The 72089-nt window shown below is 50.7% G+C and overlaps 1 protein-coding gene across 1 annotated transcript; it reads right to left on the minus strand.

Annotated features, from left to right (window-relative positions):
• Positions 1-10581: 10581 nt before the first annotated feature.
• Positions 10582-21758, minus strand: LOC144890714 (uncharacterized). Its single transcript, XM_078772307.1, has 4 exons — positions 21657-21758; positions 21378-21534; positions 18344-18586; positions 10582-11873 (listed from the first exon to the last, which is right to left on the minus strand). The coding sequence occupies exons 2-4, from the start codon at positions 21391-21393 to the stop codon at positions 11545-11547; spliced, it is 588 nt and encodes a 195-aa protein (XP_078628433.1). The 5' UTR covers positions 21394-21534; positions 21657-21758; the 3' UTR covers positions 10582-11544.
• Between the last annotated feature and the right edge of the window lie 50331 nt (positions 21759-72089).

A 72089-nucleotide genomic window follows, 5' to 3' on the forward strand; every position in this document is an offset into this window, starting at 1 on the left:
GTCGGACGGAGGTTTGGAGTTTGTGGAACTGGAGGTTCAGAGTTTGGGTCGAAGTGTGTGTTTTACTTGAATTGAAGAGTTCATTCAATGGCAGATATTGTGGATTGTATGTGTGGGATGTATCGCTGAGGCAGCTCACCTTTGGAATTGGTGTCATATAGTGCATTTTGGGTCAGAGAGGTGGAGCGTCGGAGATCCTGTTTTTTGCGATGTTTACGAGCTAGGGATGAGTTCTGACAGCTCAATGTTCTGACAGCTCACTACATGTCAGGTCGCAGATTTGTTATGACAGCTTTTCGCACTTTGTTATGACAGCCGACTGCATGTCCCAACGTGAGGTAAACCCCGCCGTGAACGCGAATAGAGCGGCGTGCAGGGAGTGTTGGGATTCGTGTGGAGGCACGAGGGTGCGCGCCAAGACGGGGGGCGGCGTGGCGTCGTCGCGTTGAGATGGTTGTGCCAGGTCGATCGGCGATCTCTGAATTTAAATCGGATTTTTGTCATGTGTGTTGTGAAATTTACGTCTATCCGAGAATCCTGGCGATGTTCGTTTAATTAAAGTGTGGTACAAACCTGTGTTTCCGCCGTGCGGCTCCGTGGAAGTTTGAGTAGAGTTATTGTGTGTTCAGACAGGAGCCGAGCGAGCCGCGAGTCACGGGTGTGCTGTATGAGATTTGCTCAGAGTGCCGGCGATAACTCGCCCACTCTCAGAGGAGGATGTGTGCCCAAATGCATTGTGGGTCATTTCGACTTTGCTGGATGTCGGACGTTCATGTCAGACGAGCCATGTCGGAATAGTGGCCGGCTGCGACATATATGCCAGGCAATGTCACAGGACGAATACGTTATTTAAGATGGATTTATATGGATGGATGGACTTATAAGATGGATTTTTATTTAAGATGGATTTATAAGATGGATAGATGGATGGATTTATTTAAGATAAAGCGCTGGTTACCCCAATTCGAAGTTTGACCTTTTAAAGTTTAGTTGACCTTTGTTCGAGATTTGTAAGGGAAAGAGGTCGGAGATAATTCACTAACCTTGGAAGAACGACAGGCGGAGTCAGTCTACAGGGTGTTGCTTTAACGACAGGATATATAGGACTTAAATCTGGAGAATATCGGGACATTATATTGTGGGTAAAACCAAAATCATGTACATAATTAGTGGACAGAGAATATCGAGTTTTTTGTTGTTGTGGAAGCGTCAGGTACAGTACGCTTGGAATTTAATTTAACCGGGCCGAGTACAGTAACGTGTTCGATCGAGCTGTGGGGATTTGAGATGGATTTGAGTCACGTTAAATGGAGGACATTTGGGAGGATGAAGAGATGCAAGTAACGTGGATTAAATTGTGGTATCACGAGTTGGGTGCCAGAGATATTGTGGTTATTATAACTCACTGATTATAGGGGGCGCCGGGCGCACCGAGTACAGATCGGGTTGCATGATGGAGCACGCATGCATGGATTTTGGCTTTGCGAGGCTCCGGATAGAAATTGGCATTTCGATGCTGTGGATTATATTGTGCCTGCCCGGAAAGGTGATGTCCTGTGCTGGGGCTGGCGACATGCCTCTGTTATTTGTCTGTCTGTCGGTCTGATTGTAAGTCTTTGGTACTGGGAGGGCTAATTGAGTGCTTAGGCGTCATTGTTCCATGGAGGCAGGAGCTGTGAGTCACAAAAGGTAAATGTAACACAGAGAGATGGACAGGACAACAATGGAGTTTATATGGACGGGTTTGGGGCAGTTTCAATCTGACGATTACAGAGTGCTTTGTCCGTTCACGAAACATGTAAAATTCATGGAGTTGAAGTGGTTTGCAAGAAGGTAGCAGAGTCAGTACTGGGATGCAACTTCGTCCAGGGGTTTTGGTCCAGCCTGCAAGGAGTCCAGGGGCTTGTTTCAGGGCTGGGTCGCCAAAAACGGGATGCTGTGCCCATCTGGATGTAAAATTATCCATCAAGGAAGGGGTGATGAAAAGTTATTTGTTTTAGTGTGAAGTAGGTTGGTTGCTTATTTGTCACAGTAAGATGAGAGTTGTGTTTTTAAGCTTGGTCTTTGAATGAATTGTTGCTTGGAATGTGTTGATTGGAAAAGTGATTTCTGATCGCTGATCCGATCTGGTTTTGAATTGTTTGATTTAATTTTGAGTTGATTGGAGGTAATAAGGATTTGTGTTGATTTCCTGATTTGAGTTCATCTGGAAACAAAGACAGATGGGATTAATGTGTATATCAGGAACAATTTGGAAAAGAAATATGGATATATGACATTACTAAAATATAACCAAGCAATTGAGAGTTCTTGGGTTAATGGGATATAAATAAATGCATCTACAAGTTGATGGTTTATAAAAATTTAGTTCTGGATGATACTTAAACGATGAACAATGTTGGCAATATACAAAGAATGTGACTTGTTTTTTGGGGGGAAACATGTGGTTTAAAATTGGTTGGCTAAGTTTTAAAGATGGAGATGTTTCGCAGAACTCTTATGATTATTTATATGAGTGGTGGACTATTCCATGGAGAAGCATGGTATGGTATAAAAATAAAGAGGGAGTATCCAGGAAAAGGATGTTCAAGTGAACTTTGTGCTGTGAAAAGAATGTCGAGTTAATGGAAGTGTTTTGTTCGATTAAATTTGTTCAATTTGTGTTCAAATGACCATCGATGTTGGGGGCAAAGTTATGGGTGGATTTGGTGAGTGGTTGTGGGCAAACGAAGATTAATTTAGATTTATCATAGTTAAGTTCGAGGAAGTTGATTTGAAGCCAGAATTTCATTTGGATGCCAGAAAGGAGAAAGGAGATGCTGAAAGCCAGAAAGGAGATGCTGTTGTCTACTCTGAATGACAGGTGGTGGTATCCAGGGCGCTGAGGAGTTTTGTTCACGCTGTAAAGTTTGTTTATTTATTTGTTTATTTAGTTTGTTTATTGTAGAGAAGAGTGCTTTTGGGATTCCGGAGCCAGAGTGGATAATTTGAGAGTAGTAGGTGGTCCATGTGAAGCTTGGGAGTGAACTGATTTGGGTTTAATAGGCACAAGCTGGTCTAAACAGGGTGAGGAGGATGGCGTGATTGATGATGTCAAAGGAGGCGTTGAGGTGAGGAGGATGAAAATGTTGAGGTTGCCGGCATCAGAGGAGAGAAAAGGTCGCTGGTGATTTTGAGGAGAGCAGTTTCAGTACTGTGGCTGGAGCAGAATCCGGATTGGGATGTTTCATACAGGTTATTGGCAGAGTGGTGATGTTTGAGTTGAGTGGCCACAGCACGTTCCAAAACTTTTGACAGAAAGGGTAGATTGGAGATGGGTCTGAAGTTATTTAGGGTGTCAGGGTTTAGTCCAGGGTTTTTCCAGAATGGGGGTGAAGTTTCACGAGTTTTTGGGGAAATCGGTATGTGAAGCTGGATTAAGTTGGAACTGCTTGATGAGCCATGGAGATGGATTGGGTTTTGTTGTTGGTTGTCTGGGAGTTCGGTTGTTGCATTGCCAAAGGTTTCTGTGTGGTGGACACACTGGTTGGCTGTTGTCTTGTGTGACGTGGGTGGAGATGTATGTGGCTGTGTGTGGCTGCCTGGAGTCGGGAAGACGGCTACAGTGGTTGATATTGGTTGTGGATCGTCCGGGGTGCTTCGATTTGCATAGGGGGTGAAGATTGGGATATTACATTATTTTAAGTAAGTATTGGTATGAGTAATTACATAAGTAATTATGAGTTATTATGAGTATTAGTTATGAGTAAGTGATTATTTTAGTAAACTTACATGTTTCGCTGTGTTGTGGATCTGGGGACAAGCTAGTTTGATGGGTACCCTGGGGTCTTCGGCGTGTCTATGTGTTTGGCTATCTGTTACACCGGACTCTTGAATGGGTTTCATGAGACGAATTTCAGATATAACAGTGAGAATCTATTTTGAGCGAATCACAGTGGGTGAGGAAAACATTGTGTGTGACCAGACACCAGAACTGACCAGAATTGAAATTGGAAGTAAACCAGGTTATTTCTATTATTTGTTTATTCGTGAAAATAAATAAATAATAGGGGGAGGTTAATGGAGGTTAATGGTGGTTTGTTTGTGTTAATGGAGGTTAATGGTGGTTTGTTTGTGTTAATTCTAGTTGAAACTCTCGCTGAAGTAATTTTCGTTTATTTTTATTTTTTGATTCGATTTGAGAGTTGAGAGGATTGATTTTTTATTAATTTTATAATTTTATTTTTATTGATGTTGGAAACAGGTAATGGGATGCTGAGAGAAGGATTGAATTTAATTTGAATTGGACTGGATTAAATGGGATTGAATTTAAAAATTGAATATTGGATAAAATTGGATCCACTTGAGGAAAAGTGGATTGGGAGGTTGGAGAGAAGGTGTTCTATGGGGCTATGGATTGGATGAATTGAGTCTATGGGGTGGAGACCTGTGGACCAGGCGTTCCCAGGAGACTTGTGGACCAGGTGTTCCACCAGAGGAAAAAGACCAGGTGTTCGTGGAGCACTTCACCTGCAAGAACGCCTTGGAACCAAGGTGGAAGGGACCAGTCCAGGTGTTGCTGAATACACCAACGGCAGTCTTTTGCGAGGGCAAGACTTCGTGGATCCACGCCACGCACTGTAAGTTGGCCATACAAGCACCAGACACTACACCACAGCAACCACAGTAAGGATGGGCCTAATCATAGGTACAATACTATTGATAGCGACAGCAGCTAGGGGAAACTCCGATTCCAATAGATGCGAAAACGAAACCCGACACCTCACCGTAACATGGGGACAAAGAGTATCACTACCATGTTTCGAACAGAAAGCCCTGCACACAAATTGGGTGAACATAAATTGGCTAGCACTGTCGGCAGGGCCTGGACGCGTTGGCATGATACTACAAAAGCAACGAGAGTTCCGGGAAGACGGGCAAGCTAGCATTAAGACCTTGGCCCAACCAGGATACCAATGGGGAACCCCTGATTTTAAGCTACAAACACGCACGCGCCTAGAGAAAGGCATGACTATGCAGGTCCGGTGCAGCGTCTGGACCCCTGGCGCGGCCGGTGGCGAAAGGAACTACATACCATGCATCGAATACATACTCACGCCACAACCCCAGAATAAGGCCCCAAAGAAGGGTGAAAACACATATTGGAAAGTGGCCAGGGAAGTGGCAACAATTCAAAATAGGACACACTGCTGGTCGTGCATGCGCTTTCCCCAAGCAGGCACCACAGGAATACACATGATAGTGCTACCTCTGTCCCTCAATGACCTCTGCTCACAACCTATCGATTCCCCATGTTTAGTCACCACGCTGGAAAGAGAAGGGGTTGACAACGGCAAGAGTTGCAATCGACAATTTAATTATCGCCCGTCAATGATTGCCCATGTGGCCGAGAGGCCTGCCCCCGTCTGGGTCAAACCACAGAAAGGGAGGGTCTGCCTCCAGGGTTCCGGCCACTTGCGTATGGGAGAATCAGAATGCGCCTACACTCTCCCCGGGAAGCTGGGACAAGGGAGCTCGGGGATTACATTACGAATAGTACTGCAAGATAAACGCAACCACAACATAACGGCTATAACATTCTCTAGGGGGGTTAGTAGGATTAATGGGGTGGTAAAGGGACTCCAGTGCTTATCCACCCACCTGGTCCCACCCCATGGGACAATGTTTATATGCGGCGACAAGGCTTACCCCTATTTACCAAATAATTGGGGGGGCACATGTTATCTGGGTTCAGTTCTTCCTGACGTTGAGATACTGGATGAGCTAGACCCAAAGTCCTTGGACAGGCGTTATAAGAGGTCAGTCATGAACGAAGATGGAACCACTAAACTACACGGGAGTCTATGGGAAAAGGTGTTTGGTTTCTTCTTCCCAGGAGCGGGCACAGTCATGGATAGTTTCCGGATAGATAAATTGGCTTTGGCCCTAGAAAAGGTGGCAAACGACACCGCTACGGCTCATGACATACTATTGGATCGATCGGATCGCGCGCGAAAATTCTTATACATTTAGCTGGCTCACTGACTGGTTCCAGGGATGGACGGGCACCATAGTGAAGTGGTTATTGACCGCACTGGCTGTGATAATCGGGGTAGTAATTTGGGGGGCACTAATGAAATCTCTAGTCCTCCTCTGTATGAGAAAGTATTTTACAGGATGGAAAGTGAAGAAGCCGCCGACAACGACTATGGCTCTGACCACAGAGGCCGTCGACCTGAACGGGTCCTTCAACAAGGCAGTTGCGACCGGCGCTCCAGAAAATTGCATTGAATTTTGTAATGACTGTGATACTTGTGCGGATCCCATGTGGGAACTGGCTGCTGCCTGTAACGGTGTATGTAATGACTGTGATACTTGTGCGGATCCCATGTGGGAACTGGCTGCTGCCTGTAACGGTGTATGTGATGACTGTGATACTTGTGCTATAAACCCCTTGCGTGTACTGGCTAACGCTGCTTATGTATTACAAGCTGACAGCTGCACGCCCCCTTTAAACCCAACTATGGATCTGATTGCGACGCTGGGTCTGGCGGTCGAGGGACCCGACGTGGATATCCTAGACCCGCAAGCCGACCAGGCGCCCAAGGGAGACTTTGACATAAAGGAAGTCCCTCTCTTTTCTCCAAATGTTTTAAGTTCAAATGCTTCAAGTGAATCGGATTTTTACGCTCTGTACCCTGACCAGGAAATTGAGACACAAGATACTGACAATACTATGTATTCCCCAGAACAGCAGCACGTGAGGGACCTCATGGGCATGATCGTTGATTAACTTCGAAGATCTGCAAGGACTGGGTCTGCAAAGGGTGGGGGGAGCAAGTTCCGCAGGGGAGGTGGTGGCCCTCTGGCGGAGCAGAACCTCATCTGGACCAGACACCTTCGTTGTGGATCCGAAACGTTAATGGACTTTCATGTTCTGAGCCCTCAGGCTCCGAGCACGCACCACACGACACGTTCGCCAAATGCACGGGCGAGGCGCTTTGGGCGCACGATATGCCCTTGGGAGATACCCGCATTACACAATTATTTTTTCAATACCCGCATTACACAATTATTTTTCAATAAAGCCCGATGTGGCACGTTGTCTCTTAAGATACTTTGTCTCGACGAGACAAGAGGAAGGAATGTCAAGTAGTAGATTTGTTATTGCCTAAAGTTCAGTTATAGACGTTGGTTGCTAATGTGTTATGATTTAAATGTTGTCTAAAAATGCTATTTTCATAAAGTTAATAAAGGGTTTTTGCTTCGTTTTGGATGAGGAAAGGCTCGCTGAGGTCATGCTGGACAAATTGTATACGTGTGCTTTTTCGAGGCTGGTCGTAAAACCACGCTCACATGCGCGTGATTTTGTGTAACGCAAGTAGAATGATTAGATTGCAGACATAAACCTATTGTTTTTACCATATATATTTTGTACTAATCACAGCAACGCATGACTCTGTATAAACATGCTTTGAATTACTCATGTGAACCCATATATTTGCTCTGGGCTTATCTGGCCAAGCATGCACTCTTTGTGAGTTACATTTCTGTTTTCTCGGAGCCCAGAGAAACATTTGGTCCGAATGATAAGGAAGGGCTGACTCCCCCGAATGACAGAGCGGATGACGGTGGGGGCTTGGCCCACCGGGGAGGAACCTCTCCCAGTTTTGTTTGTTCCCTCGGAGATTTCCTGATAAAACGTGTCCCTATATAAATGGACTGGGAATCAATGTGTTTTCAGGAAGGCTTGACGTGGCATGAGACTGGCTCTTGCTGTAGATGTCTTGGCTTCTTCCGGATCTGTATAAGTTGGTTTTTAATAAAGCTGCGTCATTTTTCAGGCTATTTGTGGACTTCCTTTGCAAACGAAGAGCTGATTCTTCACACATATATATATATATATATATATATATATATATATATATATATATATATATATATATATATATATCTTACTATAATTCACCAAATGTCCATCTGTCTGTTCGAAGGTACCGTAAAAACTGCTGAACCGATCGCAAAGATATTTTGGGTGGGTAATCCTGGGACCTTGGGAGTAAAATAGGCTATTTAGTTTTCCCAATTTCAGCTTTGGTCTCCAGCATTCTCAAGTTTGGACTCCTGCATAACATTCGCGTTCGCATAACGTTCATTGTGACGATGTTCTCATTGTGACGATCTTACTATAATTCACCAAATGTCCGTCTGTCTGTCTGTCCGAAGGTACCGTAAAAACTGCTGAACCGATCGCAAAGATATTTTGGGTGGGTAATTCTGGGATCTCCAGGAGTAAAATAGGCTATTTAGTTTTCCCAATTTCAGCTTTGGTCTCCAGAATTCTTAGGTTTGGACTCCCGCATAACATTCGCGTTCGCATAACGTTCATTGTGATGATGTTCTTATTGTGACAATGTTGTGACGATGTATGTGTTCATGGTCGTGTTTGACGTGACGGTGTGAATGGAATTTCGTTATGTTTTTCGTTTCGTAATCTTTTAATGAACGTTTAATGTTTAATGAACGTTTAATGCCCTTCGATGTCCGGGACCGCACTTGCGCTACACTGGACAGGCTAGCGTGTACCTTGCACTTCGCCGTCAGGCTCGGGTAAACCGCTGAGCCCCATCCGTGATGGGGACTGGGGCTTGAGACAGTGTCCCAGGAACGAGGAATTCCCAGTAAGCGCGAGTCATCAGTTCGCGTTGATTAAGTCCCTGCCGTTTGTACACACCGCCAGTCACTACTACCGATCGGACGGTTTGATGAGATCCTCAGATCAGCCCCTGCATGGGCCGTTCTCGGCTCGTGCCGGTGCGCCAAAAAGACGAGCGAACTTGACTGTCTAGACTAGAGGAAGTAAAATTCGTAACAAGGTTTCCATTGGTGAACCTGCGGAAGGATCATTATCGGGACAACATGAGAGCGAGCGAGACGCGAGACGTACGTGGTACGTGATCGTCCATGTACTGTTTAGCCATGTACTGTTTAGATTTTGATGATTTGCGTGTCATATGATTCAACGGATGTTTATATGAATCGTTTAAAAAAAAAGAAAGCCTTCATTGTCTGATATTTTACCTTTTCATTTGGGCTTCCCAATTGAAGCCCCGCCCGTAGGGCGGGTACCGTTGCTCGTATATATATTATACATGGTCTAGGTTCGTGGAAGAGGTCGGACACAGAACAGATCAGGTCACAATATAACAAAGGAAACAGCAGGAGAAAGTGGAAACACCAACAACAGGGCAGAGGGAGAAAGTGGATGGAGATGGACAAACAAGGGAAACAGGTAACGATGAGAGGTAGGGGAGAAAGCAAGCGGTGGACGAGATGGATAAACATAAGCAAAGTTCTGGGAGGAGTGGCGGTAGATTAACAGGTGTCCAAAAGATCATGGCTTTGGATGGGGTTGGGGTGGTGAACAGCTGTCCTGAAGACCTGGGGGGGGGGGGGGGGGGTTGGGGGGAAAGAATGAGATTGAAGAAAGTGTGGAAGGTGGTTCCACAGGTGGGAAAAAAAGAGGAATAAATGAGTGGAGGTGAGCAGTGGTTCTGGTTTTGCCAATTTCACGAGGAGGGGGTTCATGGTGGACCATGTGCAACCTGCAGAAACCTGGAGGGAGGGTGGGGAAGTGGGGAGAGGGTAGAGCATGGAGAGGGCAGTGGGTGCAAGACGGAAATGAGATGGGAAAAATGAGGCTGAAGAATACAGAGAGACCACCGACTTGTCGGCAATGCTGAAGTGATAGGCCCATAGACGTTGCTCAATATCAAGAGATTCGAGTGATCTTAAAATTCTGCAGAAGTCTCAATTCATCTTACAATAAATGAGGTTGAAAATTCATCACGTAATAATCATCAGTGTTTTTCTTTTTAATCAACATTTGCTTAAGCAGCAGAAGAATAGACACTGTATTAATGACAGTTCAGGAAAACCTGCTTCACACTAAAATAATATCCAATTTTTAGCTCACCTGCAACGAAGTTGAGGGGAGCTTATGCGATGGCGCATCGTCAGTCCCTCCGTAAACACTTGCAACTTCTTCTCTGAAACCGCTGATGGGATTGCGACCAAATTTGGCAGAAATGATATTTGTTGTGTTGTGCCTAAACTTTGTTCACGGAATCAAAACAAATCCGAGTCTAAGGGGGGTTACGAAGGTTCAAAGTGGGTCGGTCCAGGTTTGACCCCCCAAAATAGGAATTTCCTTTTTCCTCTGAAACTACACACACAAATCTGATGAAACTTCACAACCTTCATCACCTGTGACGTATCAAAGTTTGTTAATGGCATTAGAAAAATTGGGGTCTGAGGAGGTATACGGAGTTGGGTGAGGGGTTGGGGGGGGGGGGGGGGGTGGGAGGGTTGCCCCCAAAATAGGTTTTTTGTTTGTTTGTTTGTTTAAAGTCTTATCATAATGTGAATATGATTCTACATGCTGCTCTGTCTTCTCGCAACCATTGAAATTGGTTAAAATACCTTGAGTCAGCGGTATTTAGTATATTTACTGTTTATTCTGTTTAAACTGAACACTGTTTATTCTACCAGGTGAGGGCCAGGGGCGGTGCCCCTATGTTTAATGTTACATTGACACAATCATCTTATTTGAGGAACTCTTTATTTGCATTTGCCAAAAATACAATCTCACATAATAACAGGAAAAGAATGATCCATCACAAACCCCCAAATTGAAAGCACCCCCAAATAGTATTGCTCCCAGCATGCAAGGTTCAAGTCTGACGTCGAGACCACACTGAGTGGTCTTCAAGCAAAGAAAATCTCATGAATATTATGTGTTAAACAACCAGGTAATGAGTTCTGCACATGTGAATAAAGAGTTTGTTTTAAGTGCTGAGGTTTGCACAAAATGTTGGTAATGAGTGGTGGGGTTGGCAGGATAGATGAGAGGTTTGTGTACCTTCCTCAGAGCTGTGCTGCCTGGGCTTGAACCTGGACCCAGCTATATAAGCAGTCATCAATGTGTGTGCCGTCAGTTGGAGGGAGGTTAAGCCAGGAGACCCGTCTGTTAGCACCGTTTGTAAGCGAACGCTCAATATCTCATGGGCAATGGTGTCGCAGTCGCGAAGATTAGGTGATCGTTATATCTCGGGCACACTTGTTCAATTCCAAGTTCCTGCCCTGAGTGACCGCTGGCAAGGCAATAGCAACCCACCGAGCATTACATTTTCCCAGGGAGTACTTTGGAAATCGAATGGTGATGCTTGCTCTGTCGAGAGTGTGGTACATTTGAATGATTCCATGAGTGGTGAATGTGTGCAGGACGTCGGCATCATGTTGCATTCAGGGTCAGAAGTCATCTTTTGTCACATTCGAGGTCAGAGGAGTCACCACTGGATGAAACGAGTTGAGAGGTGTTGGACCAACACTTTTCAACTTATTTCATCCAGTGCTTTAAGAGTGCAAAAGATACAGAGCACGTATGTAAATTGGCTAACTAGTTTCTAATTCTTGAAGCACGAAATCTGAGGATTATTGCTTCAGCTGAATAACAGTTGCATGTGAAAGTACTTTTTTAAACATGCTAAGGTTTTTCTATTCGGGTTATTCATGCAATATTGCAATGGGTATTACAATGACAAGAAGCAAGACAATGCAACAAAGAGGTAAAATTATTTTGCATGCCAACCCTTTTTTTTCATTTCGTCGAGCAGGAAGCGGTGACATTATTTGAAGGGGATGAGAGAGAAAATCTGCAACTTCTTCAACAGCCCTGGTGTTCTGCTGACAACGGTATAGCCCCTCACGCTCCCAGAAGAAGCAATCGACCACCAAGGAAACATTGTTGTCGTGAATGGAACTTGCACTATATTGAGCCTCCTCATGCTGAGTCTTTCGCTGGTGATTCAGAATCACGAGGATAGTCTTTTGACCTGCATGTCAATGAAGTAGAAAACAGCAAGCATATCAGAGCAGGACAAATGCAACACTGAGGAGGGAGCACACACAATACAGCATGGGTGACTCATAAACAACCACTGAGTACAATTTTTGGGTACAGTAATATACTATACAGTCATGGTAGAGGGATGCAGAGGTGTGAAAGCATATAAGAAATGAGGGAGTGGTGTTGAAAGAGTGTGCATTGCAGCTCCAATGTCCACAGTTAGTGCAGACACAGTTAAGGTTCAATTGCCTTTAAAAAAAAGTTCAAAAATGGATTTTGTTACAATATCAACGTTGTAGCGGTTTTCAAAATTATTCTTTGCAACTTTGAGGCTCATAGAAGAGCAAGGTGACTGATTGTAGGAACTGACGGTGAGGCAGCGGGGAAACTGTTCGACACAATAAGCAAGTGAATATAATGAACAGCAAAAGAAAAGTGGAGGAAACAAGGCAAACAAGAATAGCAAGAGAGAGAGAGAGAGAGAGGGAGATACATGGAAAAAATAATAACTAGAGCGATACTCGGTAGAGAGCATACCTCCGCGAGGCTGAACAGTTTATGTTTTGTGCCCCACTGATCGGCTGGATCTGGATTCGGACCTGTACCAAAATCGAATCGGCTTTTTCATGTCACCAAGCCAACTCATGCACCAAGTTTAGTCATAACTCGACCATAACTTTTAAAAATATCATGTTATATATCGCTTTTAGCCCGATCTCTTAATGGTGAAGAATCACTTGATAATTAAATAATTCTCGTATCCGAATCCATATTCAGGTCTTCACCAAAATCTAATCATTTCGGCCTTGTGTTACGTGGTCCTCCCGGTGACTACCTGGTCTCGGTGACCCCCGGACCGTGAGAGGAACTCCGCCAGAAAGATTTATTATGTATGCGCTTTCGTAACGCAATCAATATGAATTCCAACCAAGAAAAAACCCCACACCAAGGATCCGGAATAATCAAGGATATATTCCCCGAGCAATCAACCATCAACAATCAGCAATCAATAGTACAAAGATGTAAACTCATCTACATTAACTCTAAGATGGCCATCTTATACATTCCTCACGTGAGCCCACTCCCAACTCCCTCCGTTGGCCAATGTCTCTCACAATGTCTCCGTACTCCTGTAGTTCGATCTCCGCACGTGGGCGGTTGAACGGACCCTTCCTGACGTGCTTTCACCGGGCACGTCCCGTACCGGGAACAACGGCTGCAGCGCGCACCTCCTGGCCAAGCAAAGCGGGTAATGTAAAGCAGGCAAAGCAACACGTGGCTTGCCCAGCGCGCGCGGCCCAAGGTGCGACCCGTACGCGGCCTGGTAGACGGCGAGGCGAACTGTGCCAGCTGCTTGGTTCCGTGCACGAACCCACAGTGACTTGACGTGTCAAAGGGTAGTTACACGTCCCGGTAACTCCTCTCGCCAGACGGGCTTTGAAACGCCGATTCTCTTACGTTGCTCAATCGATACCGCTCGCGTCCGAGCTTGGCGAGGAAGAAGAAGAATCGTCGCGTCTCCAGGACCTCGTGTCTTTTCTTCTTCCGTTTCCGGTCTCCTTTTCCTCAGAAGGGCTCCTGACCCTTTAATCACAACAACCTTTAATCGACTACACATTGATAAGCAAAGCCCTGAATAGTAATTCACATACATTCACATAAATATGTAACACTCCCCCCCTTCAAGAAAGAAAGTTTGAACCCAGCGAAAACTTTCTTTGCCGGCCAACTTGGATAAACAAACCAGATAACTCACCCCCCCCCCCCCAAATCATCCGTTCCCCCCGGGCACAGTCATCACTTAAAAATAAAGCAACAAAATTTCACACCATCCCCTACATTAATTCCCTCTGGACCAAGCGTCAACCACTTCTAGTTTCTCTTGAATGACGGTTAAGAGGTGGTGACCCAAAGCCCCCAAATTTAAACCTCTCTCTAGCACTTTTTCGGGAGGCCCAGCGGAGTATTCCTACATGGACGCCTTAAGGAATGTGGAGTTCACGGTTAGTCCGGGGAGGAAAGTTCATTACATGGACGCCTTTAAGAACGTGGAGTTCACGGTTAGTCCGTGCAGGAAAGTTCACAACCTGGACGCCTTTAAGAACGTGGCGTTCACGGTTAGTCCGTGTAGGAGCCTCGGCTCGGCGGCTCCCCCGTATATAGTGCTTCAACTTCTCCAGACTCCTAACAGTTACGGTGGGACCCCTTGTCCCAGCCGTTACCTGACTGGCGGTCTCCTTCTCGGCCAGTGCTCTGACCTTCATTCTTTCGGGAGGTGCCGTAACTCTGGGAGCCTCCATAGTAATATCGGCTGCTGCCAACCCCAAAACTCCTGCCAAGTGGTCCTCTTCTGTAGGCCTCTCGACGCCTATGAAATGCCTTCCCTACTGTTATGGTCCGACCCTCCAAATCCTTACCATTCCAATTCTTCTCTGTCTCTCTGGCGTCTCTTGTGCTTGCAAACGTGACAAAGCCGAACCCTCTTGACCGTTGCGTTTCCCTGTCTTTTACCACCCGCACTTCCACCAGCGGCCCATATCTGTTGAAGACAGAGGTCAGAACTTCTTCCTCTGTGTTGAAGTTCAGTCCCCCTACAAATAACTTGGAACTTTTGTCGCCATCCCGAGCTGGTGGGGTGTTATTTTCCCTGCTGTGCTCTTTACCAACCCTCGGGTTACCATAAATTTGCCCCCCGGCCAAATCATTCCCAATAATCACAGATATTCCCTCTACAGGAAGCGTGGCTTGTAAACCGACGGTGACCGGTCCTGACACCAAATCGGATTCCAAATGGATGACATGAAGTGGGGCACTAACACAGCCACCGATCCCTTGTAACCGAACACTATTACCAGTTGCGGTACTCTTTGACAATGGCAAAATGCCTTCAAGCATTAAGGATTGATGGGCTCCTGTGTCCCTCAAAACCCTAACCGGTCTTGGGTTAGTCAAGTCTCCCTTGAGTGAGACCAACCCCTCATAAATAAATGGTTGGTAACTCTTCTGTGGGCAATTTCTTACGCTTGCCATCGCATTCGGAGTGGTAATAGTCGGACTCCGCTCTGGGTCTTCCCTTTTCATGAGGTAACAACTGGACATCAAGTGTCCAGGTTTCTTGCAAAAAGCGCAAGTAGGCCCGGAGGAAAAACTCGTGGTCTGCCTCGGGCCCCCCGAAAAATAAGTTTGTCTTGGGCCCGCAGCCCTTTGATTTCGAACAGGTGGGGTATCCGCGTTGTCCCCATAATCCCCTCGAGGCCGCCGCCATGTATTGTCGTTCTCCGCACCTGCTGTTCTCCACCTCCCCTGCGGAGATCTAGGCGAGGAGTTAGGTTCGTGGACCCCTATCCGGTGTGTTAAGGCATAATCATCTGCCATGGTGGCTGCGTCCCACAACTTCGGTACTTTCTTTTCCTGCAGGTACACTTTGATGTCCTCGTGGACACACTGTTGAAACTCCTCCACCAGCATCAGGTCACGCAATGCTTCGAAGTCGTTCCCGACTCCTTTTGAGTCACACCACCGATCAAACATGTTTTCTTTCACTCTGGCAAACTCCACATGGGTCTCACTCTCCCTCTTCCTGGCATTCCTGAATTTTTGCCGGTAAGCTTCCGGAACCAACTCATAGGCTTTGAGGATGTGCTTCTTCAATACCTCATAATCTGCACATTGGTCCATTGGTAGCGCCGAATAAATCTCTTGAGCTTTACCCACCAGCACACTTTGCACTAGTATGGTCCAGGCCTCCTCCGGCCAGTTTAACTGTCGAGCCACTTTCTCAAAGTGTGGAAAAAATTTAGCGACTTCCTTTTCACTGAAGGGTGGAACCAGCCTCACATGTCTGCCCACATCCCAGGTGTTCTGGCTAGGTGTCGACCCCGTCAGCAAGGGTGGTCCCTCTCCCCGTTCTCTCATTAACTCCAGCTCCTTGAATTTAATTTCTTGCTGAAGCTCCATGTCACGTTCCTTTAATTCCCTTTCCGCTTTTCTCTCCTCTGCTTCGAGTTCCCTTGCAGCTCTCCTCTCCTCTGCTTCTGCTTTCCTTTCCTCTGTTTTCATCCTTTCTAACCTTTCCTGGAGTTCTCGTTCCACTCTCCTTTCTTCTTCTGCTCTTTCCTTTTCTGCTTTCCTTTCTTCTTCTGCTAACCTTTCCTGGAGTTCTCGTTCCACTCTCCTTTCCTCTGCTTGTTTCTCTTCTCTCCTCTCTTCTGCTTTCCTTTCTTCTTCTTTTAACCTTTCCTGGAGTTCTCGTTCCACTCTCCTTTCCTCTGCTTGTTTCTCTTCTCTCCTCTCTTCTGCTTTCCTTTCTTCTTCTGCTCTTTCCTTTTCTGCTTTCCTTTCTTCTTCTGCTCTTTCCTTTTCTGCTTTCCTTTCTTCTTCTTTGATCCGTTCCTGGCTCCGTAATTGCAACTCCAGTTTCCGGAGCTCAACGTCTTCTGGTTCTTTGGGTAGCCACTGCCAGGCTAACTCGTCCCATGTTCCTAATCCCACCATAGACTGTATCACCGTGGTCTGCAACTCTGCCTTCCTCAAATTAGTTCGGACCTCCAAGTTAAAATGTTTGGCCAATTTCAAGAGGTCCGACTTTAGTAACGCTCGGAACTGTGCCTCACTCGGGGTTACCGCAAAGTTCTGTGCCACAAACGCCATGGTGCCTATCGTTAACACCTGTTAACCTTCACCCAAGACTTTACCCCACTTTCCCCAAAAATTTACCAATTAATACTTAATTAATAAGTTTTAATTAATAAAAATATTATTTTATTATTTTATACAATTTTAGATCCCGGACGTAGACCCAATTGCGAATCCGCAAATCGTAATTTGGATGAGCCCCCAATTCTGTTACGTGGTCCTCCCGGTGACTACCTGGTCTCGGTGACCCCCGGACCGTGAGAGGAACTCCGCCAGAAAGATTTATTATGTATGCGCTTTCGTAACGCAATCAATATGAATTCCAACCAAGAAAAAACCCCACACCAAGGATCCGGAATAATCAAGGATATATTCCCCGAGCAATCAACCATCAACAATCAGCAATCAATAGTACAAAGATGTAAACTCATCTACATTAACTCTAAGATGGCCATCTTATACATTCCTCACGTGAGCCCCACTCCCGACTCCCTCCGTGGGCCAATGTCTCTCACAATGTCTCCGTACTCCTGTAGTTCGATCTCCGCACGTGGGCGGTTGAACGGACCCTTCCTGACGTGCTTTCACCGGGCACGTCCCGTACCGGGAACAACGGCTGCAGCGCGCACCTCCTGGCCAAGCAAAGCGGGTAATGTAAAGCAGGCAAAGCAACACGCGGCTTGCCCAGTGCACGCGGCCCAAGGCGCGACCCGTACGCGGCCTGGTAGACGGCGAGGCGAACTGTGCCAGCTGCTTGGTTCCGTGCACGAACCCACAGTGACTTGACGTGTCAAAGGGTAGTTACACGTCCCGGTAACTCCTCTCGCCAGACGGGCTTTGAAACGCCGATTCTCTTACGTTGCTCAATCGATACCGCTTGCGTCCGAGCTTGGCGAGGAAGAAGAAGAATCGTCGCGTCTCCAGGACCTCGTGTCTTTTCTTCTTCCGTTTCCGGTCTCCTTTTCCTCAGAAGGGCTCCTGACCCTTTAATCACAACAACCTTTAATCGACTACACATTGATAAGCAAAGCCCCGAATAGTAATTCACATACATTCACATAAATATGTAACACTTGTCACGCACGCTACATCTCTGACAAATTTCGTCCGAATCCATCCACAAATTTTTGAGGTATTTTGTTCACAGACAAACAAACAGACAGACAGGGGTGAAAACATAACTTCCATCCACCTTCGGTGGTGGAAGTAATCAAAGAAATGCAATAGCTTCCTAAATATCAGAAATATGGAATCAATCATTAATCAATAAATATAAAGTATATGAGAGGAGGTCTGGTAAGATGGCCGAGGGGTCTGCACTCTCGCATTTAAGCTGTCTTGCCCACGCTCTAATCTCATCTCAGCTATAAACAGTCGTCCTGGTGTTTCACAGGCAGTGTGATTCATGGACGTTGAACGAGGCGAAGCGTGTCTCTGATTCCAAACGGCTCTGTCCCCCGACAACTGCCGACATCAGATGGTTGGCGTTAAATATTCCACGGTGTCCTTCACGAAGAATAGGTGAACTATCGCGGACACCATGAGCAAATTGCAAATTCCTGCCCTAACTACTGATGGGAAGGAAATGGCAAACCACTCAGTGTGGCCTTTGCCAGGAAACTGCTTTGGCAGAACATCAGAACTAGCATTCAGATCAGACTATGAGAGGAGCTGAGCTCTGTTGACAAATAAAGCGAATGCCATTGATGGCTTGTGAAGACTTCATTCTGCTTCCTCATCTGCAATCATGCGCACCTGAAATATCTCAGACAACATTTCCAATTTTTATAATAAAACAAAATTATAATACATTGCACTCACCTTTGTACGTGTCAAGAGCAGCTTTAGCATCAGTGCCAACCCGAGTTGAAGTGACACAGAAGAGGAGGAGTGGAAGTTTCGAAGAGGCAGGTGATGTGGCACCATTATTGGACTCTTCAGGGTTTGGAAATATTTCAGAACACTGCACATCATACTTTTTCAGCGTCTGTTGAAGGTCCTGAATGAATGTTGTTTCTGCATTGTTGCTGCAACCATAAACGGCATACTGCAATATGATACTCTCTGGGTTGGAGGAAGAGAATGAGCGAAAGGAAAATTTTTTAATGACTGTGTGTTGATGTAACAACAACAAAAAAAAAATGATGGAGAAAATACAGCTGAAGACATCTTAGAGTGTTAGAGATCAACTCAAGCAAAGAGGTATTTTGGCTTTACCTGGTAGGCTACACATTAAAGAGGGAGATGGGATGTAATGGTAATGGAGTCGAGGATGCGCGGTGACGAGTCTCTTGTTCCCAGACAGTGCATTTTTGTGGACTTCTGTCCACTGCCAGACAATATCTCTGTGAGTCAGTTATTTGAGAGGATGGCAGTGGTCGCTTGGCTTTGGCAAAAACTTGCTGATGTACGTACCACATCCGATGGAGGGACGTACTGTCTGTCAGCGTAGGCATCTCTGCTACAGCTTCCCTGCACTTTCTGAGGGTCAGGCTTCACTCCCTCCTTCTTAAATAAATGCTCTAAAAAGAAGTCTTGGGTCTGACGCAGTTTCACTTTCTCAGGACTTAAACACAACCCTTTTGGTCTGGGGAAAAAAAAAAGGATCAACTTCTGATCATTGACGGCCAATGCTTCCTCATCCGGTTTTCCTCAGCTGGACAACAGAATGTCATCATGAAACTTCTTACAGCTGGGTCGGCCCCCTACGCTCGAATCAACTCACCTCTTAAATTCTTCAGGCACAAATTTAATTTGAAATGGCATCCTCAACCAATGGCAATGACTGCATGGTGTATTGAAGTTTGACAGATACGAACTTGGCTCATCTAAATGCACATACTATAACCCAATTTTTAAGTCGCTTTGTTCTTCTGCTGTTCTTTGTTCTTTTGCTGTCTCAACATTGGATGGAGGTCCTCAATGCCAAACAGGAAATCAGAGCTTTCTCCCTTGACATATCACTTGCCTTTGATATGGTCTGGCATCCTGCTCTGCTCACCAAACTCTCCTATGGTATCCATGAAAATCTCCACGCATGGCTTGCGGACTTCCTCTCTGGTCGTAGTCAACGTGTGGCCCTGAATGCATTTCTCTCATCTCCCCTTCCTGTTCAGGCTGGAGTTCCCCAAGGCAGTGTTCTGGGTCCTGTGCTTTTTTTTGGTCTTCATCAATGATCTCTCCGACTCTCAGGAAAATCCTCTCTATCTCTTTGCTGATGACTCCACTCTCTGCCGCTCCATTCCTCATCCCTCAGATCGGCAGTCTGCAGCCTCCTCAATCTCTGCAGACCTGGACAAAAGCACAGACTGGTCAAACAAGTGGAACATGTCTTTCAATCCTGACAAATCTCACACTCTCACTATGTCTCTCCAAAAAGACCGACTGGACAACCCTCCCATCTACTTTCTCAACAATCCTCTCCAAGAAGTTCTGTCGCTCAAGCTTTTGGGTCTCACTATCTGCCATGATCTTTCCTGGGAAAAACAACATTTCCAAGCTGGCCTCCAAAGCCAGTCGCCGACTGGGCATCCTCCGTCGTGCGAAGTCCTTTCTTGGCACACCTGAGGTCCTCACCACATACAAGGCTTTCATCCATACCTCAAATGAATACTGTTCTCCCCTCTGGGCTGGTGGTCCTGCCTCACACCTAGCTCGGCTTCACGATGTTGAAACCAAAGCTTTCAGAATCATTGGAATCTCCCACGATGAAGCCGATTGTGAGGGCGTTTCACTCACTCACCGCAGGCAGGTATGTGGTGTTTCTGTCTTCTAACGACTCCTCTCCGGCCTAGCTCCCCCAGCCCTAGCTGTGCTCTATGCCCCAAATATTCCTGCAGGTCGCACAATATCTGCCAGCCACCCTATTCTGTGGAAATTGCCAAAATCACGACTCTCTGCTCACCTTCACTCTTTCGTTCCTCTTTACTCTCGCCTCTGGAACAAACTCCCTCACTCTCTTCAATCCCTCTCCTCCCTCCAGGTCTTTAAAATAGGTGTTCACCACCATCTCTTATCTTCCCCCATTCAAAAGCTTGATCTTTTCTACCCCCGTTTATTCACTCCAGATCCACTTTTTTGAAATTCCAACTTTTTCCCTGGAAGTCCTAGCAGTGTCCATGTGTTTTATACCTCTCCCACCCCCCCCCCTCTTCCCATGCCTCGATCCCCCAAGCCCTCTCCCTCCCACAGATCTCCCGATGTCCCTGTTCTCTGCTGTTGTACTTGTGTGCTTCCCTCTCTCTTCCCATCTTGTCTCCCGCCCCTTTATTATGTGGTGTATGTGTCAGTTTTTTTTTTCGTGATTAATGTTATCTCTTGCACGAGCCTCGATCTTGTATACAAAAAAAAGAAAGAAAAAAGTGTAATGTGCTGAAAATACGTGCATTCCGCAAATACGGCAGGATATCATCAATGACCGGCATTGGCATCAGATGTTTATGATTGGCATCATCAGGACTCAGCATGATAGCAGCGTTAAGGTGTTTCAGAGCAATGATCGTCCTCGACTTCCCTGTCGATGGCTTTATCACAGTTGCCATACTGTTCACCCACAAGGTTGCCATTGTTACCGGTGTGACGATGTCCAGCTCTTCCAAATGACTGCGTCTCGGCGTCTTCCCTGTCCATCAAATTTCGTCTGAATCTGTCAACAACTTTTTGAGATAGCCTCTTCACAAACAGATAGACACGGGTGAAGACATAACCTCTGTCCACTTCCCGTTGACAAAAATGCTTGAGGTAACAAAATGGCTTGAGGTCTGGCTTGAGGTAACAAATGCATGCAACACTTTTAATATGACTGCCGCTTTAAGGTTAATTTTTTTCCACAATCTTGATTTGTAATGATATTTACCTTCCTTCGATGGCATCGTTACTTTCTCGATTGTGTTGTCTGTAGAATGGATTCTTCTCCACACACAAAATTAGTCGCGAATGATGGAAGGCAGGTACAGACACGAACTCCAGGTAGCGCAGGAACTCGTCACGGCTCAAAACTTACGCTTTCTCACCTATAATAGCCGGTCAATCAAAACAACATCTTTCGCATTTTAACACAGCATGGGATGCGTTTTGCAAAGTGTCAGAGCAATGTTAAAGCGAAAGAAACCTAACAAACTGAAACAACACCTACCTGTGTAACTTGTTTAGGTCTTGGTATTTTTGATAACTCCCAAAGCTGCACGCCCTGTATGAGTTGGTAACCACCCACCTTTGCTCGGTTCATGTGTTCATTTCAGAGTGAGCGATTCGAAAATAAAATGAATGCTCAGAGTAATAAAATGGACACAATGAGTGATCGGTTGGAAGGAAAGATAGGGGGGTTGAATAAATAAATAAATGCCCAGAGTGATCAAATTTATGAATGGACGAGTGAGTTGAAGGAAGGACGAAAGAATGGTCCCGATGTGGCAAAGGAGAAGCCAAGGGTGGCAGAAATTCAATCTGAACGGGGGGAGTTAACTGGGACAATGGAAGAGTGTGCGGCCCATGCTGATGTGCATGGGGCTCAGGAGCTGGGAATGGCAATTGAAGTAAATGGGGAAGTTAGGGAAGGAAATGGGGAATGTGAAAATTTTAATGGGGAATGTGAAAATTTTAATGGGGAATGTTTCCCACATGGATGCCTGGAGGGTTGTCAGGGCTGGGTGGATGCCCCAACACATCAACAGGGGGATGGATTTGAATCCTTGCTGTGCCAGGGTGGTGGTTCAAAGCAACAGGGGGTAAGAGTATTGGAGGTCCGTGTGGTGGAACCGGACCAGGTATTTATTGATCAAGGCCTGTGGGGGCCGCAAATGACGATTGATGGGGATGTAAATGATGTGACACAGCGGTTGGGGACCTGGGACAGTACCATGGAGGACAAGTTTGACCAGGCCCAAAGGAGCTTGGGGTAGGGGTGAGTCGGTCCAAGGAGCAGTTGGGTACAGGGTACATTGGGTACAGGATGTACAGGAGGCTCCGAAATTGCATACCCAGCAGGGGGAGTGTTTTGGCTCCGAGCTGGATTTGGACTTGGAGAGTCGGGAGATCGAGACTCAATCGATTTGGTCCCCGTAGGGAATTTGGAACTGCTGCAGGGAGGGGCAGAACAACCTGAGGGGGTTGTTACCTGCAGCTGTGGTTATTGGACACATGAGGCTAAAATTTTTTAAAGGAAAAATAAAGTTAAATTGCAATGGGAATTGGATTTGGAGCAGCCTTGGTGGGAGTTGGTCCCTGGGCTGCGGAATGTGGACCAGGAGAGGTCATTGGGGATGGCCTCGGGCAAAAGTTGCCCCTTTCGAAATTTGGTAATGCCAACCAGCTGGGGGCTGGGCTGGCAAGATTTGGATGTGGGGTCAAACCATGGGTCTCATGGTACTACTTGGGCCCCACGGTGGGTCTGTGGAGTGTGGTGTCCCTTGTCCATCGGGGCTCCGCCCGAGTAGGTGGCTCGGACCGGCAGGCTCACTGGACCCTGGTGGGGGTTAAGACCTCCAGGGGGTCCGAGGTGGTTTCTCAGGCCTAGGATGGCATATTATGAGGACCACTTGGGGGAGGTGTTGTGGGTCGTGCTTTGGTGGTGGCATCGCGGAGGGCCAACTTGGGCCTGATGTGGTGACCACCCGGGCATGTGGCCTGACACCCTCTCCCTGAGACTCTGGGACAGCCAGCATGTGGTGACCTGCCATGCTGTGCTGGTCTATGGACGTGGGTCAAACCGCATGGACAGGGATGGACATAGCCTGCCGGACAACCATTGGGGCATCTGTGGAACATGATGGGGTAAGAGTGATCTTCCACAGATGTTCCATTATGATTTGTGGACTCTCGGCTTGGGAAGAGAGCCATGGGAGTGTGAATGGGAATTTTTAACGTGCCGAGCATATGGGCCATGCTCGGCTGGCATGTGTATGGAAAAGCACCCTTCTTTGGTGAGATTAGTAAAATGTGAAAAATGTTTGGCACGGGTAATCTGAGGTTAGATGCAAATTTAAGGGTGAATTTTGTGAAGAGAAATGGTGGACACTGCACAGTGGCACCATTATTGATCCAGGTGTGTTTAGACCAGAGTGTTGGAGGCTGTGATAAAAATTGACAGGGTAGCAGGACACAGTTTGCAACTGCTTGCGGGGGCGATTGCGCCAATATTTGGGACGCGGGGTTGTAGGGATGTAGTTGAGTATTCTGAGGGTCAACGTGGTGCTATGGGTGTCCGAGGTGTGTGGATCATGTCTTCTGGGTGAGTCTGCTGGTGGAGCATGGCTGTCGACTGGACCTTGGCATGGTCAAGTGTGGGTGGGCACTGGGGGCTGCAGTTGTGTGGACTGGGGGATGAGGGCGGCGAAGGTGACGTGAGGGGAATGCCATGCATTGCGACCGTCTCCCCGAGGACCGAGGTTGTGAGTGCGGTAGTGTTGTTGGCAGCAGGTGCTCACCACATTGGCCAGCTGGGGCTGGTGCAGCCGTGTCCCTCTCAGAGGGGGGGGAAGGATGTATGGTGGGTCGCACCCTCATGGACACTCATGGGCCATGTTGGTGTTTCGGCTGCTCAGCTTGTCCCGATGACCCTTGCACGGTGGAGATGCGGATCTGTCGTAGCCACATGTAAATGTGTCATGATAATCACCGTTGGATGTGGATCCACATACCTGCCAGTACAGTGGGGAGAAAAGTGGAATTTGGTGAGTTTGGTCGGCCCAATGGGATAAATTTGGGGATTGTGAGGGTGGATGGCACTTTTGGACTTGACCAACCTGCAACTACCTGCACTTGAGGTAAGTGCTGGGATGTGTACTGTCCCAGGCTTCAGGACTTGCTTGTTAAATTGGGGACAGGTAATTTGGAGTTGGGGGCGGGTGAGAGTGATGACATGGTCGGTGAGGGGGATGGAATGTGTGCCACACAGTGACTTGTGGGAGGCATTTGTTTATGTGTCGAGGTTTGGTGTTTTTATGTGGTCGTGAGGTTGGAGTTCGGATTATGGATGAGTGGTGATTATTGAGAGTTTTGAAATGTGCTTTTGGAAATGTGTTGGTTAAATGTGAATGGGATTTCACATGAAGCAGGCCATGACAACTCTTGTAACACCTTTTGAACCATCTCTGGAAATGTGTTTGAGAATTGAAAGGCAGGGGGGGGGGCAGGGGGGGAGGAAATGTATTTTGGGGATTTTGCGGGTGGGGAAGGTGTGTGTGTCCACAGGTACAGATCAAGCTCTGAGGAGCGATGCCTGCGACCCCCTCTGCAGCAATTACCCCTGGCAGCCAGTGGTATCTGGAAACTGGAGCTCGTCGGTGGAGGGTCTGTTTGGGCGCCCTGGGGTGGAAGACTCCCGGCGACCCGTGTAGCTGCGCTGAAGCAGGAGGCCACGGAGCCTGGTGTGTGGAGACCCCCACCGGCGGCGTAACAGCGGAAAGGGCTGTTTGACTGTCATGGGCCAAGAGGTGAAGGGGGGGGGGGGGGGGGGCAATGAATTTGTAAGTCGAGTGACTTGTGTTTGGACTGTGGGCACCACAGCCTTAAGCGCCCCCACCATCTTGATTGTGCGGTACCTCCCCGCTCCCTAGTAGAAATGAACGCACACACAAATATGACATCTATGCCATGGCCCTGCAGGGGGGGTGGGGGGGGGGGGGGTGGAATGAGTGCTTGGTAATGATTTAGTCTCGTAATGATTTTTGGAATGAGAATGAATGGTTATGGGTTTGTGTTAAATGAATGTGGGTGAAATCCACAGAGCCACGTCACTCACCTGTAACACCAGGACAGGGCCCGAGGAAATTTATGGGTGCATTGGGATGGCCCCGCAGGTAAGGTTGCATCTTGTGGCATCCACCGGGGGACGCGGTCTGTCGGAAGGGGTTTGTACAAATGTTTTATTAGAGTTTTGAGTTTTTGCAAGTTAAGGTTAAGTTTGTGGGTAAGTTAGATTTTGAGTGCTTGTTGTTTGTTTTCTCCCTCCGCAGGAACAACAAATCGAAATGACTGTAAATATTTGAAATGCATGATTGTTAAGGGGATTAGCATGTTAAGGAGAACAGGTAGGTAGTTCCAGCTCACTTCCCACAGCCCTCCTGATTTATTCCATAGGCGAATTAAGTGTGAGACAGTAAGTGTTAAGACTGGAATGGTAGCGCCTGCAGTGAACCTTGCAGGGGCTACGGTTCCAGGGGAGTGGGGATGGGGGGGGGGGGGTGCTGTGTTATGAATTTTGGTGTAGAGGAATATCTAGATCCAGGTAGATCTGCATAGGTAGGTGTCCGGCTGTCGTGATAGGGAACCTCACTGGTAATAAGTTCTGTGTAGCCCGTATGTCGGAGTAAGTGCGTATCTGTGTCCCCGCCACGAGGGGGCGGGGCATCGTAACTAGAATTAGGGAATATGCTAACTCCATTGTGTGTCGTTCCCTCTGTGAGCATCCCAGTGTCCCTTATGGCAACACACTCCCATAGACACTTAGATAGGCCTTTAGTGCACCACATTAATTAAATCCCCTCCCTTAGAATAAAACAAACCGGAGAGACAAGCAGGCAGCGGCCGCGCAGTGGTACACCATGGCTTTCACGCATTGACCGGGCAGGCTGGGAGCCACGTCCAGGAGGACCCTTGATTGGCCAGGGGTAGGGTCGAGCAACAAGCAGGGCACCGATTGGCAGAGTAGGGGAGGGCGAGTGATTGGTCAACAGAAGGGCAGAGAGCTTCCCCGTGATTTGAGGCTAAAGAAGGACTTGTGGTTGGCCACCGACGGATGGCATGACCAGGGGGCGGGAGGCGCTCGGCTAATGGGAGGACGCCAATGCGTTGGGAAGATTCGGGAAGGTGACAAGCGACAGACACGTTGGAGGAAAAGGACTGGACGTCAGAAGATCACGAGTAAAACCGCTTGCGAGCCGGCATTTTGCCCTTCTTCTCTCTTTTCTTCCTTTGGCCATCTCGTTTTGGATCCATCCTGCCCGGACCTCCCTTCTGCCCTTGCTTTTCGTTCCCGGTTGGAGTTCGTTTGGAAAGACGTTGGAGCGCTGACAATTATCTTCCCCGGCGTTCACGTGCGGACGGCGAGCGCACGGGCTGCAACAGCCAGAGACCATTGCACGATCGCTCGCTTGGCACGAGAGGCCTGGTGGGGTGGGGGGGGTGAAACGCCAGCAGACGGGACCGAGCGGTTCGCGCTGACCAGAGCCGCGTCGGATGGTGCCTGATCGACCTGACGCTACACTGCCAGACACAGATAAGACACACCACATTTCACAAACACGACGAGACATTTATTTTATTCAATCTCCCATTGCTTGTATCCGAAGTGTGAGTAGGGACGTCACAACCTAGAATTTAGTTCTATCACTGCATTTCCCTGTCCCGATATTTATTTTGAATAAACCCTTCTATTATTTTCCCTTTCATTCCAAATCCCGTGTTCGTGTGAGATTAATTTGCAGGGTTTAAGACTGCTCGGATCACGTCAGGTAAATTCCTGCTTCTTCCTCTTCCCCTTCTTCCTCTCGTGCTTGCATAGTCAAATCCGCAATTGATCGTCGCCTCAAAGAGTTAAAGCTCGTTCAGGCTATCCGCAATCCTACGGTCTTAACCGTGGGCATTCGCGCGACAATATATATTCTGTGAATACTCCTGCTAGTATATATATATATATATACTGAATCGAGGCTCGTGAAAGAGCTGACAACCGCGAGGGAAAGACAGCACAGGGGTCCACGAGGGAAAGACAGCCCAGGGGGACCACGAGGGAAAGACAGCACAGGGGGACCGCGAGGGAAAGACAGCACAGGGGGACCGTGAGGGAAAGACAAAGACAGCACAGGGGGACCGTGAGGGAAAGACAGCACAGGGGGACCGTGAGGGAAAGACAGCACAGGGGGACCGTGAGGGAAAGACAGCACAGGGGGACCGCGAGGGAAAGACAGCACAGGGGGACCGCGAGGCAAAGACAGCACAGGGGGACCGCGAGGGAAAGACAGCACAGGGGGACCGTGAGGGAAAGACAGCACAGGGGGACCGCGAGGGAAAGACAGCACAGGGGGACCATGAGGGAAAGACAGCACAGGGGGACCGCGAGGGAAAGACAGCACAGGGGGACCGCGAGGGAAAGACAGCACAGGGGGACCGCAAGGGAAAGACAGCACAGGGGGACCGCGAGGGAAAGACAGCACAGGGGGACCGCGAGGGAAAGACAGCACAGGGGGACCACGAGGGAAAGACAGCACAGGGGGACCGCGAGGGAAAGACAGCACAGGGGGACCGCGAGGGAAAGACAGCACAGGGGGACCGCGAGGGAAAGACAGCACAGGGGGACCGCGAGGGAAAGACAGCACAGGGGGACCGCGAGGGAAAGACAGCACAGGGGGACCGCGAGGGAAAGACAGCACAGGGGGACCGCGAGGGAAAGACAGCACAGGGGGACCGCGAGGGAAAGACAGCACAGGGGGACCGCGAGGGAAAGACAGCACAGGGGGACCGCGAGGGAAAGACAGCACAGGGGGACCACGAGGGAAAGACAGCACAGGGGGACCGCGAGGGAAAGACAGCACAGGGGGACCACGAGGGAAAGACAGCACAGGGGGACCGCGAGGGAAAGACAGCACAGGGGGACCGTGAGCGAAAGACAAAGACAGCACAGGGGGACCGTGAGGGAAAGACAGCACAGGGGGACCGTGAAGGAAAGACAGCACAGGGGGACCGTGAGGGAAAGACAGCACAGTGGGACCGTGAGGGAAAGACATCACAGGGGGACCGCGAGGCAAAGACAGCACAGGGGGACCGCGAGGGAAAGACAGCACAGGGGGACCGCGAGGGAAAGACAGCACAGGGGGACCGCGAGGGAAAGACAGCACAGGGGGACTGCGAGGGAAAGACAGCACAGGGGGACCGCGAGGGAAAGAAAGCACAGGGGGACCGCGAGGGAAAGACAGCACAGGGGGACCGCGAGGGAAAGACAGCACAGGGGGACCGCGAGGGAAAGACAGCACAGGGGGACCGCGAGGGAAAGACAGCACAGGGGGACCGCGAGGGAAAGACAGCACAGTGGGACCGCAAGGGAAAGACAGCACAGGGGGACCGCGAGGGAAAGACAGCACAGGGGGACCGCGAGGGAAAGACAGCACAGGGGGACCGCGAGGGAAAGACAGCACAGGGGGACCGCGAGGGAAAGACAGCACAGGGGGACCACGAGGGAAAGACAGCACAGCGGGACCGCGAGGGAAAGACAGCACAGGGGGACCGCGAGGGAAAGACAGCACAGGGGGACCGCAAGGGAAAGACAGCACAGGGGGACCGCGAGGGAAAGACAGCACAGGGGGACCGCGAGGGAAAGACAGCACAGGGGGACCGCGAGGGAAAGACAGCACAGGGGGACCGCGAGGGAAAGACAGCACAGGGGGACCGCGAGGGAAAGACAGCACAGGGGGACCGCGAGGGAAAGACAGCACAGGGGGACCGCGAGGGAAAGTCAGCACAGGGGGACCGCGAGGGAAAGACAGCACAGGGGGGCCGCGAGGGAAAGACAGCACAGGGGGACCGCGAGGGAAAGACAGCACAGGGGGACCGCGAGGGAAAGACAGCACAGGGGGACCGCGAGGGAAAGACAGCACAGGGGGACCGCGAGGGAAAGACAGCACAGGGGGACCGCGAGGGAAAGACAGCACAGGGGGACCGCGAGGGAAAGACAGCACAGGGGGACCATGAGGGAAAGACAGCACAGGGGGACCGTGAGGGAAAGACAGCACAGGGGGGCCGTGAGGGAAAGACAGCACAGGGGGACCGTGAGGGAAAGACAGCACAGGGGGACCGTGAGGGAAAGACAGCACAGGGGGACCGTGAGGGAAAGACAGCACAGGGGGACCGTGAGGGAAAGACAGCACAGGGGGACCGCGAGGGAAAGACAGCACAGGGGGACCGCGAGGGAAAGAAAGCACAGGGGGACCGCGAGGGGAAGACAGCACAGGGGGACCGCGAGGGAAAGACAGCACAGGGGGACCGCGAGGGAAAGACAGCACAGGGGGACCGCGAGGGAAAGACAGCACAGGGGGACCGCGAGGGAAAGACAGCACAGGGGGACCGCGAGGGAAAGACAGCACAGGGGGACCGCGAGGGAAAGACAGCACAGGGGGACCGCGAGGGAAAGACAGCACAGGGGGACCGCGAGGGAAAGACAGCACAGGGGGACCGCGAGGGAAAGACAGCACAGGGGGACCGCGAGGGAAAGACAGCACAGGGGGACCGCGAGGGAAAGACAGCACAGGGGGACCGCGAGGGAAAGACAGCACAGGGGGACCGCGAGGGAAAGACAGCACAGGGGGACCGCGAGGGAAAGACAGCACAGGGGGACCGCGAGGGAAAGACAGCACAGGGGGACCGCGAGGGAAAGACAGCACAGGGGGACCGTGAGGGAAAGACAGCACAGGGGGACCGTGAGGGAAAGACAGCACAGGGGGACCGCGAGGGAAAGACAGCACAGGGGGACCGCGAGGGAAAGAAAGCACAGGGGGACCGCGAGGGAAAGACAGCACAGGGGGACCATGAGGGAAAGACAAAGACAGCACAGGGGGACCGTGAGGGAAAGACAGCACAGGGGGACCGTGAGGGAAAGACAGCACAGGGGGACCGTGAGGGAAAGACAGCACAGGGGGATGGTGAGGGAAAGACAAAGACAGCACAGGGGGACCGTGAGGGAAAGACAGCACAGGGGGACCGTGAGGGAAAGACAGCACAGGGGGACCGTGAGGGAAAGACAGCACAGGGGGACCGCGAGGCAAAGACAGCACAGGGGGACCGCAAGGGAAAGACAGCACAGGGGGACCGCGAGGGAAAGACAGCACAGGGGGACCGCGAGCGAAAGACAGCACAGGGGGACCGCGAGGGAAAGACAGCACAGGGGGACCGCGAGGGAAAGACAGCACAGGGGGACCGCGAGGGAAAGACAGCACAGGGGGACCGCGAGGGAAAGACAGCACAGGGGGACCGCGAGGGAAAGACAGCACAGGGGGACCGCGAGGGAAAGACAGCACAGGGGGACCGCGAGGGAAAGACAGCACAGGGGGACCGCGAGGGAAAGACAGCACAGGGGGACCGCGAGGGAAAGACAGCACAGGGGGACCGTGAGGGAAAGACAGCACAGGGGGACCGCGAGGGAAAGACAGCACATGGGGACCGCGAGGGAAAGACAGCACAGGGGGACCGCGAGGGAAAGACAGCACAGGGGGACCGCGAGGGAAAGACAGCACAGGGGGACCGCGAGGGAAAGACAGCACAGGGGGACCGCGAGGGAAAGACAGCACAGGGGGACTGCGAGGGAAAGACAGCACAGGGGGACCGCGAGGGAAAGACAGCACAGGGGGACCGCGAGGGAAAGACAGCACAGGGGGACCACGAGGGAAAGACAGCACAGGGGGACCGTGAGGGAAAGACAGCACAGGGGGACCGCGAGGGAAAGACAGCATAGGGGGGCCGCGAGGGAAAGACAGCACAGGGGGACCGCGAGGGAAAGACAGCACAGGGGGACCGCGAGGGAAAGACAGCACAGGGGGACCGCGAGGGAAAGACAGCACAGGGGGACCATGAGGGAAAGACAGCACATGGGGACCATGAGGGAAAGACAGCACAGGGGGACCGTGAGGGAAAGACAACACAGGGGGACCGTGAGGGAAAGACAGCACAGGGGGACCGCGAGGGAAAGACAGCACAGGGGGACCGCGAGGGAAAGAAAGCACAGGGGGACCGTGAGGGAAAGACAGCACAGGGGGACCGCGAGGGAAAGACAGCACAGGGGGACCGCGAGGGAAAGACAGCACAGGGGGACCGCGAGGGAAAGACAGCACAGGGGGACCGCGAGGGAAAGACAGCACAGGGGGACCGCGAGGGAAAGACAGCACAGGGGGACCGCAAGGGAAAGACAGCACAGGGGGACCGCGAGGGAAAGACAGCACAGGGGGGCCGTGAGGGAAAGACAGCACAGGGGGACCGCGAGGGAAAGACAGCACAGGGGGACCACGAGGGAAAGACAGCACAGGGGGACCGCGAGGGAAAGACAGTACAGGGGGACCGTGAGGGAAAGACAGCACAGGGGGACCGTGAGGGAAAGACAGCACAGGGGGACCGCGAGGGAAAGACAGCACAGGGGGACCGTGAAGGAAAGACAGCACAGGGGGACCGCGAGGGAAAGCCTTCACAGGGGGACCATGAGGGAAAGACAGCACAGGGGGACCGCGAGGGAAAGACAGCACAGGGGGACCGCGAGGGAAAGACAGCACAGGGGGACCGCGAGGGAAAGACAGCACAGGCGGACCGCGAGGGAAAGACAGCACAGGGGGACCGTGAGGGAAAGACAGCACAGGGGGACCGTGAGGGAAAGACAGCACTGGGGGACCGTGAGGGAAAGACAGCACAGGGGGACCATGAGGGAAAGACAGTACAGGGGGACCGTGAGGGAAAGACAGTACAGGGGGACCGTGAGGGAAAGACAGCACAGGGGGACCGTGAGGGAAAGACAGCACAGGGGGACCGCGAGGGAAAGACAGCACAGGGGGACCGCGAGGGAAAGACAGCACAGGCGGACCGCGAGGGAAAGACAGCACAGGGGGACCGCGAGGGAAAGACAGCACAGGGGGACCGTGAGGGAAAGACAGCACAGGGGGACCGTGAGGGAAAGACAGCACAGGGGGACCGTGAGGGAAAGACAGCACAGGGGGACCGTTAGGGAAAGACAGCACAGGGGGACCGCTAGGGAAAGACAGCACAGGGGGACCGCGAGGGAAAGACAGCACAGGGGGACTGCGAGGGAAAGACAGCACAGGGGGACTGTGAGGGAAAGACAGCACAGGGGGACTGCGAGGGAAAGACAGCACAGGGGGACTGCGAGGGAAAGACAGCACAGGGGGACTGCGAGGGAAAGACAGCACAGGGGGACCGCGAGGGAAAGACAGCACAGGGGGACCGCGAGGGAAAATATATATATATCTATATATATATATATATGTATATATATATTGTTACGGACACGGCTAGGATGTTGTTTGCTGAGCGGATGGCCGCCGCGCCAGAACAGTTACCCCGACTAACCCGATTCCGAACGTTGGCCAAAATCGCGCCACAGATATTCACTCGAGAAAACACTAAAGCGAAGGATGTGAAGAAGAAGAAGACAGAAGTAGGGAATACGGATATAATTTATTTGCTATTTACAACTAAAAGAAACCAAGGAAGAAGGAAGGATAATAAAATAATTTACAGAAGAAATCAGAGACACAGTGAAAATGGCTAGCTTATCTAAACAGGCTTAATTAATACCCTGGGACAAGACACACAGAACAAACTCACGTACACGAATGGGGAAATTGCAGGCAGGAATGGCAGGAGGTGGGTGGCTGGAGGGGGAGGAAGGCATGGAGCTGGGTGGAGCTTGATCCCGCACGGGACGTCGTGCTGGACCTCGACGGCCGCCGATGCCACCGATCCTGTCGTGTGCGCGGGGTAACGGGTCGGAGCTGCTTGGTGGAGCCAACGCTGCTGGTGGGGGGTCTGGCGTGACGGGTTCTCTCTCCCTCTCTCACAAACTCCAGGACTCTTTCTCTCTTTGCTTCGCTTCGCCGCTTCTCTCCTCTCTCTTTCTTAGTCCAACCCAGTCCAACTCTTAGTCCAACAACAACTTCTCTCTTGCTTTCGCGTGCGCTCTATATAGCGCCTCAGGCGATCAAGCCGCTGGTGTCCAGGACACGCCCATCGGTCAGCTCGCCTCGGCCCTGATTGGTCGGCACGGCCCTCTGGCTCCGCCCTTGATGACGATGGGCGGGCACGCCCAGGAGTCGGCAGCTCCTCCCCTTCTTCTCCGAGCCGACCTCGTGGCGAATGGAGTCGCGGAGGGAACAGTTGGCAATTGTTGGAAGGGGAAGGTGAAGGGAATCTACTCTTATTTGACTTGGTGCAATGGAGTATTTCAATTAATGGAAGACACAGCCTTACACTAATACACATAATAAGGATATAACTACTGAGCAGGGATATATGGTGTCCCTCGTGTATGTTTTATGGAATTAACTACGGGAACGCCCTTTGACCTTTATACACAGACTGGAGGCAGGAGGGTCCAGAATAAAGCAATAATAAAAAAAACACAATAAAAAACACAATCCTCATATCCACAACACTGCACCCTCCTCCCCTTAGGCACGTCCCGGGCCTCTTACCTTAACTTTTAGTGTGGCACGTAGGTGTAGTTCCCTCTACATTTAACCTGACCCTGAGTGTGACAGTTTTAAAACATAAATAAATATATCCCGCTGCTCCATTGCACCCTACCTAACAGACTCACGCCCACAGCTAATCGACTTGCGGAATTGTCGTCAAACTATACATTTACGGTGGGGGTGCATGATTTACAATGACTACTTTATTTACAAACCGCAACCCAGGACCTGTGATCGTTCTTTTGGGGGGGGAGACAGTCTGTCCTGCATCGATGCACCATGAAAGCACCCAAAAATGCACCAAAGCACCCTCAAGCACCAATCGGTGCACAGTCACTACAATTCTCAATAAAAATAACCAAACAAACCCTGCTGGTGGTCTCTTGCTCTTCGGCTCCCTCTGCTGGTTTATGCTATTTTCCTGATGTTGTCATCTTCTTTGCTGGCGGCCTATTTGCACATAAAATAAAATGCACCAACCGTGTCCGTTGTTATTTATTTCGGGCCCACAGGGCCGACTAGTGTGGTTCATCTGTGGGGCATCGGTGCCCTGTGGCCAAGGTCCGCCAGCAAGATCTCGGGCCTTCATGGCCGTTTCCAGCAGAGGGGCCATGCCCCAACCCATGGGGTCCATAAGTGGTGCTCGGCCACAGACATGTGGTCCATAAGGTGGTGCATCGATGCAGACAGCTGTGGTTCCGGAAGATTCGGGCGCACAATGGCGGACTCACGCAAGCTCCCCTCGGCGCCCAGTGGCGCACAGTCCTCATGTGGGAGACAAGGGGGGGAAAAGACAGATGAGCGAGGGGTAAGGTCTCAAGGGTACACATCAAACAAGGCAATGCAAGGTGAGGTGCGTATGGAGACGGAGCGAAGAAAAGCTCGTCCCTACCGTACGTCACCCCCCCTGTCACCTACTCTACCCTAGCCCTTACCCCATATTTACAACAATCTACACATTTACAAATTCGTCACTACTGTCACGTCTTCCCCATATTTCCCCTATACCAAATTCGTCTCCACAATCCCTCTAACCAAAATTTGCCATCACCCAATTCATCATCAATCCTCATAAGGAGGAAGAGATGGAACATCAGCACAATGTCACACCCACGTCATGATGCGTCTCTCATTCCAAACATTTGCATCAAAAATAATAAAAACAACCATGGCATGGTGTGGAGTACCATCGTTACCTCAGGTGAGTGGATGTAGATGGTGCGAGGAGACTTCAATCCTAACTATCCTCTAAATGACTTTAACACACTTTACACTACCCGGGGTCTTTCCCTGCAAAACCATTGGCAATCTTACTCTATGTGGTTTTAAAAACCAAATTCCCATTGACCAAACTGTGGTGCTTCTCAATTTGGGGTCTCACTCCCCCGACAGTGGTGGAGTGTCAACCAACTACACACACTAACAGGCTACATGCCCAGCCATTTCCACAACATTAATGCACCCATTCAATCACCATTCTTCCACTACGCACCACAGATGCCAATATCCAACCACAATTTACCTATACCCTCTACCTAACACTTACACTACCCTCCCCGGGTATTCGTGATGGGGTCCATCCTCCTTTCCCCCATCCACACCTCTGCACCAACCACTCCACTCCACAGTTTTCATCATACTCACTCCACGACCATCCATTCCCATACTCCATATATTCCATACTCCATATATTCCACACAACCATTCTCCATACACCTGCAGTTGCACACCTGTGCAATCTCACCTGGTGCCACCTGCACCCTCCTTGGTCCCTGGACCATTTGGTCAACACAACGCACAATCACCTTCTCTCACTCATACACTGCTCCACACACCTGTTCAGTTGCACACCTGTGCAATCACACCTGTTCCTCACACACGGCATCATCTGAACTACCTGTTGCCCTGCTAACTTAGTGCTCCCCCGTCTTCCCTTTAAACTTAGCACATACCACGTCATTATCATCCAAACTAATCTACCTGCGTCCCCACTACAGGTATCATTGTCACTACCTAACCTTAACGTGACCTAAGGTCATCTTCTAGGTCCCTACACACTATATCCTAACCCTCCCGGGCTCGTTTTCACTGCCAAACCCCATAAAACTAGTGCTCCTTTGCCCCCGCTGTGAGAGATGGCAAAGTTGCCATCCCACCACATCGTGCATCTTCCACTACCAATTTTGCACACCAAATTCCAGATAATTAAAAATTTGCCAATCACTACCCATCATCTGCCAATCATCACTCTGCCAATCCTTTGCCAATCATCACTCTGCCAATCCTTTGCCAATCATCAAATTTTGCTTTTTCTAATTTCGTGTCCAAAACACTATCCTCATCATTACAGTCTTCTCACTAGAGCCTCTCGGTGCGCCAATTCATTTCCAAAGCTCGGCTTCGTAAAGCCGAGCAATGAATACGGGTGGTTCGTTGCCAGCGGATGGGTCCGTCCGGCATTCGGTGCAGGGAAGGCGGTCTACTCGGCCCGAGCTTCCACGCACCATCGGGGCACGGGACCATCCGATGCCCCAATCTCGGCCGGCCGGAGCGCGGCAACCACAAGGGGTCGCTGTGTCGGCCCTTCCAACCGGACCGCCCGCTCCGCCTGGCGGAGCTCGGATGCGACCGTTCCGAGCGAGGCCCAGCGTGGATCGCGTACGGCGGTTCTTTCGAAACCGCCGTGGTTCGGATCCCCGCTGGTCCTCGCGGCACGCGAAGCCCGGCACGCACCGAGGGCCCGATTCGGCTAAACGTCGTTCTAACCGCTAACCCGGTTAGCATCGATGCTCCATTCGCATGCTTACACCCCGAAGACACACGTACACACACTTACACACATACACAGTTCCTTGCTCATACATCCAGCCGTCTCCATGCTCTTTGTCATTGCACCTTCCCTGGCACCCCCAGGTACACTCATTCCGCTGACAGACTTTGTCACACACCTGACCACCGCACACCTTTGCACACACTCGTCGTTCGCACACCTCACCAACACACCTCTTCGTGCCCCCTCCTCGGTCACCTCCTCTGTGACAACCACAGGTGTGCTCTCACTTGCACACCCAACCACATTCCTCACTACCAATTCCAGTGTGCATTCCCACACACGCTCTACCATTCCAGGTGTGCATCCTTCCATTCCAGGTGTACATCCTCTCTCACCTGCCACAACCCACTCACGCTCCGTGTCACTCTTACCACTTTCACCACCACTCTTGACGGCGCACTCTTTCCTCATGCACTCCTCTGTTACACACTTTTCTCGCGCATCCTCTTGCGCACACTCTCCCGTTACACCCTCCGTAACACTCACCACAGGTGTGCATTCTCCCTTACTCTTGACGGCACACTCTTTCCTCATGCACTCCTCTGTTACACACCTTTCTTGCGCATCCTCTTGCGCACACTCTCCCGTTGCACCCTCCGTAACACTCTCCACAGGTGTGCATTCTCCCTTACTCTTGATGGTGCACTCTTTCCTCATGCACCCGTCCGTTACACACCTTTCTCGCGCATCCTCTTGCGCACACTCTCCCGTTACACCCTCTGTAACACTCACCACAGGTGTGCATTCTCCCTTACTCTTGACAGCGCACTCTTTCCCCATGCACCCGTCCGTTACACACCTTTCTCGTGCATCCTCTTGCGCACACTCTCCCGTTACACCCTCCGTAACACTCACCACAGGTGTGCATTCTCTCGTTACATCCTCTGTAACACTCCCCACTCCGCGCTTCCATGTGCCTCCTCGCACACGCGCTACGACCAACTCACTCTCGACAGCACACTCACTCCTTGGCGCGCACTTTTTCCTCACACACCCCAGAGTCGGACATCCTCGCACAGCTCCTCCTTCGCACTCCGTACCTGTCGCACACTTCACCAACGGCCTCTCACGAACACCCGGATCCAAATCAACCCCCAAGCCGACTGAAGCTTTCCTCACATCATATACATTTCCGAATATTTCGCCACTCACCTTGGCACCTCGTCTCCACACCTCCTTCGCCACCTGCAAACTCTTTATTTGGTTAGTGAGCATATATTCATGATTTGAACACAGACCTTGCACATACTCCATCACTTCCTCCCTTATCTCCTTTTTAGTTTCCCTCCGTCTCTTCTTAATTTCACTCACCCCCTCTTCCACCTCCTCTAATTTTTCCTTTACCGCCTTCATCTCCCGGTGCGCCCCCTCTATTTCGTCCTCTAACGCTACCTTGACCGTTTATATGTGCGTCCTCACCTCCCGGTCCTTTGTCTCCATTACTTCTGTCACCTTGTCCAACCTCGTTGTCAGTCCCTCACGTACCATCTGACATTCCCTCTTCGTCGCTATCAAGTCGTCTTTTAGTTCTTTTTGTGTCGCCTTTAACCCTCCTAGTACCGCAGTGTTCCTTTGTACCTGCTCCACTAACTCCGTCTGTCCCACCGTCAGCTGTTCCACCTCCTGCGTCAGGTCCTCTATGCCCCCTTGTAACCTAGCCGTATTATTCCTCACCTCTTTCTCCATACGCCTCTCACCTCGCTTTACCTCCTCACTTACACCTCGTCTTATTTCCTCCTTCATTTCTCCCATCTCTTTAGTAGATGCCGCCCTCATCTGCTCTAATTCATCCCTCTGAGCATCCAGTTTAGTGTCTAACCCGATTTTCACCTCCTCTATCCGGTTCCCCATTTGTTTGATTTCCCGGGCGGATTGCTCCCCTATCTCCCGCAATTTGCCTTCCATCTTATCTTCTAGCCCCGTTAACCCATTCTTCACCTCTTTTATCCCGTTGTCTAACCCCTCAAATTTATTTCCCATATTGTTTAACCCGTCTCTTAATTGTTCACTATTCCTTTCCATCATTTGTCCCATTTCTCTGCTTTCCGCCCTTGATTTATCCATCTTTTCATCTATTTCCTTACTTTGCACCACGAAGCATGCCCTGATTTGCGCCATAAAGAGGTCCAATTTCCCCAGTGCCGCAGACTCGGCTGCCGCAACGCCGCTATTTTGTGCCTCTGCAACCACGGGCGTGGCTAAATCTGGTGCCGCTACACCCACGTGCGTGAGGGCGCCATTTTGCGCGCCTGACACCTCCTCAACCACCTCCTCATTGTTCTCCTCCATTTCTTCCCTCTGATCCTGGGTTACCGCTAACCCCTCTTCTAGTTCCCCCACCGGCATCTGATCGCCTTGACTATCCATGGCACGACTCAATTTGGGATTTTAAAAACTAAATCTTGGCCGCTCCAAATTTTGACCAAATTTTTTCTTGATGTTTTAAAAATTTGGTTCGGGCCTCGTATCTAACTCCCAGACACCAATTGTTACGGACACGGCTAGGATGTTGTTTGCTGAGCGGATGGCCGCCGCGCCCGAACAGTTACCCCGACTAACCAGATTCCTGAACGTTGGCGAAAATCGCGCCACAGATATTCAATTGGGGAAAAGACTAAAGCGAAGGATGTGACGGGTCTGGCGTGACGGGTTCTCTCTCCCTCTCTCAGAAACTCCAGGACTCTTTCTCTCTTTGCTTCGCTTCGCCCCTTCTCTCCTCTCTCTTTCTTAGTCCAACCCAGTCCAACTCTTAGTCCAACAACAACTTCTCTCTTGCTTTCGCGCGCGCTCTATATAGCGCCTCAGGCGATCAAGCCGCTGGTGTCCAGGACACGCCCATCGGTCAGCTCGCATCGGCCCTGATTGGTCGGCACGGCCCTCTGGCTCCGCCCTTGATGACGATGGGCGGGCACGCCCAGGAGTCGGCAGCTCCTCCCCCTTCTTCTCCGAGCCGACCTCGTGGCGAATGGAGTCGCGGAGGGAACAGTTGGCAATTGTTGGAAGGGGAAGGTGAAGGGAATCTACTCTTATTTGACTTGGTGCAATGGCGTATTTCAATTAATGGAAGACACAGCCTTACACTAATACACATAATAAGGATATAACTACTGAACAGGGATATATGGTGTCCTTCGTGTATGTTTTATGGAATTAACTACGGGAACGCCCTTTGACCTTTATACACAGACTGGAGGCAGGAGGGTCCAGAATAAAGCAATAATAAAAAAAACACAATAAAAAACACAATCCTCATATCCACAACAATATATATATATATATATATATTGTTGCGAATATGGAAATTGGCCTCCATATCCGCTTGTAAATATTCCCCTATTTCCCCCAATACTCCCCAACTATCCCCAATCCCCCATTCCCTAGTCCCATTGCCTGTAAATAACACTCTGTAGAACCGACCTTCCCCTTTTTCCCCCATTAAATGTCGTGCCCAGGTCCACCGCATCACACGTAGACAACTTTCGGACATCTTGCTAGTTATTCTTAGTCTATGTCAGTTAAGGACTCGTTTCCATTAATTCTGACTCTTCGTTGCACCAGAATGTGATTATATGGCACCAGTAGTGAGTTTAGGACCTTTCCCATACCTCCTTCCATCTTCTTCCCCAAACAACAACAACTACAGCTACAACAACAACTACAACCACGGCGCGCGGGGGGAGTGTGCGTCCTCCCACCAGCTCGGTTAGCCGCCATGACCATGCGCTCCACGGGGTTACCACGAAGGGGCTGGCTGTCAGCTCCTCGTCAAGGGCGGAGCCTGGTAAACCCCCCGCACGCACCCAATGAGAAGCAACGTGCCGATTCCACGAGGCGGAGCTAACGAGCCGAGGGCGTGTCACTCCCCGCCGGATATACGAAGCGACTCACCGGATGTGAGGTCAGATGCGCCCCCAGCTTGAAGAAGAGCAAGTCACTACCTCGAGCGCTGTGAGACCTCCCGCATCTCTGGACCGGACCGAGTCGATTCTGTCCCTGAGCCCAGGTGCACCTGGAGCCATCGATCCTGCCTTTCCTAGCCATCAATCCCCGTGTGAGTCAGCCTTTTGTCCCGTTTATCTGTCGTCTGTTGGGGTTAATATAAGATTGTGTCTAAGTGCTTGTCTTTCTATGCTGTACCTCTCGTCCCTGTAATCTGACCTTCCGAACGAATATAATCTCCTCCGGAGGTCTTGAGAACCGTATCCATGGTGTCGTGTCATTTTAATCCCAGCCGTGTGTCTTTTCCTTCATTGACCTAGCGTAGCGCGATTAGTCAACGTTCGGGTATAATCGGGTAACTTGTGCAGACGTGGTCATACCAAACCGCTCGGTAAATAACATCTAAGCCACGTCAATAACAATTGGTGTCGAGGAGTGGAATTCGGACCCGGGACTAAATTTATTAGGCCCAAATTTGTAGTAGAGTCGATTCGGAGCGCGTTTCCCGCGCGAAATTATAACGGCGAAATTTGAATTTGTTATACGGAAATAAAAACCCGAATTTTGAAAGTCGCGCTATGGCAGACCAAGACAGCTGGGGTCCGGTAGTGGAGAGTGAGGCAGGGTCGGTCCAGGACCAAATTGAGGGACATGAGGAGAGCGAAGCAGTGAGGGTAGCAGACGCACAAAATAGCGTCGTTGCGCCCGACGTTGCGGGCGCGCAAAATGGCGCCTCGCAAGAGCGCGCGGTAGCCGAGCCCGCTGTATCAACGGGCTTTAACATGCAGCCGATTGACATGCAGGCCCTCATTGCGCAGCTACAGGCAGCTGTACAGATGAGTATGGGGAGCCAAATTGAGCGATTGGGTGAGCGGTTGGGAAACCAAATTGTGGGAATGAGGGCTGATAGTGAGCGATTGGAGGGCCAAATGGGGGTAATGGGAAACCAAATGGGGGTAATGAGGGACGAAGCGAGGGGTACTGGTGAGGGATTAGACAATAATTTTAGGGGATTAGACAATAATTTTAAGGGATTAGACGAGAAATTTGGGAAATTAGACAATAGATTAGGGGAAATACAGGAGGGGTTAATGGGGGTAGAAAACAGAATGGCCGCTCAAGAGAATCAAATGGAAGGGATGCAAAAGGGGTTAGAGGGGGTAGAAAATAGAATGGCTGCCCAGGAGAATCAGATAGAGGGAGTGAAAAATGGGTTAGAGGGGTTAGAAAACAGTATGGAAGGCAAATTGAGGGACATGAGGGACCAAGCGGAAAGGGAAGTTAACCAAATGGGGCAGCCGATAGAGGGGGTCAGAATGGGGGTAGAAACTAAACTGGATGCTCACAGGGAGGAAATGGAGCAGATGAGGGTGGCATCTGGGCAGGAGATGCAAGTGATGGGAGAGGAGATCAGAAGAGGAGTGAGTGAGGAGGTCGGAGGAGTGCGCGAGGAGGTGAGGCACTGTAAGGAGCGCATGGAGAAGGAGGTGAGAAAGGGGACTGTAAAATTGCAAGGGGGTATAGAGGAGTTGACGCTGGGAGTAGAACAACTGACAGTGGGACAAAAGGAGTTGGGGGACCAGGTAAAGAAGAACACAGCAGTAATAGAGGGTTTAAAATCGACACAGAAGGAGATGAAAAAGGACGTAGGGGTAATTAAAAAAGAGTGTCAGACGGTACATGAGGACCTGACGAGGAAAATGGACAAGGTGGTAGAGGTGATGGAGGTTAAAGAGCGGGAGGTGCGGGAGCACATAGAAAAAAATAGAGTGGAGTTAGAGGATGAGCTTGAGGAGACGTACCGGGGAATGAAAGAGGTGAAGCAGAAACTAGAAGAAGTGGAAGAAGGGATGAGCGAAATTAAGAAGCGACGGAGAGGGGATAAGAAAGAAATAAAAGAGGAGATAAAAGAATTGGTCCAAAGTCTGTGTTCGGATCGTAATGATGTGCTCATTAACCGGATGAGGGATTCGCAGGTGATGGAGGAGAAGCGAAGAGGAAGAGGACCCGGTGTAAGTGGTGACCAATATGGTCGTGCGTATGATGCGCCAGGGGATTTAAGAAGCTTGGGGGTCGAGATGGACCCGGGTGTTCGTGAGAGGCCGTTGGTGAAGTGTGCGACAGGTCTGGTGTGCGAAAGAGGAGGTGTGCGAGAAAGTCCGACTCTGGGGTGTGTGAGGAAAAAGTGCGTGCCAAGGAGTGAGGGTGCTGGCGAGAGTGAGTCGGTCGTAGCGCGTGTGCGAGGGAGCACATGGAAGCGTGGTGTGGTGAGTGTTACAGAGGGTGTGACGGGAGAGTGTGCGCGAGAAAGGTGTGTGACGGACAGGTGCATGGGGAAAGAGTGCGCTGTCAAAGGCAAGGAAGAATGCACACCTGTGGTGAGTGTTACAGAGGGTGTAACGGGAGAGTGTGCACGAGAAAGGTGTGTGACGGACAGGTGCACGAGGAAAGAGTGCGCTGTCAAGAGTAAGGGTGAGTGCGCTGTCAAGAATGGAGGTGAGAGTATTGAGAGTGACAAGGAGAGTGAGTTGGTTGTGACAGGTGAGCGAGGATGTACACCTGGGATGGAAGGATGCACACCTGGAATGGTAGAGCGTGAGTGGGAATGCACGCTGGAGTTGGTGGTGAGGCACGTGGTTGGGTATGCGAATGAGGGCACACCTGTGATTGTCACAGAGGAGGTGACCGAGGAGGGGGCGCGAAGCGGTGTGTTGGTGAGGTGTGCTACTAACGAATGTGTGCCACAGTGTTCGGTGGTCAGGTGTGTGACCAAGGCTGTGAGTGGAATGAGGGTACCTGGGTGTGTAAGGAAAGGTACGAGGAGCATGGGCACGGCTGGATGTGTGAGCAAGGAACGGGCTGCGGGGTGTAAGCGTCCAGGTGAAGCATCGACGTTAGACGGGGTAGAGTTTAGAACGACTTATAGCCGAATCGGGCCCTCGGTGCGTGCCGGGCCTCGCTTTGAACGGCCGCGTCCGTGCTCCACTAGGCGGAGCTGGCAGCCCGATAGAAAGGGTCGTCATGGCGACCACTTTTTGTTGAGGCATTCCGGCAGGTCGAGATCGAGCCATGGGATGGCTCCACGCCGAGGGGGTGCGTGGGATCTCGGCCCGGGTAAGCCCCCGTCCCTGCCCCGAATGCCGGACGCATCCAGCGGCCGGCACAAAACAACCAGCATCCATTGCTTGGCTTTACGAAGCCGGGCTTTGGACAGGAATTGGCGCACCGAGAGGCATTAGTGAGTAGACTGGGTGATGAGGTTAGTGTTTTGGCCCCAAAATTAGAGAAAAACAAAATTTGATGATTGGCAAAGGATTGGCAGTAGTGATTGGCAGATGATGGGTAGTGATTGGCAAATTTTTAATTTGTTGAAATTTGATGTGCAAAATTGGTAGTGAGAGACCCCCGATGTGGTAGGTTGGCATCCCTGCCACCCTTCCCATATGGGGGGCAAAGGAGCACTAGCTTATGGGGTGTATGGCAGTGAAAACTAGCCCGGGTGGGTTAGGATATTGTGTGTAGGGACCTAGAAGATGACCTTAGGTGACGTTAAGGTTAGTTAGTGACTGATACCTGTAGTGGGGACGCAGGTAGTTTAGTGTGGATGATAATGACGTGGGAGCGCAATAGTTTAAAGGGGCGACTGGGAAGCGCAAGTTTCAGAAGGGAGTAGTAAGCTGAGATGATGCCGTGTGTGTGAGAATTGAACAGGTGTGATTGCACAGGTGTGCAACTGGACAGGTGTGTGGAGCAGTGTGTGAGTAGTGAGTGTTGTGGATCAGCGCGAATGCGCTTGGGGAGAGAAGGGTGCAGGTGGCACCAGGTGTGAGAGCACAGGTGTGGAAGTACAGGTGTGTGGAGAGAGTTGGAGTAAGTGGTACGGAGTGGTGTGCATGGTGCGAAGGTGTGGATGGGGGAAGAGTGGACCCTTTTCACGAGTACCCGGGGCGGGTAGTGTAAGTGTTAGGTAGAGGGTACAGGTAAATTGTGGTTGGATATTGGCATTTGTGGTGCGGTTGCAGAATGGAATTGTGGATGGGTGCATTAGTGTTGTGGAAATGGCTGGGTGTGTAGCCTGTTAGTGTGTGTAGTTGGTTGGGCACTCCACCACTGTGAGGATGTCGGCCAGGTGAGGCCGCAGGTGGGCTCTGGGAGCCGGTAGTTGTGAGTGGGTGCCTGAGGATCCCGGGTGTGGATCGGGCAGCCCAGTGCCAGAGAGGGCACCGAGTGGGGAGAGCGCCAGAGGGCCTTCCCCAGGTAGTTAGGTTAGGGTAAGGAGCAGGTAAGCTCGGAGGCAACTGCAGTGGTGGAGGTGCGCAGGTGGGTAGACCCACTGGGAGAGGTACACGCCACAGCCCAGAAATTGTGCGAGGGCACCGGGAGATGAATCGGGGGAGTGAGACCCCAAATTGAAGAGCACCACAGTTTGGCCAATGGGAATTGGTTTTTAGAACCCATAGGGTAAGAGGGCCAATGGTTTGGCCGGAGAAAGACCCCGGGTAGTGTAAAGTTGTTAAAGTCATTTAGGAAATAGTTAGGATTGAAGAGCCTGTCGCACCATACGCAGCCACTTACCTGTGGTGATGATGATGACTCCACACCTGTGTTTTCTTTGTTTTGTTGCAGGAAATGAAATTGCTGTGTGGATTTGTGAGACGCATCACGACGTGGATGAGACATTGGGGTGATCCCATCTCTCCCTCCTTAGGAGGGACTGATGATGAATTGGTGATGGCAAATTATGATGTTGAGTTGGAGATGGCAAATTTTGAGGAAAGTTGAAAATAGCAAATTTGATTGGTTAGGAGGGAGAGAAGACGAATTTGGTTTATGGGAGGAACGGGGAAGACAGTAGGGATGTTTGTTGATTTGTAAAGTAGATGTTTATGGGTAGTGTTGTGTTTTGTGGATACAGTAAGGGGTAAGGGAGGGGCCATGTAGGTTACCTGGTGGGGGGGGGGGGGGGCGTACGGTAGGAACGTACCTGTCTCACCTGGTTCCCATGTGCCCCCAGTGTGCATTACCTTGCATTGCGTGCACTTTTGCGCCCTTACCACCTTACTCACTTGTCTTTTCTTTTGTCTCCCACCTCCGAGGATCTGGCTTTGGGGTAGAGAGAGAGGAGAGAGAGGTGCTGGCTTCGCAGTTGTGGGCCTGCACTTTCGCTGCTTGCTGCTTGGATCGATACACCATATGGACCGCAATGTTTGTGGCCACCCACAATGGACCGCAGCTCTTTTGCGGCCAAGCACCACCCGTGGAAGGACCTATGGGTCAACGTGGCACCTATGCCAAACAGGTGAACCACTAACAGTTGGCCCCCTGACGGCCACAATAAAGAAATGGACGCGGTTGGCGCCTTTCTTTATTTTTAAAAAGAAGTAAGAAGGCCAAGTGCACCACACGAAGGCAAGACCAGCGGCAGAACATCGGCCGGCTGCGACACCACACAATGATTTATAAACACTTTATTGGTGCACCGGATGGTGCTCACTGTGTGATGGGGTGGTGCTTGATGCTTGGAAGGGGTGCTCTGCACATTATTAAAGGCCGTAGGCCACAGAGCACTCGTGGGTTGGTGTATCGATGCTAGCATGCGTGCTCTCTCTATGCATAACATCTGCATGTGTTCCTCCAAAAACAGGTCCTGGATCGTAGTGTAAATATCAGCGTAGTCTTGTGTAAATAATGCTCCCTACCGGCTGTATGTTTAGTTTGAGGATTCTTTCCGGATTCGGTTATCCTGTGGGTGTGTTTCTGTGAGGAGAAGGGTGCAACGTCGCAGGGGGACATATTTACTCATTTGTGAATATCTGTAAAACTGTCGCACTCAGGGTAGAGTTAATAGTAGAGGGAACTACATTGCGTGCCACACTAAAGTAGGTAAAAATTTATCGGGTCGGGACGCCCCGAGGGTAGAGAAGGGTGCAATGTTGCGAATATGGAAATTGGCCTCCATATCCGCTTGTAAAAATTCCCCTATTTCCCCCAATACTCCCCAACTATCCCCAATCCCCCATTCCCTAGTCCCATTGCCTGTAAATAACACTCTGTAGAACCGACCTTCCCCTTTTTCCCCCATTAAATGTCGTGCCCAGGTCCACCGCATCACACGTAGACAACTTTCGGACATCTTGCTAGTTATTCTTAGTCTATGTCAGTTAAGGACTCGTTTCCATTAATTCTGACTCTTCGTTGCACCAGAATGTGATTATATGGCACCAGTAGTGAGTTTAGGACCTTTCCCATACCTCCTTCCATCTTCTTCCCCAAACAACAACAACTACAGCTACAACAACAACTACAACCACGGCGCGCGGGGGGAGTGTGCGTCCTCCCACCAGCTCGGTTAGCCGCCATGACCATGCGCTCCACGGGGTTACCACGAAGGGGCTGGCTGTCAGCTCCTCGTCAAGGGCGGAGCCTGGTAAACCCCCCGCACGCACCCAATGAGAAGCAACGTGCCGATTCCACGAGGCGGAGCTAACGAGCCGAGGGCGTGTCACTCCCCGCCGGATATACGAAGCGACTCACCGGATGTGAGGTCAGATGCGCCCCCAGCTTGAAGAAGAGCAAGTCACTACCTCGAGCGCTGTGAGACCTCCCGCATCTCTGGACCGGACCGAGTCGATTCTGTCCCTGAGCCCAGGTGCACCTGGAGCCATCGATCCTGCCTTTCCTAGCCATCAATCCCCGTGTGAGTCAGCCTTTTGTCCCGTTTATCTGTCGTCTGTTGGGGTTAATATAAGATTGTGTCTAAGTGCTTGTCTTTCTATGCTGTACCTCTCGTCCCTGTAATCTGACCTTCCGAACGAATATAATCTCCTCCGGAGGTCTTGAGAACCGTATCCATGGTGTCGTGTCATTTTAATCCCAGCCGTGTGTCTTTTCCTTCATTGACCTAGCGTAGCGCGATTAGTCAACGTTCGGGTATAATCGGGTAACTTGTGCAGACGTGGTCATACCAAACCGCTCGGTAAATAACATCTAAGCCACGTCTGTAACAATATATATATATATATATATATATATATATTGTGAGAAACCACCGGTGAAACCACCTGTTCTCACCCAGATTTGGTGCCCCGCCCACCGCGTGACGTGGCCTCCTTGGAGCCTCACGCGATCGGGAGGCGATTCGGCACGTGATTGGTGGAGGGTCGGAGAGCGCGGTCGCCATCTTATGCGACGCACACGGCTCGAAGGCTCCGAGTGGGAATATCATAAAGGGCTTTCCTTGAAGCCTCACGACAGCCGAGTTGGGCTGGTCGATTACCGTTCTGTATTTTACGAGCGAGTAACTCCAGAAGAGAACGAGTGATTCCCGGCTTCGTGTTGGAGCTACTGGCCGACCGTTCCTGCCGGCCTTGTGCGGTATTCCATCCTGGTATCCTCCGAGTCCCGGAGCTCGTCGATTGGAGCCGCGAGTGATCTTACCTGCGTCCTGTTGGAGCGTCTGTTGCCGACAGTTCCTGCAGGCTTGTGCAGTGTATTCCATTTTGTTACCTTTCATGGTTTTTGTGATCGAGCCAATAAATAATCGTGCCTTACCCCTAGAAGGCCGATTAAAACACAATTGGGTTTATTGAGTTCTCTTTGTTCACTTCGTGGACTGCTTGAAGCCCGGACATTCACGTCCGTATTCCGTGCTGGGATACATCCCACAGACGGGATCGCGACAATATATATATATATATATACATATATATATATATATATATATATATGTATATATCTTACTATAATTCACCAAATGTCCATCTGTCTGTCCGAAGGTACCGTAAAAACTGCTGAACCGATCGCAAAGATATTTTGGGTGGGTAATCCTGGGACCTTGGGAGTAAAATAGGCTATTTAGTTTTCCCAATTTCAGCTTTGGTCTCCAGCATTCTCACGTTTGGACTCCTGCATAACATTCGCGTTCGCATAACGTTCATTGTGACGATGTTCTCATTGTGACGATCTTACTATAATTCACCAAATGTCCGTCTGTCTGTCTGTCCGAAGGTACCGTAAAAACTGCTGAACCAATCGCAAAGATATTTTGGGTGGGTAATCCTGGGATCTCCAGGAGTAAAATAGGCTATTTAGTTTTCCCAATTTCAGCTTTGGTCTCCAGCATTCTCAGGTTTGGACTCCCGCATAACATTTGCGTTCGCATAACGTTCATTGTGACGATGTTCTCATTGTGACGATCTTACTATAATTCACCAAATGTCCGTCTGTCTGTCCGAAGGTACCGTAAAAACTGCTGAACCGATCACAAAGATATTTTGGATGGGTAATTCTGGGATCTCCAGGAGTAAAATAGGCTATTTAGTTTTCCCAATTTCAGCTTTGGTCTCCAGAATTCTTAGGTGTGGACTCCCGCATAACATTCGCGTTCGCATAACGTTCATTGTGATGAAGTTCTTATTGTGACAATGTTGTGACGATGTATGTGTTCACGGTCGTGTTTGACGTGACGGTGTGAATGGAATTTCGTTATGTTTTTCGTTTCGTAATCTTTTAATGAACGTTTAATGTTTAATGAACGTTTAATGCCCTTCGATGTCCGGGACCGCACGTGCGCTACACTGGACAGGCTAGCGTGTACCTTGCACTTCGCCGTCAGGCTCGGGTAAACCGCTGAGCCCCATCCGTGATGGGGACTGGGGCTTGAGACAGTGTCCCAGGAACGAGGAATTCCCAGTTAGCGCGAGTCATCAGTTCGCGTTGATTAAGTCCCTGCCGTTTGTACACACCGCCCGTCGCTACTACCGATCGGACGGTTTGGTGAGATCCTCGGATCAGCACATGCACGGGCCGTTCTTGGCTCGTGCCGGTGCGCCAAAAAGACGAGCGAACTTGACTGTCTAGACTAGAGGAAGTAAAATTCGTAACAAGGTTTCCATTGGTGAACCTGCAGAAGGATCATTATCGGGACAACATGAGAGCGAGCGAGACGCGAGACGTACGTGGTACGTGATCGTCCATGTACTGTTTAGCCATGTACTGTTTAGATTTTGATGATTTGCGTGTCATATGATTCAACGGATGTTTATATGAATCGTTTAAAAAAAAAGAAAGCCTTCATTGTCTGATATTTTACCTTTTCATTTGGGCTTCCCAATTGAAGCCCCGCCCGTAGGGCGGGTACCGTTGCTCGTATATATATTATACATGGTCTAGGTTCGTGGAAGAGGTCGGACACAGAACAGATCAGGTCACAATATAACAAAGGAAACAGCAGGAGAAAGTGGAAACACCAACAACAGGGCAGAGGGAGAAAGTGGATGGAGATGGACAAACAAGGGAAACAGGTAACGATGAGAGGTAGGGGAGAAAGCAAGCGGTGGACGAGATGGATAAACATAAGCAAAGTTCTGGGAGGAGTGGCGGTAGATTAACAGGTGTCCAAAAGATCATGGCTTTGGATGGGGTTGGGGTGGTGAACAGCTGTCCTGAAGACCTGGGGGGGGGGGGGGGGTTGGGGGGAAAGAATGAGATTGAAGAAAGTGTGGAAGGTGGTTCCACAGGTGGGAAAAAAAGAGGAATAAATGAGTGGAGGTGAGCAGTGGTTCTGGTTTTGCCAATTTCACGAGGAGGGGGTTCATGGTGGACCATGTGCAACCTGCAGAAACCTGGAGGGAGGGTGGGGAAGTGGGGAGAGGGTAGAGCATGGAGAGGGCAGTGGGTGCAAGACGGAAATGAGATGGGAAAAATGAGGCTGAAGAATACAGAGAGACCACCGACTTGTCGGCAATGCTGAAGTGATAGGCCCATAGACGTTGCTCAATATCAAGAGATTCGAGTGATCTTAAAATTCTGCAGAAGTCTCAATTCATCTTACAATAAATGAGGTTGAAAATTCATCACGTAATAATCATCAGTGATTTTCTTTTTAATCAACATTTGCTTAAACAGCAGAAGAATAGACACTGTATTAATGACAGTTCAGGAAAACCTGCTTCACACTAAAAGAATATCCAATTTTTAGCTCACCTGCAACGAAGTTGAGGGGAGCTTATGCGATGGCGCATCGTCCGTCCGTCAGTCCCTCCGTAAACACTTGCAACTTCTTCTCTGAAACCGCTGATGGGATTGCGACCAAATTTGGCAGAAATGATATTTGTTGTGTTGTGCCTAAACTTTGTTCACGGAATCAAAACAAATCCGAGTCTAAGGGGGGTTACGAAGGTTCAAAGTGGGTCCAGGTTTGACCCCCCAAAATTGGAATTTCCTTTTTCCTCTGAAACTACACACACAAATCTGATGAAACTTCACAACCTTCATCACCTGTGACGTATCAAAGTTTGTTAATGGCATTAGAAAAATTGGGGTCTGAGGAGGTATACGGAGTTGGGTGAGGGGTTGGGGGGGGGGGGGTGGGAGGGTTGCCCCCAAAATAGGTTTTTTGTTTGTTTGTTTGTTTAAAGTCTTATCATAATGTGAATATGATTCTACATGCTGCTCTGTCTTCTCGCAACCATTGAAATTGGTTAAAATACCTTGAGTCAGCGGTATTTAGTATATTTACTGTTTATTCTGTTTAAACTGCTCCTCCCCCTTCTTCTCCGAGCCGACCTCGTGGCGAATGGAGTCGCGGAGGGAACAGTTGGCAATTGTTGGAAGGGGAAGGTGAAGGGAATCTACTCTTATTTGACTTGGTGCAATGGAGTATTTCAATTAATGGAAGACACAGCCTTACACTAATACACATAATAAGGATATAACTACTGAACAGGGATATATGGTGTCCTTCGTGTATGTTTTATGGAATTAACTACGGGAACGCCCTTTGACCTTTATACACAGACTGGAGGCAGGAGGGTCCAGAATAAAGCAATAATAAAAAAAACACAATAAAAAACACAATCCTCATATCCACAACAATATATATATATATATATATATATATATATATATATATATATATATATATATATATATATATATATTGTTGCGGATATGGGATTTGGCCTCCATCCATATCCGCTTGTAAATATTCCCCTATTTCCCCAATACTCCCCAACTATCCCCAATCCCCCATTCCCTAGTCCCATTGTCTGTAAACAACACTCTGTAGAACCGACCTTCCCCTTTTCCCCCATTAAATGTCGTGCCCAGGTTCACCGCATCTCAGGTAGACAACTATAGGACATCTTGCTAGTTATTCTTAGTCTATGTCAGTTAAGGACTCGTTTCCATTAATTCTGACTCTTCGTTGCACCAGAATGTGATTGTATGGCACCAGTAGTGAGTTTAGGACCTCCCAATACCTCCCCACAACCTCATCTCCGCATCCTCCCATCATCTCATGGAACTACAACAACAACAACAACAGCGTGCGGGGAGTGGGCGTCCTCACTCCGGCTTGGTTAGCCGCCATTGCCCATGTGCTCCGACGGGGTTACCACGAAGGGGCTGACTGTCAGCTCCTCGTCAAGGGCGGAGCCCGGTAACCCCCCCGCACCCAATAAGAAGCGGCGGGCCGATTCCATCTGGGGCGGAGCTAACGAGCCGAGGGCGTGTCACTCCCCGCTGGATATACGCAGCCACTTACCGGAGGTGACGTCAGATGCGCCCCCAGCTTGGAGAGAGAAGTCGCCACCTCCGAGCGCTGAGAGACCTCCCTGCATCTTTTGGACCGCGCTTTATCCTGTCCCTGAGCCAAGGTGCACCTTGTGCTATCCATCGACTACCAGCCCTTCCTTGCCATCAATCCCTGTGTGAGTCAGTCTTGTCCCGTTTATCTGTGGTCTGTCGGGGCTAATCTAAGACCGTGTTTAAGTGCCCACCTTCCTATGCTGTACCTCTTGTCCTTGTAATCTAAAACGTTCTGCATACAAATATTATAACCTCCTCCGGAGGTCTTGAGAACTGTACCCCTGGTGTCGTGTCATTTAACCCAGCCGTTGTGTCCTTTCCTTAATTGATTTAGCATAGCGCGATTTGGCCAATGTTCGAGTGTAATCGGGTAAACTGTGCAGACGCGGTCATACCAAACCGCTCGGTAAACTAACATCCAAAACCGCGTCTGTAACATTTGGTGTCGAGGAGTTGGATTCGGACCTGGGACTAAATTTGTTAGGCCCAAATTTTGGACACCAATTGTACTATTAGAGTAACATTTGGTGTCGGGAAGTGGGATTCGATCCGGAGCGCGTTTCACGCGCTCGAAATTATAACGGCGAAATTTGATTGTGTTTTACAAAAAAAAAAAAAAAAACCCGAATTTTGAAAGTCGCGCTATGGCAGACCAAGACGGCTGGGTTCCGGTAGAGGAGAGTGAGGCAGGGTCGATCCAGGACCAAAATGAGGGACATGAGGAGAGCGAAGCAGTGAGGGTAGCAGAGTCGCAAAATGGCGTCCTTGCGCACGAGGTTGCGGGCGCGCAAAATGGCGCCTCGCACATAGCTACGGCGGCCGCACCCGCTGCACAAGTGGGAGGGTGGCCCAAATGCAGGCCCTCATGGAGCAATTTATGGCGCAAATGCAGGCGTCCCTCAACCTGCAGAAGGACGATATGAGGGCTAATAGTCAGCAATTGGGGAATCGGATGGATGCTCAGAGTGAGCAAATGAGGGCTGATAGTGAGCAAATGAGGGCTGATAGTGAGCGATTGGGTGAGCGATTGGAGGGCCAAATGGGGGTAATGAGGGACGAAGCGAGGGGTACCGGTGAGGCGTTAGACAATGGGATAAAAGAGGTAAAGAATGGGTTAATGGGGGTAGAAAACAGAATGGCCGCTCAAGAGAATCAAATGGAAGGGATGCAAAAGGGGTTAGAGGGGTTAGAAAACAGGATGGAAGGCAAATTGAGGGACATGAGGGACCAAGCGGAAAGGGAAGTTAAACAAATGGGGCAGCAGATAGAGGGGGTTAGAATGGGGGTAGAAACCAAACTGGATGCTCACAGGGAGGAAATGGAGCAGATGAGGGTGGCATCTGGGCAGGAGATGCAAGTGATGGGAGAAGAGATCAGAAGAGGTGTGAGTGGGGAGGTCGGAGGAGTGCGCGAGGAGGTGAGGCACTGTAAGGAGCGCATGGAGAAGGAGGTGAGAAAGGGGACTGTAAAATTGCAAGGTGGTATAGAGGAGTTGACGCTGGGAGTAGAACAGCTGACGGAGGGACAAAAAGGACTAACGGACCAGGTAAAGAAGAACACAGCGGTAATAGGAGGGTTAAAAGCGACACAAAATGACCTAAAAAATGACTTGGTAGCGACGAAGAGGGAATGTCAGATGGTACGTGAGGGACTGACAACGAGGTTGGACGAGGTGATAGAGGTAATGGAGACGAAGGACCGGCAAGTGAGGACGCACATGGAAACGGTCAAGGTAGCCTTAGAGGACGAGCTGAGGAGACGTACCGGGACATAAAAGAGGTGAAGCAGAAATTAGAAGAGGTGGAAGAAGGGGTGAGCGAAATTAAGAAGCGACGGAGAGAGGATAAGAAAGAGATAAAAGAGGAAATAAAAGAATTGGTCCAAAGTCTGTGTTTGGATCATGATGATGTGCTCATTAACCGGATGAGGGATTCGCAGGTGATGGAGGAGAAGCGAAGAGGAAGAGGACCCGGTGTAAGTGGTGACCAATATGGTCGTGCGTATGATGCGCCAGGGGATTTAAGAAGCTTGGGGGTCGAGATGGACCCGGGTGTTCGTGAGAGGCCGTTGGTGAAGTGTGCGACAGGTCTGGTGTGCGAAAAAGGAGGTGTGCGAGAAAGTCCGACTCTGGGGTGTGTGAGGAAAAAGTGTGTGCCAAGGAGTGAGGGTGCTGGCGAGAGTGAGTCGGTCGTAGCGCGTGTGCGAGGGAGCACATGGAAGCGCGGTGTGGTAAGTGTTACAGAGGGTGTGACGGGAGAGTGTGCGCAGGAGTGTGCGCGAGAAAGGTGTGTGACGGACAGGTGCATGGGGAAAGAGTGCGCTGTCAAAGGCAAGGAAGAATGCACGCCTGTGGTGAGTGTTACAGAGGGTGTAACGGGAGAGTGTGCGCGAGAAAGGTGTGTAACGGGAGAGTGTGTGCGAGAAAGGTGTGTAACGGACAGGTGCATGAGGAAAGAGTGCGCTGTCGGGAGTAAGGGTGAGTGCGTTGTCAAGAGTGGAGGTGAGAGTAGTGAGAGTGACAAGGAGCGTGAGTTGGTTGTGACAGGTGAGCGAGGATGTACACCTGGAATGGAAGGATGCACACCTGGAATGGTAGAGCGTGAGTGGGAATGCACGCTGGAATTGGTAGTGAGGCACGTGGTTGGGTGTGCGAGTGAGAGCACACCTGTGATTGTCACAGAGGAGGTGACAGAGGAGGGGGCGCGAAGAGGTGTGTTGGTGAGGTGTGCGACCAACGAATGTGTGCCAAAGTGTTCGGTGGTCAGGTGTGTGACCAAGGCTGTGAGTGGAATGAGTGTACCTGGGTGTGTAAGGAAAGGTACGAGGAGCATGGGAACGGCTGGATGTGTGAGCAAGGAACGGGCTGCGGGGTGTAAGCATGCAGGTGAAGCATCGACGTTAAACGGGTTAGCGGTTAGAGTGACTTTTAGCCGAATCGGGCCATCGGTGCGTGCTGGGCCTCGCTTTGAACGGCCGCGTCCGTGCTCCACGAGGCGGAGCGGGCGGCTGGATAGGAAGGGTCGTCATGGCGACCACTTTTTGTTGAGGCATTCCGGCAGGTCGAGATCGGGCCATGGGATGGCTCCGTGCCGAGATGGTGCGAGGGATCTCGGCCCGGGTAAACCTCCTGCCCTGCACCGAATGCGGGACGTGTCCAGCCGCTGGCACAACACAACCCGCATTCATGGCTTGGCTTTACGAAGCCGGGCTTTGGACAGGAATTGGCGCACCGAGAGGCATTAGTAAGTAGACTGTAATGACGAGGATAGTGTTTTGGCTCCAAAATTAGAGAAAAACAAAATTTGATGATTGGCAAAGGATTGGCAGTAATGATTGGCAGATGATGGGTAGTGATTGGCAAATTTTTGATTTGTTGAAATTTGATGTGCAAAATTGGTAGTGAGCGATGGGCCCGGTGGGTAAGGGTGGCATCCCTGCCACCCTTCCCATGTGGGGCAAATGCGCAATAGTTTATGGGGTGATGGCAGTGAAAACTAGCCCGGGTGGGTTAGGTTATATTGTTAGGGATCTAGCGAAGATGACATTAGGTAACGTTAAGGTTAGTTAGTGACTGATACCTGTAGTGGGGACGCAGGTAGATTAGGGTGGATGATAATGACGAGGGAGCGCAATAGTTTAAAGGGACGACTGGGAAGCGCAAGTTTCAGAGGGGAGTAGTTAGATGAGATGATGCTGTGTGAGAACTGAACAGGTGTGTGGAGCAGTGTGGAGCAGTGAGTGTTGTGGATCAGCGCGAATGCGCTTGGGGAGAGAAGGGTGCAGGTGGCACCAGGTGTGAGAGCACAGGTGTGCAAGTACAGGTGTGTGGAATATATGGAGCAGAGAATGAGTGGTGTGGAGAGAGTTGGAGTAAGTGGTATGGAGTGGTGTGCATGGTGCGAAGGTGTGAATGGGGGAAGAGTGGACCCCTTTCACGAGTACCCGGGCGGGTAGTGTAAGTGTTAGGTAGAGGGTACAGGTAAATTGTGGTTGGATATTGGCATCTGTGGTGCGAGGTGAAAGAATGGTATTTGGATGGGTGCATTAGTGTTGTGGAAATGGCTGGGCGTGTAGCCTGTTAGTGTGTGTAGTTGGTTTGGGCACTCCACCACTGTGAGGATGTCGGCCAGGTGAGGCCGCAGGTGGGCTCTGGGAGCCGTTAGTGTCAGTGGGGCCCGAGGATCCGGAGGACGGACCCGGGTAGCCCAGTGCCAGAGAGGGCACCGAGTGGGGAGAGCGCCAGAGGGCCTTCCCCAGGTAGTTAGGTTAGGGTAAGGAGCAGGTAAGCTCGGAGGCAACTGCAGTGGTGGAGGTGTGCAGGTGGGTAGACCTGCTGGGAGAGTTACACGTCACAGCCCAGAAATTGTGCGAGAGCACCGAGTGTTGAATCGGGGGAGTGAGACCCCAAATTGAAAAGCACCACAGTTTGTGAATGGGAATTGGTTTTTAGAACCCATAGTGTAAGTTGGCCAATGGATTGGCAGGGAAAGACCCCGGGTAATGTAAAGTTGTAAAAGTCATTTAGGAAATAGTTAGGATTGATGAACCTGTCGCACCATATGCAGCCACTTACCTGTGGTGATGATGATGACTCCACACCTGTGTTTTCTTTTGTTCTGTGTTGCAGGAAATGAGAATTGCTGTGAGGATTTGTGAGACGCATCACGACGTGGATGAGACATTGGGGTGATTCCATCTCTCCCTCCTTAGGAGGGACTGATGATGAATTGGTGATGGCAAATTTTGATGTTGAGTTGGAGATGGCAAATTGTGATGAGAGTTGGAAATGGCAAATTTGATTGGTTAGGAGGGAGAGAAGACGAATTTGGTTTATGGGAGGAACGGGGAAGACAGTAGGGACGTTTGTTGTTTTGTAAAGTACATGTTTATGGGTAGTGTTGTGTTGTGTGGATACAGTAAGGGGTAAGGGGGGGGGGGCAATGTAGGTTACCTGGTGGGGGGGGGGGGGCATACGGTAGGAACGTACCTGTCTCACCTGGTTCCCATGTGCCCCCAGTGTGCATTACCTTATGTTGCGTGCACTTTTGCGCCCTTACCACCTTACTCACTTGTCTTCTTCTTTTGTCTCCCACCTCCGAGGATCTGGCTTTGGGGCAGAGAGAGAGGAGAGAGAGGTGCTGGCTCCGCAGTTGTGGGCCTGCACTTTCGCTGCTTGCTGCCGGGATCGATACACCATATGGACCGCAGTTCTCTTGCGGGCAAGCACCACCCGTGGATGGACCTATTGGTCAACGTGGCACCTATGCCATACAGGTGAACCACTTATAGTTGGCCCCCTGACGGCCACAATTTAGAAATGGACGCGGTTGGCGCCTTTCTTTATTTTTGAAGGAAGCCAGAACACCAAGTGGGCTCCAAGGCAAGACCAGCGGCAGAACATCGGCCGGCTGCGACACCACCGGTGACTATAAACACTTTATTGGTGCACCGGATGGTGCTGACTGTGTGATGGGGTGGTGCTTTTGGTGCTTGAACGGGGTGCTCTGCACATTATTAAAGGCCGTAAGGCCACAGAGCACTCGTGGGTTGGTGTATCGATGCTGGCATGCGTGCTCTCTCTATGCATAACATCTGCATGTGTTCCTCCAAAAACAGGTCCTGGATCGTAGTGTAAATATCAGTGTAGTCTTGTATAAATGATTCTCCCTACCGGCTGTATGTTTAGTTTGAGGATTCTTTCCGCGATTCGGTTATCCTGTGGGTGTGTTTCTGTGAGGAGAAGGGTGCAACGTCGCAGGGGGACATATTTACTCATTTGTGAACATCTGTAAAACTGTCGCACTCAGGGTAGAGTTAATAGTAGAGGAAACTACATCTGAGTGCCACACTAACGTAGGTAAAGATTTATCGGGTCGGGACGCCCCGAGGTAGAGAAGGGTGCAATGTTGCGGATATGGGATTTGGCCTCCATCCATATCCGCTTGTAAATATTCCCCTATTTCCCCAATACTCCCCAACTATCCCCAATCCCCCATTCCCTAGTCCCATTGTCTGTAAACAACACTCTGTAGAACCGACCTTCCCCTTTTTCCCCCATTAAATGTCGTGCCCAGGTTCACCGCATCTCACGTAGACAACTATAGGACATCTTGCTAGTTATTCTTAGTCTATGTCAGTTAAGGACGCGTTTCCATTAATTCTGACTCTTCGTTGCACCAGAATGTGATTGTATGGCACCAGTAGTGAGTTTAGGACCTCCCAGTACCTCCCCACAACCTCATCTCCGCATCCTCCCATCATCTCATGGAACTACAACAACAACAACAACAGCGTGCGGGGAGTGGGCGTCCTCACTCCGGCTTGGTTAGCCGCCATTGCCCATGTGCTCCGACGGGGTTACCACGAAGGGGCTGACTGTCAGCTCCTCGTCAAGGGCGGAGCCCGGTAACCCCCCCGCACCCAATAAGAAGCGGCGGGCCGATTCCATCTGGGGCGGAGCTAACGAGCCGAGGGCGTGTCACTCCCCGCTGGATATACGCAGCCACTTACCGGAGGTGACGTCAGATGCGCCCCCAGCTTGGAGAGAGAAGTCGCCACCTCCGAGCACTGAGAGACCTCCCTGCATCTTTTGGACCGCGCTTTATCCTGTCCCTGAGCCAAGGTGCACCTTGTGCTATCCATCGACTACCAGCCCTTCCTTGCCATCAATCCCTGTGTGAGTCAGTCTTGTCCCGTTTATCTGTGGTCTGTCGGGGCTAATCTAAGACCGTGTTTAAGTGCCCACCTTCCTATGCTGTACCTCTTGTCCTTGTAATCTAAAACGTTCTGCATACAAATATTATAACCTCCTCCGGAGGTCTTGAGAACTGTACCCCTGGTGTCGTGTCATTTAACCCAGCCGTTGTGTCCTTTCCTTAATTGATTTAGCATAGCGCGATTTGGCCAACGTTCGAGTGTAATCGGGTAAACTGTGCAGACACGGTCATACCAAACCGCTCGGTAAACTAACATCCAAAACCGCGTCTGTAACAATATATATATATATATATATATATATATATATATCTATATATATATATATATATATATATATATATATATATTGTTGCGGATATGAGATTGGCCTCCATCCATATCCGCTTGTAAATATTCCCCTATTTCCCCAATACTTCCCAACTATCCCCAATCCCTCATTCCCTAGTCCCATTTTCTGTAAACAACACTCTGTAGACCCGACCTTACCCCTATTTCCCCCATTAAATGTCGCATCCAGGTCCACCGCATCTCACGTAGACAACTATAGGACATCTTGCTAGTTATTCTTAGTCTATGTCAGTTAAGGACTCGTTTCCATTAATTCTGACTCTTCGTTGCACCAGAATGTGATTGTATGGCACCGTTAGAAAGTTTAGGACCTCCCAATACCTCCCCGCAGCTCTTCCTCATGGTACAACAACAACAACAACAACAACAGCGGCGGCGGCGCGGGGAGTGTGCGTCCTCACTCTGGCTTGGTTAGCCGCCATTGAACATGTGCTCCGACGGGGTTACCACGCAGGGGCTCGCTGTCAGCTCCTCGTCAAGGGCGGAGCCCGGTAACCCCCCCGCATCCAATAGAAGCGGCGGACCGATTCCATCTGGGGCGGAGCTAACGAGCCGAGGGCGTGTCACTCCCCGCTGAGCATGCGCAGAAAGAGGGAGGTGACGTCAGATGCGCCCACACCACGGAGAGAGAAGACGCCACCTCCAAGCGCTGAATACCTCCCCGCATCTCTGGACCGGACCGCGTTTGATTCTGCCCCTGAGCCAAGGTGCACCTTGTGCTATCGACTGCCTGCCCTTCCTTGCCATCAATCCCTGTGTAAGTCAGTCTTGTCCCGTTTGTCTGTGGTCTGTCGGGGATAAGATAAGACTGTGTCTAAGTGCCCATCTTTTCTGTGCTTTACCTCTCACTGTGTAATCTACCCGTTTCTGCATCACCAATATTATATCCTCCTCCGGAGGTCTTGAGAACTGTACCCCTTGTGTCGTTGCATTTATCCCAGCCGTTGTGTCCTTTCCTTCATTGATTTAGCATAGCACGACTTGGTCAACGTCGAGTGGAATCGGGCGGGATAGGGTTCTAATCGGGGAGTAACTGTGCGGATGCGGTAATACCAAACTGCTCGGTAAACTAACATCTAAAACCGCGTCTGTAACAATTGGTGTCGGGGAGTGAGATCGGACCCGAAGCGCGGTTCACGCGCTCGAAATTATTAACGGCGAAATTTGATTGTGTTTTACAAAAATAAAAACCCGAATTTTGAAAGTCGCGCTATGGCAGATCAAGACGGCTGGGTTCCGATAGAGGAGAGTGAGGCAGGTTCGATCCAGGACCAAATTGAGGGACAAGAGGAGAGCGAAGCAGTGAGGGTGGCAGGTTCGCAAAATAGCGTCGTCGCGCACGAGGTTACGGGCGCGCAAAATGGCGCCTCGCACATGGCCACGGCGACCGCGCCCGCGACCGTAGTAGCGCCACCGGTGGATTTGAACCTTTTTTTATGCAAATGAAGGCCCTTATGGACAAGAATAATGAAGAAATGGAAAACAGAATGATGGGGGCCCTTATGGGACAAATGGGAGACCAAATTGGAGGTTTGAAAAACAGTATGGGGGCAATGAGGGACGAATTGGGGGGCGACATGGGGGCCAATAGCCAACGGTTAGAACAAAGGATGGGGTCCAATAGCGAGAAATTGAGGAAGGACATGGGGGCCCAGATCGGAGGGTTAGGGAGTAGAATAGAGGGATTAGACAATAGATTAGGGGAAATACAGGAGGGGTTAATGGGGGTAGAAAACAGAATGGCCGCTCAAGAGAATCAAATGGAAGGGATGCAAAAGGGGTTAGAGGGGTTAGAAAACAGTATGGAAGGCAAATTGAGGGACATGAGGGACCAGGCAGAAAGGGAAGTTAAACAAATGGGGCAGCAGATAGAGGGGGTCAGAATGGGGGTAGAAACTAAATTGGATGCTCACAGGGAGGAAATGGAGCAGATGAGGGTGGCATCTGGGCAGGAGATGCAAGTGATGGGAGAAGAGATCAGAAGAGGTTTGAGTGAGGAGGTCGGAGGAGTGCGCGAGGAGGTGAGGCACTGTAAGGAGCGCATGCAGAAGGAGGTGAGAAAGGGGACTGTAAAATTGCAAGGTGGTATAGAGGAGTTGACGCTGGGAGTAGAACAACTGACAGTGGGACAAAAGGAGTTGGGGGACCAGGTAAAGAAGAACACAGCGGTAATAGAGGGTTTAAAATCGACACAGAAGGAGATGAAAAAGGACGTAGGGGTAATTAAAAAAGAGTGTCAGACGGTACATGAGGACCTGACGAGGAAAATGGACAAGGTGGTAGAGGTGATGGAGGTTAAAGAGCGGGAGGTGCGGGAGCACATAGAAAAAAATAAAGTGGAGTTAGAAGAAGAACTTAAAGGGGTGCACGAGGAGATGAAGGAGGTGAAGCAGAAATTAGAAGAAGTGGAAGAAGGGGTGAGCGAAATTAAGAAGCGACGGAGAGAGGATAAGAAAGAGATAAAGGAGGAAGTAAAAGAATTGGTCCAAAGTCTGTGTTCGGATCGTGATGATGTGCTCATTAACCGGATGAGGGATTCGCAGGTGATGGAGGAGAAGCGAAGAGAAAGAGGACCCGGTGTAAGTGGTGACCAATATGGTCGTGCGTATGATGCGCCAGGTGATTTAATAAGCTTGGGGGTCGAGATAGACCCGGATGTTCGTGAGAGGCCAAGAGTGAGGTGTATGGCTGGTCCGGAGGGTATGGAACGAGAGGTGCGAGGTGTGGGTGAGCAAGGTTGTGGTGGTATGGAATGGGTAGCGGGTTGCGGAAGTGTGACCCATGCATCGACACCAACAGGGGTAGTTGTTAGAGAACAGGGGAGGCATGAGAGCCCCTTGGGGGTAATGTACTGTGGGGGCCCGGCCGGTTCGGCCCCGCGCTGACCCCGCAAGGGGCGATGCACGGGGTCCGGCAGGCGGGCAACGACTCGCATACGAGGTGGTCCCACAAGGTCCCACTCGCGCCGTATGACGGCAAGAGTGATCTACGCGCGTACCTGGCGCAGTTTGACTGTGTGTGTAAGGGCAACGGTTGGGGTAAGGACGAAGGTGGAGTACACCTGGTGGCCGCATTGCGCGGCGCGGCGGCGGAGGTGCTGACAGCATTACCAGCGGGTGCTCTCACCCTGCCAGCCCTCCGCGACGCCCTAATTAATCGATTCGGCATTGAACAGCAGAGCGAGCTTGTTAAAGCTCAGCTCGCGCTGCGAAAACGCAAGCCCCAGGAAGCCATCGGGGAACTTGCCCACGACATTCGCCGCGCAGTGGGGATCGCACATGCTAGCATGGCAGCGGATTCCCGGGAAAGCCTGGCGCTGGACCATTTTATCCAGGCCCTCCCGGATATTGAGCTCCGGCAACAGCTCGCCATGTGGCGCCCGCAGACTCTGAGCCAGGCGGCTGACGCTGCGGCCCGTTGGGAAGCAGCGAGGCCCCTGGCCCGGGGGAGCGAGCGTCACGCAATGGCGGTCTGCCAGGTGGGACCTCCGATGGAGGGCGGACCCCTTAGGGGGCCCGCCCCCGACGTGAGTCCTGACCTGGCGGGCATGGTCCGGAGGCTGGTGGACCAGCGCCTGGCGGGACCTGGACCATGGCAGGCGGCCCCGGAGGTGGCCCGCGGTGGACCACGAGCGGGTAATCCAATTCGGACCTTCAGGGGGGGAAATTTGGAATTCCGGAGACAAGCACCTTATCAGGTGAGGTGCTATACTTGCAACCGTCTGGGTCACCTGGCGCGGCACTGTCGAGCCACGCGCCGGGATGATCCCCGGCGGTTGAGGTCCTCAACTCCGCCCAGGGGGGAGTGGGTTAGCCGACCCCAGGCACCCCCCCGCCAGACCCCGGGAAACTAGAAGGTGTCGGGCACGTAGGGCGGTGTTCGGCAGAAGAGGATGGAGGAGAGCCCTTATTGACGCGACAGGTCATTTATTGTGGCCAAATTGGAACCGGTAGCCTGACAATCAGATGCAAAATTGCCGGCGTGGGGGTAGACGCCGTAGTGGACACAGGAGCTAGCGCCACGATCATCAGTCCTGTGGTCCTTGATTCGAGCGCAGGTGGCTGGGATAAGATCCAGCGCCTGCAAAATTATAGTTTGCAACTTGCTACCGGGGTAACGGCCCCGATCATAGGGCGTGGTTCTGTGACCCTCAAGTTAGGGTCGGTAAGGAGGGAGATAGATGTTTGGGTGGCGGAGGTGTGCGACCCATGTTTAATAGGGTTGGATTTGTTGACTGCCAGCGGTTGTAAAATCGACTTGTGCCGGGGGATCCTGCAGGTGGGAGTAGAAGAGCTGCCGTTAGGGGGAGTGAGCACGGCCGAGAGAGCGGAGCTGGAGGCTTCCGAGACCGTGACCATTCCCCCAAGGGCCGAGGCGATAGTGCCGGCCCGGTGGGCAGCTCGCCCAACATGGCAGGAGTCCTGCGGCCTGGTCGAACCGGTGGCAGCGCAGTCCATACCGGGTTTAATCGTGGGCCGCACCCTTGTAAAAACGGACGGACCGGTAGTGGCCGTCTGAGTAATAAATATAAGTACAGAACCACGCACTATAGTAAGGGGCACGAGGGTAGCTGGCTGCACCCCAGTTGAGGAAGTCGCGACAGTGAGGGGCGAGAACGCGCAGCCGAGCCGGCCCCGGGGGGAGCCTTCAATAAGAAGTAGGAATTGGCCCGATCCCATTTGCGAGATGGTAAATCGTAGTAGCGTAGAGTTGGGAGGTACCCAGAGGGAGGCCTTACACAAACTGGTTGGGTCCCATTTGGACCTCTTCTCCCTGTCCACTGAGGATATTGGACGTACGGGCCTGGTGAAACATCAGATCCACACCGGTGAGGCCCGGCCTATTCGTCAGGCCGCCCGACGGCTCCCTTGGAGCAAGAGGGCGGAAGCTGACGAGCAGGTTGAAAAAATGCTCGACGCAGGCGTGATCGAGCCCTCGGGAAGTCCTTGGATGTCACCTGTTGTGCTGGTCAAAAAGAAGGATGGGACCACGCGGTTCTGCATGGACTATCGCCAGCTAAACAACGTGACACTCAAGGACTCATATCCCCTGCCAAGGATTGATGACACCCTCGATGCCGTTGCGGGCTCAAATTGGTTCTCAACTTATGTCTTTCAATCCTGACAAATCTCACACTCTTACTATGTCTCTCCGAAAAGATCGACTGGACAACCCTCCCATCTACTTTCTCAACAATCCTCTCCAAGAAGTTCTGTCGCTCAAGATTTTGGGTCTCACTATCTGCCATGATCTTTCTTGGGAAAACCACATTTCCAAGCTGGCCTCCAAAGCCAGTCGCCGACTGGGCATCCTCCGTCGTGCGAAGTCCTTCCTCGGCACACCTGAGCTCCTCACCACATACAAGGCTTTCATCCGCAGCTCAATGGAATACTGTTCTCCCCTATGGGCCGGTGCTCCTGCCTCACACCTAGCTCGGCTTCACGCTGTTGAAACCAAAGCTTTCAGAATTATTGGAATCTCCTATCTATCCAAAATGAAGCTATCTCTGAGGGCCTTTCACTCACTCACCGCAGGCAGGTAGGTGGTCTTTCTGTCTTCTACCGACTCCTCTCCGGCCTTGCACCCCCAGCTCTCTCTGTGCTCTGTCCCCCAAATATTCCTACAGGTCGCACAAGATCTGCCAGCAACCCTCTGATGGTTAAACTGCCGAAATCTCGGCTCTCCGCTCACCTTCACTCTTTCATTCCTCTTTTCTCCCGCCTCTGGAACAAACTCCCTCACTCCCTTCAATCCCACTCCTCCCTCCAGGTCTTTAAAACAGCTGTTCACCACCATCTCTTATCTTCCCCCATCCAAAACCTTGATCTTTTCTACCCCCGCTAATTCACCCCAGATCCACCTTGTTTGAAATTCCAACTTCTTTCCTGGAAGTCCTGGCAGTGTCCATATGTTTTATACCTCTCCCACTGCCCCCTTCCCACGCCCCCCCCCCCAAAGCCCTCGCCCTCTCTCAGATCTCTCGATGTCTCCATGTCTCTCGGTCCCTGCTCTCAAATGTTGTGTTTGTGTCCTTCCCCCTCTCTCCCCATCTTGTCTACCGCTCCCTATGTTATATGTTTTATGTGTCGGTTTGTCTTTCTGTGTGATTAATGTTCGCTCTTTCACGAGCCTCGATCTTGTATACAAAAAAAAAAAAAAAAAAAAAAAAAAAAAAAGAAAACTTTGGACCTCAAGAGTGGGTATTGGCAGGTGGAGATGGATAGGGCAGGGAAGGAGAAAACGGCATTCTCCACAGGTAAGGGACTGTATCAGTTTACTGTGATGCCGTTTGGTTTGTGTAACGCCCCCGCCACCTTTGAAAGATTGATGGAGCATGTACTAGGCGGCATGCCATGGCAATCATGCCTGGTGTACCTGGATGACGTCCTAGTACATGCCAAAACGTTCCCCCAGGCAGTAGCTAATTTGGACCAGGTGTTCGGGTGCCTCAGACAGGCAGGGTTGAAGCTGAACCCGAGTAAGTGCACCTTGTTTGCCAAGGAGGTGGCCTATTTAGGCCACGTCATCGGTTGCGAGGGGGTAAAAACGGACCCAGACAAAATTAAAGCGGTAGAGGAGTGGCCCGCACCACGTACCATCAAAGAGGTGCGGGGATTTTTGGGAGTCTGCTCCTACTACCGGCGCTTTGTGGCGAAATTTGCGGAGTTGGCCCGTCCCCTCCACCGGCTTACGGAGAAGGGGACGCGATTTAATTGGACACGGGAGTGCCACGAGGCCTTCCAAAAATTGAAGGGGTGTCTAACATCCGCACCCCTTCTAGCTTACCCCACTAGCAACGGGGCATTTACCCTGGACACGGATGCGAGCCAGGAAGGATTGGGCGCAGTTTTGTCTCAGACACAGGAGGGCGTGGAGAGAGTGATTGGTTACTATAGTCGGGCCTTAAGTAGGCCCGAGCGAAATTATTGCGTCACTCGCAAAGAGTTATTGGCTATGCTGGCTGCCATGAACCATTTCCACCCGTACTTGTACGGGCGGAAATTTTTGGTTAGAACTGACCATTCCTCCTTGCAATGGCTCCTTCGGTTCAAGGAACCAGAGGGCCAAATTGCAAGGTGGTTGGAAAAGTTGCAGCAGTACGATTTTGATGTGGCCCATAGGGCCGGGAAGGCCCATGGTAATGCGGACGCACTCTCTCGGCGTCCTTGTCTGGGGGAAAACTGCAAATTTTGTGCGAGACACGACGAGAGGGAACAATTGGGCGATTCGGACCCGACCCTCGTTGTCCGGGCAACCCGGGTGAGAGGGCCAATTTTGCCACTAACCGCAGATGAGGAATTCGGAACGTTGGCTTGGAGCACGGCCCAGCAGGAGGATCCTGTTCTGGGGCCGGTGTTCCAATGGGTCAAATTGGGGCAAAGACCTAATGGGGAAGAGGTCACCCCCCTCGGGGCACAGACCAAGGCATATTGGGCTCAGTGGAAAACCCTGGAATTGAAGGATAACATCTTGTATCGCAAGTGGGTGGAGGTTCCCTCTGATAAAACTTCCTGGCTGGTGGTAGTCCCAAATAAATTTAAGACCGATATATTGCAACAGGTGCATGGTACCCGCCCCGGCGGCCATTTGGGCAGGACAAAGACGACATCGCAGGTACGCCGGAGGTTTTATTGGGTGAATATGGGGCGCAACATACAGGACTGGTGTCGGAGATGCGACGCCTGTACTGCCAAAAAGGGACCAGCACGGAGGATGAGGGCCCCCCTTCAATTACACCAGGTGGGGGCCCCCCTAGAGTGGGTGGCCATGGATATCCTAGGCCCACTACCCCGCACCCGCCTAGGTAATAAGTACATCCTCGTTGTGATGGACTACTTCACCAAGTGGCCGGAGGTCTACGCCCTCCCCAACCAAGAAGCAGGGGTGGTAGCGCAGGCCTTCGTGGAAGGATTTGTGTGCCGGCATGGGATTCCACAGGAGTTGCACACCGACCAGGGACGAAATTTTGAGAGCAAATTGCTAAAAGATGTGTGCAGTCTCCTGTCAATTCGGAAAACCAGAACAACGCCTTTAAGACCTCAATCTGACGGGATGGTGGAAAGATTCAACCGAACTTTAATCCAACAACTGGCACTGTTCACCGCCACCCGTCAGGATGACTGGGACGAACATCTCCCTTATTTGCTCATGGCCTACCGAACCAGCCAGCACGGGGCCACCGCATGCAGTCCAGCGTTGCTTATGTATGGGCGGGAGTTACGGGCTCCCGCCGACTTGCTATGCGGTCCCGTGCCAGACACAGTGGTTAACCCGCCGAGGGAGGGGTATGCACGTCACCGAGAGGAAGGCATGGAGCTAGTCCATGCCTTCGCCCGCCGCCAACTCCATCTGGCGGGGGAAAAGATGAAGCGCAGGTACGACCACCGGAGCCAGGGGAGTCAGTACACTCCGGGGATGAAGATTTGGTTCTTCAATCCCCGGAGGAGGAAGGGTAGGTGCCCGAAACTCACCTCTCCCTGGCAAGGCCCGGGGGTCGTCCTGTCGCAAGTCTGTGACGTGTTAGTAAAAATCAAAATGGGGCCACGAGCCCTCCCTCGGATCGTCCACGCCGACCGGATAAGGCCTTACACCGGCGAGCAGGCGCCCCCGTGGATTGCCTCGGCTTTAGATGCCGAGGCGGGACCCAGTACCTCTGAATATGGGGGGCTTATTAGTGCCAGAGGACTGGGGGATTGATGAGCGATGGGCCCGGTGGGTAAGGGTGGCATCCCTGCCACCCTTCCCATGGTGGGGCAAATGCACTAGATTATGGGGTTGATGGCAGTGAAAACTAGCCCGGGTGGGTTAGGATATCGTGTGTAGGGATCTAGCGAAGATGACATTAGGTAACGTTAAGGTTAGTTAGTGACTGATACCTGTAGTGGGGACGCAGGTAGATTAGCGTGGATGATAATGACGTGGGAGCGCAATAGTTTAAAGGGACGACTGGGAAGCGCAAGTTTCAGAGGGGAGTAGTTAGATGAGATGATGCTGTGTGAGAACTGAACAGGTGTGTGGAGCAGTGTGGAGCAGTGTATGAGTAGTGAGTGTTGTGGATCAGCGCGAATGCGCTTGGGGAGAGAAGGGTGCAGGTGGCACCAGGTGTGAGAGCACAGGTGTGCAAGTACAGGTGTGTGGAATACATGGAGTATTGGAATGAGTGGTGTGGAGAGAGTTGGAGTAAGTGGTACGGAGTGGTGTGCATGGTGCGAAGGTGTGGATGGGGGAAGAGTGGACCCCTTTCATGAGTACCCGGGGCGGGTAGTGTAAGTGTTAGGTAGAGGGTATAGGTAAATTGTGGTTGGATATTGGCATTTGTGGTGCGGTTGCAGAATGGTATTGTGGATGGGTGCATTAGTGTTGTGGAAATGGCTGGGCGTGTAGCCTGTTAGTGTGTGTAGTTGGTTTGGGCACTCCACCACTGTGAGGATGTCGGCCAGGTGAGGCCGCAGGTGGGCTCTGGGAGCCGTTAGTGTCAGTGGGTGCCTGAGGATCCCGGGTGTGGATCGGGCAGCCCGTGCCAGAGAGGGCACTGAGGGGGTGAGAGTGCGAGAGGACCTTCCCCAGTTAGTTAGGTTAGGGTGAGGAGCAGGTAAGCTCGGGTGGCACCTACAGTGGTGGAGGTGTGCAGCTGGGTAGACCTGCTGGGAGAGCTACACGTCACAGCCCAGAAATTGTGCGAGGGCACCGAGTGTTGAATCGGGGGAGTGAGACCCCAAATTGAGAAGCACCACAGTTTGGGCAATGGGAATTGGTTTTTAGAACCCATAGGTAAGTTGGCCAATGGATTGGCAGGGAAAGACCCCGGGTAATGTAAAGTTGTTAAAGTCATTTAGGAAATAGTTAGGATTGATGAACGTGTCGCACCATACGCAGCCACTTACCTGAGGTGATGATGATGACTCCACACCTGTGTTTTCTTTGTTTTGTGTTGCAGGAAGTAAGGATTGCTGTGTGGATTTGTGAGACGCATCACGACGTGGATAAGACATTGGGGTGATTCCATCTCTCCCTCCTTAGGAGGGACTGATGATGAATTGGTGATGGCAAATTTTGATGTTGAGTTGGAGATGGCAAATTTTGATGAGAGTTGGAAATGGCAAATTTGATTGGTTAGGAGGGAGAGAAGACGAATTTGGTTTATGGGAGGAACGGGGAAGACAGTAGGGACGTTTGTTGATGTGTAAAGTAGATGTTTATGGGTAGTGTTGTGTTTTGTGGATACAGTAAGGGGTAAGGGAGGGACAATGTAGGTTACCTGGTGGGGGGGGGGGGGGGGGTGCGTACGGTAGGAACGTACCTGTCTCACCTGGTTCCCATGTGCCCCTAGTGTGCATTACCTAATATTGCATGCACTTTTGCGCCCTTACCACCTTACTCACTTGTCTTTTCTTTTGTCTCCCACCTCCGAGGATCTGGCTTTGGGGCAGAGAGAGAGGAGAGAGAGGTGCTGGCTCCGCAGTTGTGGGCCTGCACTTTCGCTGCTTGCTGCCTGGATCGATACACCATATGGACCGCAATTTGTGTGGCCACCCACAATGGACCGCAGTTCTTTTGCGGGCAAGCACCACCCGTTGATGGACCTCTGGGTCAACGTGGCACCTATGCCATACAGGTGAACCACTTATAGTTGGCCCCCCTGACGGCCACAATTCAGAAATGGACGCGGTTGGCGCCTTTCTTTATTTTTAAAGAAGCAAGAAGGCCAAGTACACCACATGAAGGCAAGACCAGCGGCAGAACATCGGCCGGCTGCGACACCACCGGTGACTATGAACACTTTATTGGTGCACCGGATGGTGCTGACTGTGTGATGGGGTGGTGCTTTTGGTGCTTGGATGGGGTGCTCTGCACATTATTAAAGGCCGTAGGGCCACAGGGCACTCGTGGGTTGGTGTATCGATGCTGGCATGCGTGCTCTCTCTATGCATAACATCTGCATGTGTTCCTCCAAAAACAGGTCCTGGATCGTAGTGTAAATATCAGTGTAGTCTTGTATAAATGATGCTCCCTACCGGCTGTATGTTTAGTTTGAGGATTCTCTCCGCGATTCGGTTATCCTGTGGGTGTGTTTCTGTGAGGAGAAGGGTGCAACGTCGCAGGGGGACATATTTACTCATTTGTGAACATCTGTAAAACTGTCGCACTCAGGGTTGAGTTAATAGTAGAGGGAACTACATCTGAGTGCCACACTAAAGTAGGTAAAAATTTATCGGGTCGGGTCGCCCCGAGGTAGAGAAGGGTGCAATGTTGCGGATATGAGATTGGCCTCCATCCATATCCGCTTGTAAATATTCCCCTATTTCCCCAATACTTCCCAACTATCCCCAATCCCCCATTCCCTAGTCCCATTTTCTGTAAACAACACTCTGTAGACCCGACCTTCCCCCTATTTCCCCCATTAAATGTCGCATCCAGGTCCACCGCATCTCACGTAGACAACTATAGGACATCTTGCTAGTTATTCTTAGTCTATGTCAGTTAAGGACTCGTTTCCATTAATTCTGACTCTTCGTTGCACCAGAATGTGATTGTATGGCACCGTTAGAAAGTTTAGGACCTCCCAATACCTCCCCGCAGCTCTTCCTCATGGTACAACAACAACAACAACAGCGGCGGCGGCACGGGGAGTGTGCGTCCTCACTCCGGCTTGGTTAGCCGCCATTGAACATGTGCTCCGACGGGGTTACCACGCAGGGGCTCGCTGTCAGCTCCTCGTCAAGGGCGGAGCCCGGTAACCCCCCCGCATCCAATAGAAGCGGCGGACCGATTCCATCTGGGGCGGAGCTAACGAGCCGAGGGCGTGTCACTCCCCGCTGAGCATGCGCAGAAAGAGGGAGGTGACGTCAGATGTGCCCACACCACGGAGAGAGAAGACGCCACCTCCAAGCGCTGAATACCTCCCCACATCTCTGGACTGGACCGCGTTTGATTCTGCCCCTGAGCCAAGGTGCACCTTGTGCTATCGACTGCCTGCCCTTCCTTGCCATCAATCCCTGTGTAAGTCAGTCTTGTCCCGTTTGTCTGTGGTCTGTCGGGGATAAGATAAGACTGTGTCTAAGTGCCCATCTTTTCTGTGCTTTACCTCTTACCGTGTAATCTACCCGTTTCTGCATCACCAATATTATATCCTCCTCCGGAGATCTTGAGAACTGTACCCCTTGTGTCGTTGCATTTATCCCAGCCGTTGTGTCCTTTCCTTCATTGATTTAGCATAGCGCGACTTGGTCAACGTCGAGTGGAATCGGGCGGGATAGGGTTCTAATCGGGGAGTAACTGTGCGGACGCGGTAATACCAAACCGCTCGGTAAACTAACATCTAAAACCGCGTCTGTAACAATATATATATATATATATATATATAATATATCTATATACATATATATATATATATATATATATATATATATATATATATATATATATATATATATATATATATATATATATATATATATATATATATATATCTTACTATAGTTCACCAAATGTCCATCTGTCTGTTCGAAGGTACCGTAAAAACTGCTGAACCGATCGCAAAGATATTTTGGGTGGGTAATCCTGGGACCTTGGGAGTAAAATAGGCTATTTAGTTTTCCCAATTTCAGCTTTGGTCTCCAGCATTCTCAGGTTTGGACTCCTGCATAACATTCGCGTTCGCATAACGTTCATTGTGACGATGTTCTCATTGTGACGATCTTACTATAATTCACCAAATGTCCGTCTGTCTGTCTGTCCGAAGGTACCGTAAAAACTGCTGAACCGATCGCAAAGATATTTTGGGTGGGTAATCCTGGGATCTCCAGGAGTAAAATAGGCTATTTAGTTTTCCCAATTTCAGCTTTGGTCTCCAGCATTCTCAGGTTTGGACTCCCGCATAACATTTGCGTTCGCATAACGTTCATTGTGACGATGTTCTCATTGTGACGATCTTACTATAATTCACCAAATGTCCGTCTGT

This window comes from Myxine glutinosa, chromosome 2, assembly GCF_964187855.1.
Source record: "Myxine glutinosa chromosome 2, kmMyxGlut1.1, whole genome shotgun sequence".
Taxonomy (NCBI): Eukaryota; Metazoa; Chordata; class Myxini; order Myxiniformes; family Myxinidae; genus Myxine; species Myxine glutinosa.

Coding starts and splice junctions, on each gene's coding strand:
- LOC144890714 (XM_078772307.1), bottom strand. Junction 11,874..18,343: donor TGCTCTTGACACGTACAAAG/GTGAGTGCAATG, acceptor ATTGACATGCAG/GTCAAAAGACTATCCTCGTG.